The 72,089-nt window shown below is 37.7% G+C and overlaps 2 protein-coding genes across 2 annotated transcripts in view; both read left to right on the forward strand.

Moving 5' to 3' along the window:
* Positions 1 to 20,809: 20,809 nt before the first annotated feature.
* Positions 20,810 to 38,828, forward strand: EREG (epiregulin). Its single transcript, XM_045532820.1, has 5 exons — positions 20,810 to 20,889; positions 32,436 to 32,522; positions 34,050 to 34,173; positions 34,827 to 34,976; positions 36,117 to 38,828. The coding sequence occupies exons 1-5, from the start codon at positions 20,820 to 20,822 to the stop codon at positions 36,196 to 36,198; spliced, it is 513 nt and encodes a 170-aa protein (XP_045388776.1). The 5' UTR covers positions 20,810 to 20,819; the 3' UTR covers positions 36,199 to 38,828.
* A 32,249-nt stretch (positions 38,829 to 71,077) lies between these two features.
* The window catches only part of AREG (amphiregulin), a 9,370-nt gene continuing 8,358 nt past the window's right edge, over positions 71,078 to 72,089 (forward strand). The window contains exon 1 of the mRNA XM_045532821.1: positions 71,078 to 71,228. Coding sequence (XP_045388777.1) covers positions 71,165 to 71,228 — 64 coding nt within the window. The 5' untranslated portion in view covers positions 71,078 to 71,164. The remainder of the gene's footprint in view (positions 71,229 to 72,089) is intronic.

Consider the following 72,089-nt stretch of genomic DNA (forward strand, 5'->3'; position numbering starts at 1 on the left):
ACTTCAACATATGAATTTGGGGGAGATAAATTCAGCCCATTACACAAATTATTGTCTATTCTGTTCTAAATATTGTTTTGAACTTGATACTGCAAAATTATCCTCACTCCAGCTAGTGGAATCAATACAATTAATTTAACCAATAAGGATGGTAAAAGAATGAAAAATGTAGTAGCTCTGTGAATGTAATTATTTGTTTATAAAATTTATTATATTTTAATGCCAGTAATAAAATCATGTGATATATGACTGAAGTTTAGGTGAATAAATAATTTTATGAATACTTGAAGCAAATATTATTAATAGTTGACCTATTAATAGTTTTATAGATAACTAATAGTTTTATAGATAACTACAGAATTTATAGATTATGGAATCTTTCAATTTGTCTAGAATAGTACCATTATTGTTAAGTATACTTTTAAGAGTCTTCTCCTTGGGACTTTAATCTCATTTAATAACTTAGCTGTGTCCTTGAACAAAAAAGGACTTCAAATATGCAGCTGTTCCAGAAATGTTGTAATGTTTATGCTTTCTGAAAAAATTCTAAAGAAAAACTTAGCCTCGGGCTTATAAAGTTTATCTCATAGCATTTACTATATACAACTGACGTCAATTCAAGAACCAAAAATGAAGACATGTCACACTTTTGAATAAACAAAAACTAGAGGAAGGATTCATTAAATTATTTCTTTTCATTTTTCATGCCTGAATATATAGCACAATATAAAGAGTTGAAAGTAACATTAGTTCCCATATTATACCTGATGGCATTTTACACAATTAAATAAACTCTTACTTTATTTATTATTTATCCCCCCAAACAAAGAAGTTAAGACATTTAAAAAATACTATCCTCTATTACTCAATTATCTTTTGTAAAAGACAAATATCTTGCAGACGCTAAAGTTTGATGTGTCGATGTTTATAATTAAGTATCCTTCTGATAATCCAGCAACTGTGCATACGTGAACACATTGCTTCAGCTGTCATGACATTGCAACACCCTCACATATGAGAAAATTTGTATCTAGTAGACCTTTATTTATTTTGTGATAAAATAAAATGACCCATTCAGACATTTACTCACATACTGTTTATCTGGAATCTTCGTCATGGACAAGGATTGTTTCTTAGTTGGCCAAGTATATGTGTGTGCAAAACGAATGGACATATCATTTCTTGAGCACCTTCTGCACACCAGGCATTCTCTTCAGCACTTTGAATATGTGAGATTATTTCAACCTTAGAAGTATCCCATGGTGCGTGTTCTGTAAGCTTCCTTCTATAGATAAAACTATAATATCATTCAAGCTTGCTAAGCAACTCTAAGTAATGTGTGTGGAAGCTGAGATTCAAGAATGAAGTTTCCACAGTGAGAATCATCACTAGCAGAGTCAAAACCCCAAGAATTTACCTAGTCTTTAGACAAAATTGCACTTAAAACATAGATAGCAGTTTATCCTTCCTCTCCCTAAAAGCTTCAAGAATGAGACTTTACACCAATTCTTTCTGACTTTATTCCAGTCTCCGTTCTTAACCACCAGGGTACCTCCTGGAAGCCCCCTACTCCTTAAAAGCATCCTGTTTTGTCCTGTCTCAACTGAAAGAGAGAAAGTGTTCACCACTACTCAGAATTGCAAAATTTCCTTTCTACTGAACACACCGATTCCTGTGGTCGTTCTTGGTTTCCTGTTCAGCCAGAGATCCAAGCATAGACACTGATCTGAATCTGTTCTCATGCTTTACCAGGGACAATCCTGTCAACAAATCAGAAGTTCAAGTAAGCTCTTGGGATCCATTTGGTACTTACATGGAACAGACTAACCGCCAACATTAATCTTATACTTCCATATTTTTATTTCAAATTGGAATGACTCAGAGGTGGCCTAGATCTCTTGTTGCTGACCCAAGCTATCTTATATACCTGCATGACTGAGAATTCAACAAGGAGATGAAGAACAATAGGGTAAGTTTAAATATCTCAAAATTTCCCAAAATATGTAAATAAAAGAAATCAGTGAGGTTATTTTTTTACTAGTATATTTACAGTAAAAAAAAATAAATGAATATATATTTTACCAGTACATTCCTATGGCCATATCTATATCATATTATGTTCACTCTTAAGTGCAATAAGTGATAATAATAATAACCATATAGGTTCTTTGCCCATCCAACGTTGTCTTTGTTTCCAGTTACAAACATTAAACCCATAAGAACTACTTCTCTGGATGTTTTCTTTCTTGAGTTTCTGATTTTACTGTGTAATTCTATCAACCAGTTAAATTCTTAGATTTCTGTTTTGAGTATGGGAGAGGCTCCAAAGAGAAGGTAAATTCACAGATAGAGGTTGAATAAATACAATCTTCTCATTTTCAATGGCAAAGTTGTTACATCTCATAATGATTTTTAATGGAGTTTTAAAAATTGAAACACATATGAGTTGAGCTCATTTGGGGAATGCTGTTAAGAATGTGATTGGGCCGGGCGTGGTGGCTCATGCCTGTAATCCTAGCACTCTGGGAGGCCAAGATGGGATGATCACTCAAGATCAGGAGTTCGAGACCAGCCTGAGCAAGAGCGAGACCCCGTCTCTGCTAAAAAAAATAGAAAGGAAATTAGCTGGACAACTAAAAACATACAGAAAAACTTATCCAAGCATGATGGCACATCCCTATAGTCTCAGCTACTTGGGAGGCTGAGGCAGAAGGATCGCTTGAGCCCAGGAGTTTGAGGTTGCTGTGAGCTAGGCTGAGCCACAGTAGTCTAGCCCGGGCAACAGAGCAAGGCTCTGTCTCAAAAAAAAAAAAAAAAAAAAAAATAGAATGTGATTGATCTAACGCAAGAAAGAATGCAATTTATAACTAATGTTTGCCCTACTTAAAAAATGATATGATGGATATCCAGTTTCAGCTCCAAATATGTAAAGAGCTTAGAAGGCATCACTCCCCTCCTGACAAGCTAAAAGCTGAACAAGCTAAAAGCAAACAAATTTTCTTGGACCTACCAGAAAACTGAGGCCACAGGGCAAACTGCTACCCCAAAATCAACAGATACAGGTGAATCCAGATAGTCCCTGCTGAAATAAGTTTATCTGAAGCAGTAGCTGCTTGAGTCATAAGTTTAGGAACATTTAAATGGTAATTTTGATGAAGTGCTGGAGGCTGAATATGGAGCAGTGAGGGAGTGAGAAACTCCTGGGGACCACAGTCTTGAGTGGGGCCCACATTTTAATGGATTTTATCTCCAGAGAACCCATCAGGTTCTCATGATGAGGATCTGGGAAAGAGCCCCTGGTGGCCCTGGTACAAGAGGAGCAGCGGTAGCCCATTGAAATATGCACAGAGCATTCTCCATAACAAAGCCCTACTGTCCATCTGAAAGACTTTACCAGAGTCTTATCCCACCTGAGGGAAAGGTGTTATGTCACTTTTGCTTCCTTTAGTCTTTTTGACTCATCTGAGGGAAGAAAAACATGCTAAGAAACACTTGTGAAGCTCACAGGCCGGGACCACAGACTAAAAAACAGATTAATCATAAGATTATAGAACTCTTTCCTTTCCATACACCTTATCCCCACATCAATGGGGCTCCAGTAATGACGACAGTAAATCATAGCTAGTACAGCCACAACAGGTATAGACTCTCTCTAAGGAGAAGTATTAGGAAAGTCCAAAGTAATGATGAAAAACTCCCCCCAAAAATAAAAAAATAAAAAGACTCAAAAGGAACTTAAAGGCCTATTTATCCCAGTTTCTGTTACCTGATACATCATGCCCAGCGTTCAACAAAAAGTTAAAAGGCACTCTTAACACATTAACTGCCATGTGAGTTGAATTTCACTCATGCTAGTTTTGAGCCTAGTGCCTCGTGAAGCATATGTAACTCACATGTCTCTTCACTTTCGAAGCCATGTGAACTATTTTTCAAGTTGCTTATAACTCATGCACAGGAAACAATAAAAAATAACAAAGTTTTCATTGATTTAGAAAGGATCATTTTGTTTTCAAAGTTTTCATTCTATTTTTGTAATAAAACACTGTGGCCCCAAGGAAATTTTTTTTTCTAGTGTTTTAAAGGAGAGAATAAATACTGTATGAAGAGACAAAACCAGCATCAGAACTCAGATGTGACACAGATGTTGGAATTATGAAACAAGGAATTAAAAATAACTGTGATTAATATGTTAAAGACACAATGGTAAAAAGAAACAACATGGAAGAACAGATGTTTAATGTATATGTAGAGAAGGAAATTCTAAGAAAGATCTAAAAGAAAACAATAGAAATCATAATATTGTAGTAGATGTGAAGAATACTTCAGATGGGTTCAACAGCAGACAGGACACAGGTGAGGAATGAATCAATGGGTATGAAGATAAATCAATAGAAACTTATCAAAACTGAAATGCAATGACAAAAATGAATACACAAAAACAGAACAGAGCATTGAAGAATGAGGAAAAGTTCCAAAAGATATACATCAAATTGAAACACCAGAAGGAAAAGAAAGATAGAACAAGACAGAAGGAATATTGGAAGTAATAGTGGTCAAGAATTTTCCAAAATTAATGACACACAACAAAGCATAGATCCAGGAAGCTCAGAGAACACAAAGAAAGGTAAATAAACAAAACAAACTAAAACGAGGCATATCATATTCAAACTGCAGATAACAAAGAGAAAGGGAAAATCTTGAAAGAAAGTAGAGAAGCACATTCCTGTAGAGCACTAAGAATAAGAACTAGACCAAACTTCAAACCAGAAACTATGCAAATAATAACAGAGTGGAGTGGCATAATTAAAATGGTGAGAATCTGACATGCAGTGATATTACCCTTCAAAAGTGAACATAAAATTAAGATTTTTCTCAGACAAACAAAAACTGAGGGAGGTCATTATCAGCAGACTTGCACTGTAAGCAATGGTAAAGGTAGTTCTTCAGGGAGAAGGAAAACGAACATTGAATCTATATAAATAAAGGCATTGAAGAACAAATGAATGAAGGCAAAATAAAATATTTTATTTTTCCTATTAATTGGCCTAAAAATTAATTGGTTTTCAAAGTAATAATTGTAACAATGTATTGGGAGTTTATATAACACGTGGATAAATAAAAATATGACAGCAATGTCACAAAGGATGGGAATGAGAGTTTGAAATACTCCGTTATATTTGCTCTACATCCTGTTATAAGATACTTGCCCTACGTGTGAAGCAGTATTATACTGTTTGAAGATGGGCTTATATTAGTTAAAAACATATATTGCAAACTCTAGAGCAACTACTAAAATTTTTAGAGTACTATAATTGATATACTAATATAGGAGATAAAATAAGATCACATAAAATGCTCAATTAAAACCAGAGAAGGCAGAAGAGTAGAAGAAAAAACAAGGTGCAAATGTAATGAATAGAAACCAGGTACAAATTACGAAGATGTTAAATATTAATCCAACAATATAAAAATCACTTTAAAAGGAATTATCTAAATACAGCAATTAAAAGACAGAGATTGTCCAAGTAGACAGGAAAGGAGACCCATTAATATTTTGTCTACCAGAGACCCATTTAAAATATAAAGCCTTGGAAGAAATAGAAGTAAAGGAATAAAGAAAGACATTAGTGCAAACATACTAATGTAAAGAAAGCTGGAGAAACTGTATTGATTTCAGACAAAGCAGACTTCAAAACAAGGAAAAATCCCAGGGATAAAAAGGGACATTATATAATGATAAAGGAGTCAGTTCTCCAAGAAAACATAACCATCTTAAGTGTGTGTGCACCTTGTAACATAGAGACAGATACGTGAGGCAAAACTCGTAGAAGTAAAAGGGGAATCAGACAAACCACTTTTGTAGTTGGAGACTTTAACACTCCTCTTTCAAAAGTTAGCAAATCAAGCAGGCAGAAAATTAGTAAGGATATAATTAACCTTGTAAAGGAAAAATAAGATCCTGGAACCCCCCAAACTCATTATGCTGAAAGGGAGACTGAGCCTGAAAACTGAATCACCCAAGACTGCCATCCGTGCCCCAAATGAACAGCTGCGATTTCGTGACGCCCTGCCATGACCTTATGGGTAAGCCGGGTTCCCACAACAAAAGTCCTGTGCTGTCCACATGGCTTTCCTCACACACTGCTTGCAGGGAATTGCCTTGTTAGCCCTAAACCTTTCAGCATATATGGCCCCTATAAAACAAACATATGCCAATGGTTACCCTAGAGCTACAACCTAAATAAATCTTTGATCCTGAGTTCTATGAAGTTGCACACTGCGGATGGCAATTACAAGTTTATCTCCACAGGGCAAACCAAGGACAGATGAGATCAGCCACTCTGAAAAGACTACAGACTAGATTTCTTTCCCTCCCTTTGGAATGTTCACCTTATCTTCTGTAAAACGTAGATTTACTGAGCAGTAATTACAGCCTGGAAAGAATGTAATCACTGACCTCACCCTATCCTTGCCATTGCTTCCTCTTCCCTGTAGCCCTCTCCCCTGAATACCTTGTTTCCAACCCCCTATGGGGAAAGCCCAGGCCACAGGTAACGTTTGTGGTCTTTGCTTTCCTGGACGCTGTCCTTAGACTTTGGCTTAATAAACCTCATTTGAGCGTGGCTCTCAGTTTCCGTCACTTATTATTTATCAGCCTGAAGAGCACTATCAATTAACATGATGTAATTGACATTTATAGCACACATCCAACACCACCAGAGAACAAATTCTTTTTTTTTTTTTTTTTTTTTGAGACACAGTCTCACTCTGTAGCCCCAGGTAGAATGCAGTGGTGTCATCATAGCTCACTGCAACCTCAAACTCCTGGGCTCAAGTGATCCTCCCGCCTCAGTCTCCTGGGTAGCTGGGACTACAGGTGCGCACCACCATGCCCACCTAATTTTTCTGTTTTTAGTAGATGGGGTCTTGCTCTTGCTCAGGCTGGTCTCAAACTCCTGAGCTCAAGCAATCCTCCCGCTTCAACCTCCCACCGTGCTAGGATTACAGGTATAAGCCACCGAGCCTGGCCACAGAACACATTCTTCTGAAGCTCACATGGAACATTCATCAAGATAGAGCACATTCTGGGCCTTTTAACACACCTCAATAAATTAGAAAGAATAGAAATCATACAAAGTGTGATTTTAGAGCACTTGAAATCAATCATTGGAATGAATTAAACTTGAAATCAACAAAAGAAAGACAACTGGAAAATTCCCCCAAATTTTGTAATTAAATAATACGCTTCTAAATAACAAATGAGTCAAGGAAGTTTCAAGTGAATTAAAAAATAGTTTGAACTAAATGAAAATAAAACTTATCAAAGTTTCAAAGAGTTATTGTAAATATTGAATGAGGATATTAATTTATTGCAGTTATATAAACTCTTACCATAATAGTTGGCACATAGTAAATACACCATTATTTTTAGCTATTACTATTACTGTATTAAACTCTGGAAATAAAACAGGCATAGTTCTTGTCCTCATAATGCTTATTAGAAAAACAGATATTGAATAATATGTAACTATAAGAAGTGCCAGGTGTTGTGGGCAATATTTTGGAACACTCCCCAGAAAAAAGACTGATCTTGCACATAACCCTGAAAGTACTGGCAATTCAAATTCATTCATAAGTAGCATTACAAATAGTCCTTTAAGCATTACAAATACAAATAACCCCTTTAAGCTGATAATCAACAGTCAAATTTTAATATTAAACACTTGAGGCCTGGCGCGGTGGCTCACGGCTATAATCCTAGCCCTCTGGGAGGCTGAGGCGGGTGGATCGCTCAAAGTCAGGAGTTTGAGACCAGCCTGAGCGAGATCCTGTCTCTACTAACAATAGAAATAAATTATCTGGACAACTAAAAATATATATAGAAAAAATTAGCCAGGCATGGTGGCACATGCCTATAGTCCCAGCTACTTGGGAGGCTGAGGCAGGAGGATCGCTTAAACCCAGGAGTTTGAGGTTGTTGTGAGCTAGGCTGATGCCACGGCACTCACTCTAGCCCGGGCAACAAAGTGAGACTCTGTCTCAAAAAAAAAAAAAAAAAAAACCAAACAAAAAAAAAAACACTTGAATACTATACTGACTGCATAAGCCTTTTATCCAAACTTGGTAATTTTAAAAACAATAAAAACCTTGTATGGTTTATAGTTTCCAAGTTGCTAAGTTCAAAATGGCTGAATTTTACTGAACTCTCACCAGGGGCCAAGCAGAGCTTTAAATACTTTGTGCCTACTTAAGACCAACAACATTCTTAAGATAGTGATACTATTATTTCTGCTTTATAAGGGGGTAAAAACTTAGGCATGGAAAGGTTAAGTGACTTGCCTGAAGTCACATCATTAATAAATAGTGTAGTCAGGATTTGAACTCAGCTGGCTCCAAGCCCATGATTTTAACTCCCCACCCATTTGAATGCTTTTCCATATATCATCCTATTTAACATCAACCCATTCATTCACCTAAAGCATATTAATGGAGCATAATAATGTTCCAGGTATAGAGCTAGACACTGGAAGATATACAGAGATGTGCAAGACATGGGGCCTGGTTCACCATCCAGAAAAGGAGAGAAATTTGAAAAGTGTTCTCTAGGCCATTCGATGATAGCCTAGGGAAATTTAGTCCGCCTCCATAAGTCGGTTTTTGATCTACAAAAGAGGGGAGTCTTTTTGGAAATTCCATAAAACAGAGTTTCCTAGGTGTCAGTAGGACCCCAGGTGCAATAAGCATCCATTCTGGAGGATCTGTACTTTACTTGAGAAAAGCTCTTGATTGTTTTCTTTCACTCAGGTTTTAGAGCGAGGAGAAAACCCTTTTTCCTCAACATCATTGTATTCTGTTGGTACGTCACAAAGAAACTGTGTCCCTGCATCCTCAGCTTTCCACAGAGCAAGACACTGTAGCTTTGTGGTTGGCTAACTTGTCATTCTGGCCTTTGCTGTTCAGCCTCCAGGGAGGAAACACTCTGAGTTTTCTGCCTTCCATGTACCCAGTAGCCTCTCACTTACAACAACTAACATTGCCCACTTCAAGCTAATGTCACCCAACCATCCACCCCTCTGGGCAAGCTTCATCCCTATCTGATAGACTATTTAGGATGGGGGAAAGAGTTGACTCTTAGTCGTTCATGCCTCTGAGAGTTTCACTTGGGAGCCAGTTGTCAACCTCAAATAGTCTACTCGTTTGGGCTTCTCAGACAGCTCCTCTAATTTTCATGCAAACAGATGATTAAATCCTGGACCTAAATATTAATACTTTCTTGCCAAAGCATGGGTAAGTGTGAGATGAAGTATTTGCATGTGTTAATTCTCCACTTTGGGGATCTAGTATAGGCTAAGGAGACGTAAGTTGCTTGTAGGAGTTATCAAAGTTGGGCTCTGGTATTGCTTTAAACCAAGAGGTTGATTAGCCCATGGTAGCCTGATGCTGTGTAGCCAGAAGTTGAAACCAAACTAGGATTAAGTGGAAGCTAAGGTAAAAGTAAGGTGAAGAGTGCTGAGAGCCTAAAGGGGCAGATGGGCCCCAAGTGGGAGAAGGAGTCACAACAGGATTGGGGGAAGTTTTAAAGAGACAGAAAACATCTTTCTCCCTTTTCATCCTTTTTTTTTCCAGGCCAATACCTCTGTTACACAATGACCACTCGAAATTTAGCATTGAATTCTGAGCAAAGTCTGAGTGAAACTTAGCATTGAATTCATGGTTAAAATAGACATAAATTATCTAACTAAATTTGCACAAGCCTATAATATTAATTCCAAAATTATGATGCCACATTGAAAAGTCATAAGGAAAACTGCATTAGAAGAAATCCTAAGGGCCCAGAAAAATACTTTAGTTTTGGTGCAACTTTGTACCTAGAGTATTACTTGAAATAAAAAGATCATATGAGATATCTTTTTGATTAATGATTTCAGAAGTAGTAGTTTTTGTCCTAACAGGATTTAATTTATAAGGTAGGGAAATTATAATGTACAGAGGCAATTGTCAAACTTTTTAAGCCAGTGATGTGTTTCTTTAAGTGAAAATTTAAGTGAAAGGCCTATACACAAAAAATAGCAAAAGTGAGAGTGAGAACCTGGAATCCATATGCTTCAGGAACACACATTCTTACTCCCATCTCTGACCCCTACAGAGACTTTAAGCTCCTTCACCCCCTAACATAACTCCTATGGCTCCAGAATACACAGGAAAAACACTATGCTAAAGCATCCTCGATCTGCTTTTTTTTTCCAAATTGCATGTTGTAACCAATTAATGTATCATTAAATAAATTTTAATAAATCTCAGCTATATTTTATGTTTTGCATGAAATAAAATAAAAGAGATCACAGTGCTTCTCAACAATTTCTTTTAAAACACATATTTCATATATATATTTTTCCTGGGTATGCTGCATGTAAAATGATTATGCCAAACACAAGTAAGGCATAGTTTTGGTTTCAAGAATATTAGAATCGGGCATCGAGGAGAACATAACTTTTAAATCTTCACTAATAAAAACAATAGTTAACACTATTGAGTAACTAACATGTGCTAGACAGTGTTCTAAATTTTTTAACTTTATACTTTATTTAATCCTCTCAACAACTCTCTTATGTAAGCCTGTGTTCAAATGCAGGCAGCAAAGAAAGTTTACTTATTGCCAGTGTGCCATGTGGCTTCTCCAATACCAAATAAATGAAATATGTAAAAATTTATGGGGATTTCAAAGATGGGAAAGAAAAAAACATATCCAACTGCAAAACCAGGACTTCTTGAATAAGATTGTTTTGGAAATAAAACTTGAACTATAATCAGGATTGCCAACATCTAAATATAGAAATGATGGTAACCAAGATAGAATGCAAAGAAGAACAAAATCTGGAAGTCAACAAAGTAGATGGTGAAGAAAATATTTTTTGCTATGATGATTAGGAAGTCAATGATAACCTGTCTTTCAAGATATTTAACAATGAAGCAAAGGTGAAGCTGTTAGTTAAAGGTGGTTATAAAATGGAGGACTTTGGGGGGGGTTGGGGGTGGAGATGAAGGAGACAATTGCAATAGGAGAGAAAAGAGAGGAAGGTAGTGGTAAAAGAGAGTAAAGAATCAAGGGAGAATAACTGATTGGGCAAGCCTCAAAAGGAGGTAAGAAACAATTCAATAAAGAATATAAGCAGAGGGACAAGAAGAGAGGAGTTTTCTCTCCAAGAAATAGCAAGGAAAACAATGTCATAGACGAGTCAATATACAAAAAGTTGAGGAACATAGAAAAAACCACCATATTTAAGAATCTCTTCTTAAGATCCTCTGATTTAAGAGCAAAAACCATTTGTAAAAGATGTTTTTTCAGCTTACTTTCTTTACATGGTACTTAAATAGTGCCTCCAAAATTATTGCTTTTATTTATATTTTTATTTTATGGCACAGAATCACTCATGAGTTTGAGGTCTTCCAGGTCAATACATATGTTACAATTAATTTATTCACCAAATATTTATAGAGCACCTATTATGTGTCAGACACCATGTTAAGTACCAAGAATATGAACTTGATAAAAGAGGAATAATCTCTTCCTTCTAGAATTTTCTTTTCAATGGAAAAAGCATAGAAGCAAATGCATGATGAAGTGTTAAGTTTTACGATGAAGTCAGGAATGTAATGCAAGGACATCACTCAGAGTACCTAACGTGGTCTAGGAAGATCGGGGAAGGCTTCTGGAGAAAGTGATGTTTAAGTAGAGACTCATTTGAGAGCTGACCAGGACAAGAAATAAGGAAATGGACTTTTAACTGGAGCTCAAGTGTCACAAAAATATTTTGAACTCAAAAGTCACAAAAGTAGAAATGTTATACGGCACTAATGCTTCAACCCTTAAATTTACGCTCTGACATCAAAAGCCATCCCTATCCTGTTGTTCCACTGTTAAGCGTGATTCATTTTTCCCTTCTGAATATCTTTTATTAATCTGTGATTTTGGAGCCTCAGGGATTTCCCAGAACTTCCAGAGACCTTAGTACAACATGTATCTTAAAGAACAGAAGGTTTTATCTTTGGGTGCCATAATATTCACAACAAGACTGGCATTACAAGTACCTATAAAAAGAAGGGCAGTTTACAAACATTTCTTTTAGAGCCCCACAGCTATGAGGAAAATGTAGACCAAAGACACACCGTATCATCTAGGTAGGGCACAGAAGTCTCTAGGAAATTGGCTCAAGCTTTACATAAAGCTCAGATTTTACTTTGGTGAGATTTTGGATTTCATTTAACTTCATTGTTTCATACACTCTTAACCAGACAGTTGCACTAAACCTGGAAGAATAGATCTGAATTATTATTATTTCCTTTGGAACAAAGGTTGAAAGATAGCTTGATTTCACATGTAGACATATCTTAGAAGGTGTCTTTAGAGGAAGGAAAACTAATGGTGTTCCAGGAAGTTTGTGGGGTTGACTGGTGAGAGGACAGGAGTTTTGAGGGATCCTGAGGCCGGATTTACAGTCTGAGAGAGCCACAGTAACTTGGAAGTAGAATCTAGAAGCCACACAAATGATATTTCTTTCATGTCATCATTTTTCTGATCTCAGGCCATTCTGAAGTCCAAATCAGTTTAACTTTCATAGCACCATGTAAAGACTGAGTATGCTGCCCTACATTTTTGTTTCTCCAGAGCCAGCTATTAGCCCTCACTGAAGACACAGTTTCCACCCCACCAACACAAATAGTGAAATAGGGGTAGATAGGAAAGGAACAGGAAGAGAGACCAATAAATTTAAAATAAGATTGAATAAGATTTTAAGTACAGAATCTCAGAGAATCACTTTACCCCTAATCCCACTATTGTAATCTGTAAGGGTACCTTCTTAAGAAAGCAGAAATAATGTTCATAAGATCTATGTAGTACTTTAGAAATTTATTTTTGATGCTTCCCTCCAAATTAAATAGGAAAAAAGTAAGATATGCATGCTATAGTAAACCCACCATAAGCAGCTTTTATATCTCATTAATTTGAATATATTCTGGAATAGACAAAGACCCACATGGAAATAGGATTCTGTCTTCTCCATACTGCTGAACTTTCTCCTGAAAGGTTACCGGTAATCTCATTATTGCCACATCTCTTCCTCCATTCCTATTGTCCTGACCTCATTGTTCCACCTGCTATTGGTGCCTATGCTTCCTCTTTGGAACACCCACCTTCTTTTGCTTTGGGAATACAGCACTATTACGATTACTCTCTTAACTTTTTTTACCCTCTTGCGTCTCCTGCTACTAAATAAACATCTGATGTTTATTAATGTCAACAATTATATCTTATAGTTCTCACTATTTTATTTAACATTATCTCATCCATGTCCCATGAAAGACAAGACCAGTTATCTCAAAGTTTTACAGATAAGGCTAGTGCAGTTTAAATAAGGTCATAAGGTCAAAAACCTCATGAATCTTTGGGAGCCAGGATTGAAACCTAGTGCTTCTATTCATTTAGTGTCTTTTTTGCTTAGTCGATTGTTTTCTTTTCCGGTTTTTACATGCTCAATTTATATATGTTTTTTTCCTTTATCAGAAAAAGTAAAACTTTCTTCATAAATGTAGTTTGGGTCATACAAAGAAAAAGTCCTCTTAATGCACAAGAAAATCTAGATTTTCTAGTTCCCAAATCCCCATATTGTGTTTTATGGAGTTCGTGATTCATAAATTGTAAGCAAGGGGAGGAAAATGAAAATAGGAAAAAAAAAATACCTGAGTAAAGATCCCAGGAGATATGAAGTCAAGGTTTTAGAAAAGCAGAGAAACCTGTTTATAAGATGAACTGCACTTCCATATCCTGAGGACATTGTGTGTGCTATCACTCTAGGATATTTTAGCCAATGCCTTTGCACACTTGCCTAACATTGCTCAATGCTTAAAGGCACATACAGGTCAAGAGATACAAAGTTGTGGTTCCATCTTTTTAATATGGTACTGAGAAAGCTATGTGACTAGAAATCATGAAGTTCAAACTTCCATTTTAAGAGTGTGACACATCTGGTCCAGAGAAGTTAAATGACTATACAAGACCAGGCAACAATTTATTTTCAGAGTCAGGACTAGAACTTGGATCTAAAATATGTCGTGCAATATTCTTTCTCTCTTTCCATGTTTTAGTTAGAGCATCAAGCTGTCTGTTTATAAAATGACATTTATTTTGGACCATTCCCAGACCAAATCAATCAGAATCTCTGGGAAGGTAAGGCCCAGGTGCCAGTATTTTTTCCTTCCAGAGTAAGATGTCTTACAAGTTAGACTATAATCTTATTTATGTGTAATTTTATTGGGAGATGTGTTTAAGTCAATTATAAATTACCAGGAATAAAACTTTGATAGCTATTGTTGTATACCCTTCACTAGAAATGTTTTACTTGTCTGTTGGTGGTAGTGCTAACCAGAGAAAAACATATCAATCATTTAAAAAACTCCTGGAATTTTTGTGGCATTCCACTCAGTCTTTTAGATGTTTTACTTCCAAGGTCTGCATCAATTAGGCAATCCTATGTACTATTTATTGATACTTAGATGTAGAAAGTAATTTAGATATCTTTAAGGAGACTGAAAGACAAGAAGGTTTCAAGCTTAAATATCTATCATGTATGTTTTGTCCTTTCTCCACACCTGAGAAGAACATTAACATAAAATATTTGTAAAATTACATAAATCTGTACATAATCATGAAATAATCATGCAAATGATTTACTAGGAAAATGCAAAGTTCCTTGAATTAAATATGTTGATTAAGACAGCTATTTTGTGGTTGCATCAAATGTTGGTTGAAAGAACAAATGTAAAATGTTTGTTGAATGAATGGCTTTATGAAAGTTAGCATGTTAACTGTTAAATGTTACTTAAGGAGTAGTAACATCAATGCAGGCAATGTAGAAGTATATGCAACTAGGTGTAGCTACACATGAAAAAGCCATCCTCTAAATAGGTATAACTGCATTCCTAATTCATCATCACTGTGTGTGTAAATTAGTGCCATGTGGGGTTGCAGAAGTGACTGCAGGGGAGGTTCTTCTATTATTAGGGCACAACTCATGGCAAGTGTAAGAAGAAGCAGTTTCAGATTCAGTCAGGTTCCTAATATCAAATACTATCTGGCTCTTTTTTATATTTTGTGATTACTGAATGATATTCCAGAGGATTCTGTTGATGAAATCCATGGATGGCATTATCAATTTGACATTTTTAGAATAAAATGTTGCTCACAAGCACAATGAACAATAAAAAAATAAGATTAGCAAATGCTTTGGAGACGGAAGCTGAAAGATTGGCACACATGATTTTGTCCTTTGTAGGAAGACGACGACATAAAAAGTTCTTAAGGAAAGAAAATAACTGTCTGCAAAGGGATATGAATGTTCTTTACAAATAATCTGAGACTAGAAGACTCCATAAATATGGATTTTAATAAAAATATATGAGAGAATTGTATGTATAACAAACCCTGAACTTTAGGTACACTAAATGTCCCACGTTAAAGCAATATAGTACGATGGTGAAGAGTATAGATGCTTTAGCCAGGCTGCCTAGTTTGAATACCATCTCTTCCGTTTATGAGCTGAAAGACCTTGGACAAATTTCTTAATCCCTTTTGCTTTAGTCTCATCTATAAAATGAGAATAAAAAAGTATTTACCTCTTAGGGTTATTTTGAGGGCTGTATAAGGAAATATATTTTAAACTACCTAGTGAGTTATAAATGTTAGGTATGAATATTAGCTGCTACTACTCTTATTATTATTCTTAGGCATATTTTGTTTAGATTTAAGTGCAAATATCAACCACTTTCATGTTCTTTCCCACCTACAGTCCTGAATCTAAGTGAAAACACAAATAGAAAGATATTGTTTTTTAATGAATCCACCCTTCTCATCAGCTAATCAGCCATCCACAGCATTCACTCAACATTCAAACAGCATGTGAGTTTTTAAATGTCTTGAAATCATTTTAAATTTAAGAAAACGTCTCAAATTATCAAGTTAATCAATACAAAAATATAATGCAGTATTCGGTGGACTTTAAAACTTTCTCACTTCTTACTTTCTTCTACCTCTTTAATTATATATTGAAAAAAGAAAACAAGAGAATTTTCCTTTTTGAGTTCTTAAACCAATTCAAGAATGGATTAGTTCACAGCGAAAAGTCTTTTTCTGAAAAAAAAAAAAAAAAAAAAACAGAAAATATATAATAAAGGCTGTTTAAATAAAGAAGAGTATCACTACATTCAATATATGTTCCTTCATTTTCTCTGTTTTGTCTCTAACTGGATTAAAGGTTCTTTGGGTTCAGGACTGCACCTGTATATCTATTAATATATTTACATATGTCTATATAACAATACCATTACAACAACATTCAATAAATAGTTGCTGAATTAATAAATATATGAGAGATTCACCTAAATAGCATTGTAGTCTGCTGATTTTTGGTCAGGTAGAAATACAAAACAGTCTCTGTCCCATAAAAATGATAAAGAAATATGTAGCCCAAAATACTGTTTGGAAATTTGTGCTTTATTTTTATTTTATGTGATGCTATTTAATTTAACACATATTTTCAAAATTATCATAAAAAGCATAAATTCTTCAGTCAAATGGAACTTGCTAAAAAGTCTACCTATGGTTAACATCTGGCTAAACTTGAATAAAGTCAAGTTTTTTCAAAACTTAGCATCTGATAGAACAGAATTCATGTTCAAGGTCTCATATTTTGAATATTAAATTTAACAATCTGATCTTGGACACTTTCTTTTATTTTCCAGTGCCTTGATTGTAAAAAGCTACTCAATGTCATTTTTAGTGGTTCTTGCTAAGGACTAACTAATAAGCAACTTAAAACATTTGTGTTATGCAAAAACTAATTCACTGAAGTAGCCATGCCCAGTTTTCAGTTTGAAAAGCAGTAATTTTATAATAAATAAATGCCACTTGCAGTCAGAAGGAACTCGAACTTGCGGGAAAAAGCAAGAGATGGAAGAATTGTAAGGTTTTAAAAGTCCTTGTCTGATGCTAAATGCTGGTTCTTTGGGTAGGGCCCAGGGATTGATCTGACTGCAGTCTAAAATGGGTTTAGTGTTGATACCAGTTTAGGGCCTGATGTTTATATTTCTAGTCCAGGATTGCCTAACTTTTCCACTAAGAGAACGTCCCCTCACTCGATAGTGCTCATATGTTTGTTATATATCAATTATAAAACACATGCCACAAAGCCACCATGAAGTCAGTATCAATTTAAAATGAATATATTTGACTAATCACAATACTTAATATATTTTTGTTTGTTTGTTTGTTTTATTTCAGCTTATTATGGGGGTACAAAAGCTCAGGTTATATATATTGCCCATGTCCCGCCCATCCACCTGAGTCAGAACCTTTAAAAAACAGCATTTTAGAGATATATGTATATTAAGTCCATAGATAACATTTAGATATATTAACCCTTTGGAAAGAAACTCCCATACCTCTTAAGCTGGAAATTGTTGATCCAGCTGATATTCTAAAGTCAATTCCTAGTTGGAAAATTTTATATGACTTTATTATTATTATTATTATTTTTGAGACAGAGTCTCGCTCTGTTGCCCGGGCTAGAGTGAGTGCTGTGGCGTCAGCCTAGCTCACAGCAACCTCAAACTCCTGGGCTTAAGCAATCCTACTGCCTCAGCCTCCCAAGTAGCTGGGACTACAGGCATGTGCCACCATGCCTGGCTAATTTTTTCTATATATATTTTTAGTTGGCCAGATCATTTCTTTCTATTTTTAGTAGAGACGGGGTCTCGCTCTTGCTTAGGCTGGTTTCGACTCCTGACCTCGAGCGATGCACCCACCTTGGCCTCCCAAAGTGCTAGGATTACAGGCATGAGCCACCGCGCCCAGCCTGACTTCATTATTTTCTTCCTAAACTGTTCTACCTTCAAATAAGTTTTGTGCCTTTAAGAGGAATTATGATTGTACTTCATACTATGTATATATATTTACATGAACAATTAATGAAAATTGTTCGCAATTATTTAAAAAAAAAGAAGAATACTATTTTGCGGAGGCAGTGGCAAATCTTCCCTGATGTGTCATGATGGAGTCATTCTCGAAAACTAATGGCTAAGAAAATTGAGTAAACATAGAACCAATAGGGAAAAGATTTCTTAACTTCAAATGAAATCAGTTCATAGAAGAGCACATGGCTGTGGAAAATTTTGAGACAAGCGCAATGATTTGTTCATGATGATGATATCTCATTGCTGTAGCCAACAGCTACAAAGTGAAAGAAGTCCTCCCCACATATCAATGCCATAGAGTTGACTGTGGTCAAAATTGTTGTCAGCATGACCCCATTCTCCCCATCTCATTGACACCTCATCTTTCTTTTTAGCATAAAGCACAACACTATATTTAATAAAACAAGACATTAGTCGGGATTGATAATTCTTCATTCTGTCAGTCCTTGCAAGTACCTGACAGCCTCATGGTGCAAAATAAAGAGATGCTCCCAGGTGACAGCCTATTTATTCAAATTCTGCTTTCATTCCTCAAGACATTTGAGCTATTTTTTTTTCCAGATCCAAATTGTAGGACAAAAGCCATTATGTAACTAGCAGTCCCTTTTCCTAGTTCTAATTTACCAAACTTGTAATCTCTACCAATTCTCCATGAAACTATAACCTATTGCTAATATCATCTTCCTTGGTTCCATTTGTCCTTTTACAAAAAGAGCAATTAAGTGAGAAGTCGCTTCCTGCCTGCTTTCCTGACAGATTCAGAAGCTAGACTTAGCAACCCAGCCTACCTCTATCCTACTGTTCATTGATTCACTTAACTCATAAGTATTGACCACTTACAAAGTACTACCATCCTAAGCATCAGTGTTTACATATAATAATAGGTATTTTTAATGAGCACTAACTCTGTGCTAGATACTGTGCTAAACACTTTCATTATCTTACTATGAGTTAGATACTATTATCCCTGTTTTACGTGTGAGGACGCTGAGAGAGATTAAATAATTTGTCCAAGGATTCACATGCACACAGCTAAATCTTTTTATATATATATAATCTCTTGCTCAGGCTGGTCTCGAACTCCTGAGCTCAAAAGATCCACCGCTTTGGCCTCCCAGAGTGCTAGGATTACAGGCATGAGCCACCGTGCCCGGCCTAAATCTTAACCACTATTATAAGAAGCATGAAGTATTCGTTTCTAGCATGAGCATTCTGGACATTAAGGGGCCTTGGGGCAAGGAAGAAGCCAAGAAAAGGGAATAACAACAATAACAACAACAATAATAATACTAAAAACAATAAAAAGTAGAAATAGAAAGGTTAAGAGTTAACTAGATTCCATTTTCTATTCAAATATGTAGTATTTCTACTCTAATGGGAACTGCTAGATTGACTCACCATTCTTAGGCCCTACAGGGGGATTCAACAAAAGGATGACGATTTACATACATGTACATATAGAGCTGAACATATGACTTACAAACAAGAAAATTGAAATAATACAAAATAGTTTCAGCAGATATGAAGTACCAGATGTAAAATTCTAGAGTATAGGGAGAAGATAACCATAAAAGTTGTAAGAGGTCAGAATGAAAAGAGGTCTCTGTAGACTTCAGAAATCCAGACCCTTGAAGAGAACCATAAAAATAAGTAGGATTTGACTGGTTCCAATAAAAGGTACCCATAAACCCCAAATGTGACTATATCAGCAAAGGCTGGAAAGTGGGAAATAAGCAAAGGTGAGTTTTCCCAACGCGGACGGGGTGAGGCAGTTGCCTGGAGAACTAGCGCGAGCTGAGGTTAAAATGACCAACTGGGTTCATATTTGTGGCAGGCCTTGTCCAAAACGCAATGGGGCGTCATCGAAAGATTTTGTGCAGGGGTCTGACAGGATGAAGGCACTGTTTGGGGACGTTATAGCAAAAGCAGCAGGCTGACAGATGACAAATGGGACCGAAGAAAAGTAACTTAGGGCTTTTTCTCCATAATTGCTGGACTTTGGGGTGATGAATGCCGGAAGCACACTGCGCGCAGAGGGGCTGGGAAGGCAGGCGCTCCTGGGCGGTGGCGCGTTTGAACCCAGGTGGGACGCTGGAGCTGCCAACGACGCCACGCTCTGCCCACAAACAGGCGGTTTGGTGGCTCGGGGTTAGTAAGCCACACACGCGGCTCCCCGAAAGCATGTGCGGGGAACGCCAGCCCTGGTTAGGAGACCGACTGATTGATGCTACTTCTGTCACCAGGAGCAACAGAAACCACCCACTATCCGGCAGGTGACCCCACAAAGCAAACCAACCCGTCTGGTCCGCGCTCCCCACCTCCCCCTGCATGAGTCTTGGGAGGGAGATGGAAAAGTTTGGGGAGTAGTCCCGGTCAACCAGAAGGACAGTTTTTCATTCCTCAACCACTGCTCTCAGGTGCTCCGGAGAGGGAGGATGACACCCGAACAGTCCTCCGGCCACTCCCCCGGCCGATTATGAAATCCCGGAGACTTTGTACCTCACCCCGCTAGTCAGTCCTTGGGCCCGCGGCCTCTCCCCGGGCTCTATAAAGGTCGCAGCGCGAGACGGTTGGGCTCACTTGCCTGACCGACCCGGGGCCAGGGGACAAAGGCCGGCGCGTGGCTCCTCCAGGCTCTCCGCCGCGCTCCAGCCACAGCCGAGGGGACAGACAGTCGTCTCCGGCCGGCCGGTGCGTTCCCGCCGCCTCCCGCAGCCTCCTGCGTCCCGCCGCCGCCGCCACCGCCACCGCGGCCGCCGCCGCCACCGCCGCTGCGCAGCCCGCGCTGTCCCATGTGCGCCCCCGCGGGGAGGATGGAGACGCGCGGTGCCGGCCGGGCCCCCGCGCTGCTGCTCTGCCTGGGTGAGCCCCCGCCCCTCCCGCCGCCCCCAAAGAGGGGACAAATGTGGCCCCCGCGCGTTTGTCATGTGACAAGCACAGAGCTGTCCACGCGGTTCAAGTTCAAGTACACTATGTTTAAACGATGTCTCTTATCATGTGCGTCTGTCTTTCCCTATTGTGGGGGGGGGGATCGGTGTGAAAATGCCTCTCGTTGGTAAATTAATTATTGTCACATAGGTCACGCATGAATTAATATATCTCCTTTCTAGGCAAGGTAAAAAGTTGTTGAGAAGCGTTTGCTTTTGCTTTTGAAAATTTGCCCATACCAGAAATTCAAAGTACTGGAACACACTCTTGACATTTCGTATTTTGTTTCTTTCTGCTTGGAGGGTGGAGAGGAGAGACTACACCCGCGTGCGTAAGAGATGTTTCGAAAGGAAATGCTTTTCCTCCCTTGTCTTGCACCCAGTTTTCCAAAATCTAGCCTGGTTAAGCTTCCCGGGGGGGCTGGGGGGGGCGCTGGTGTGCGCCGGGGGCCTGCTTGGTTGGAGCTACAGAGGGACAGAATTAAAACGCTGTTGGAGGGTCCCTGGAACGGAAGGGCTGTGGCAGGTCCTGGAGCGTCCCCACCGCCCTTGGCCCGTCCACCTGCCACTTCCGTTTTCCCCAGTAGCCGGCGCCGCCGGACCAGCCTCCGGAGCAAGCGCTTTGCACTTGCTGCTAATTTCACCGGCCTGTGCTCAGGAAGAGAGTTTTAATGCCAGTCTTCCTATTTGAGATGATTTAATTATTGTGGGCAGGGCAAAAAAATCATTTTATGGACTTTCTGGTTAAAAAAAATAAAAGAAAAAACCCCACTTCTTCCTAGTTTCTTAAACTTCAAGAAGAGTTTGAAGTCGTATGCGAATATTTTAATAAGGAAATAAAAGTTACCACCAGTCTCACCTTCTTCCCGGAGTTGCAGTGAAGCAAATTTCCCCAACACACCAACTCTACCTGTGCAGGAATGTGACAGTTAAATTATTATTTCGACACGCTTTATCTCAGGGGTTGGGAGAGCTAATGAAACAAATATTATGCATAGTTGAAACTTACAAATCCAAGCCCTGGAACATAGGTGAAAATAGGATCTGTGGTTTCTCTACCAAAACCGAGCTAAGAATGACTTGCGAGGAGATTTTCAGGAAATGAGGTGGCTTTGCTGTCTTTGTTTTGAGGTCTTTGTGAGAAGAATAAGATTAGAAAGATGACAGTCTTCCCTAGAGTTAGAAATTAACCTAGAGGTCAGAATGGCTTAGCACTTTTCCCCCCCCACCTGTAAGGTTGCATGGGAACAATGCAAGTGTCTGTTCTGGGCATCTCATTGAATATTCTAATTTGAGACAGCAAGGCCTATGAATAACCTGGTTACTACCCACCGGTGTGTGTGTTGTGTGTGTTTTTGTTGTTATGAAAGTGCTTACCTCCTTTATTGCATTACTTAATTATAGTTCACCTATTTCATCAGCTGCCAAGCCCATTTCCAAATGAGTTAGGTCAGTTTCTGTTTTCCCAGTTTGTTTGGATATTTCTCTGCCACTAGGAAAGTTCCTGTTTGAAGTTCTACATCGTATCTGTATACTCTCTTCAGGTATGCAGGTCCTGTAGTCTTATTCTAAAGCACATGAAAAAAAGGAAAGGCCACCTGTTATTTCTGAAATTGTGTTTTTTTTTCCCCAAACAACAGATTACCTAGAAATGCTTTTCCCAAACTCTGTCCTTCAAAAGAAAGAGACATTTATTTTAAATTTCAGCACATATTTTATTATTGCTTTTTGTGGAATTTATATGTATTTATGACTGGGGAAAAAAGTTCCACGCCCCACACTTAACACATGCAGTACACCTAAATTTATAAGTGTTTGATATTGATGTTCTTGTTTTATAGATTGGTGAACTATGACCCAAGTACACACAGAAAAGGAGTGCTAAACTGAGAGAATTCATATGTGGGTTTACTACTACAGTTAGCCCACTGAACATTCAGTAAAAGAGTTGAGATGCCCCAAACTGTGTAACATTTTTTCTAAGTAATCTATAAGTTTAGATCAAAATTATCCTTTTTAATCTTGTGATTGTTCCAGAGAGAGAAGAAGAAATTTTTATCTTGAGTTCTGCAGTTGTGTTTAGGAGCTCTCTAACATCAAACATTTTTATACATGCCCAAATGGGAGTTGAGCATGTTCCTGAATGACATCTCCAAGACAATTTAGCCCTACTTCATTGCACAGGGAGAAGTAAGCAGAATAAATATTCTTTCTTGGAAAAATGAGAAGCACAGATTCCAGTGAGACGATTGGCTTGCCTTTGATGGTCTCTGTTGACCTTGAAAGTTTCTGAGCTACCTGAGTCTTGATACAATGTTAGATGACACATCTTGGCAGAAAACAAGATAACAGGTCTCTTCTGCCTGGATTTTGACCCAGGTACCCTAGCTGTCTTCTGCATCATCTTGCCACTTGAGCAGCTTGGGTAATTGGGGTGTCAGATTCAGCACTGGGACCCAAATCCAGGAGGTGGGAAGGGAACTAATAGTCACCAAATGCCAGTGTACCAACTATGTTGTGTGTTAGATGCTTTACACACATCATCAAATAACTGTATGGGGTAGATATGATTAGCTTGGTTTCAACAAAGAAAGAAACTAAGGCTCAGTGAAGGCAAATACCACACGAGGACGTAGAGATAGTAAATGGCAAGGTCACTCTGCAACAATGAGTAAGGAGCTAGTAACTCTTCAGGTTATCAGGAACATAATAAAAATAATAGCTTCTAATAGAGAAGTTCCAGAGTAGTCTGGGGCTGTCCCAGGGCTTAGAACTTGTTTTAGGGATATCATATGTATAGAAATGGGCCTTCTGTCTCTTTATGCAAAATCAGGCACATAAAACATGTGACTGTTCTCTTAGGCTATGCTAAAATATGTTAAATTTTTGCTTAACATTGATAATTTTCAATCAACACAGTTCCTAGGTTATGACTTTTATTATAAATCAGACATTAAAGTCATTTGACAGGGGTCTTTATTTCTATATTTTCCGAGATGTATATTAGGTAAAACAATCAAGGAAAAGGATAATCATATCTTTTTATATTATTGTGGCTTGAATATTGCATCCATAAGGGACCAAGTTAGAATCCACAGCCCATTCCTATTAACAGGGAGAAAATAAACATATTACCTTGGTTAAAAGAAAAAGTATAATACATAAGTCAATTTGGAAAAATTGAATTTGAATGTTTTCTGTCTATTTCTGTACAATAAATAACCTTCCATTTACTGGTTAGTGGTCACCCAAGAAATGCAAATGTCAAGTAAGAAATCCTCTTCAAAGAGACTGTAAAGGTGTGGTTTCCTCTTCTCTCAGTCTGCACTTTGAATATAGGCCTATGCAAAGTGTCTAATTAATATGGCCATAACTGCTGCTGGGAACATTCCACTGGTAGGCAATGGGAAGGCACCCCAACACTGTAATAGGGGGATCCTCAGGGAGGAGTAGCCTGACAGCCATCACCTTGGTATGACAAGTCTGGAACCTTTGAAAGAATGAAGTAATGTGACAGACTATGTCCTCTGGCGATGCAGTTTATGCAATTCCTGGTGTCTGGTTATAGGGCAGATAAAGGTTCAGTGGCATTCTAGGTTAAAGGAATGATTTAATGTACTAGGATATTATTTATATTAATATTACTCAGGGTGATTTGGTAATTGTCCAGAAAAAATGTTAACCTCTAATTTCTTAGGTCCAAAGTTCTCAATTTTAAATTTGAGGCATGAAAGTGATAACACACACATATATTTGTATATGTCAAAATTTATAGTTTTGAATTAAGACGCATAGTGTAGGGACCACAGATTTCATGCCCCAGTGTTTTACTTTAAACTTTCAGAAAGATTTATTACTCTCTAAGCCTCAGTTTTCTAGTGTGTAAAATGGAGACCATCACATCTATCATGTCAGGTTATTGTATGTGGATTTAATGGATATAATGATAAGAGAAAATAATAAAAAGGTACTTTTGAAATTAGAGCTGTTGTTATCATCATCACCATCAAAATGGTTTCCTACAAAAAGCCTCATTTGATTCTTACAATAATGCCTTTTTAGACAGAAAAGGTATTATTGTTCCCACTTTACAAACGAGGAAACAAGCTTAGAGAGGAGTAAAACAGCGTGCCAGGCTCCATGTTTCAATATGCCTGTGGATGCTCCCAAATCACTCTTTACTTTTGGTAAAAGTTTTCTCATTCTTTAAGACTGAAAAAAAAAAAAAAAGAGTGCTTCCTTAGGCAAGTCTTCTCTGATAAGCCCTGCCCACCCCACCCCTCCCATCTCTCCCTTCCCTCGAGTCCTTGTGGCATCACACTCTTAAGTGTATATATAATCCTGTCCCTCTGTACTGAGGCTGTGCTCATCCCTTAGCATTTGTGTTGTGTTAGGCTTATATTAAGCACTCAATAAACGTTTGTTGGATAGAAGATCAGATTGATACTTTATTCAAAGTCCTCACCACTATGTTTTTGCTCAACCAGCTGTTCTTTAAACATGTGCTTGAGAAGCAAAATATTTTGAGGTTAAGCAGTAGTTTTTGAAAATTCAATTCTGTTGTTTCTGATAAAGTCTAATAATTTTTTTCCCCTCTTTTTCACATTTCTATCTCTTACTACATTTTTTTTTCCACTGGTGGTATGCCAGCTGAAATCCAGGTATATCTGCCGTGTGTGTGTGTGTGTGTGTGTGTGTGTGTGTGTGTGTGTTTCAAAGAGAGAGAGAGAGTTATTACTAAGAGTGATATGTTTGAATAATGGATATCCAGTGGGAGAAAGAGGAGTATTGTTTTAGAAATAAAAAGAAACTTAGAGAAATCTAATCCAAACTCCATCTCATCCTCTGCCTTGCCCTCTCTCCCTGGTGTCTGTTTTCAGAGATAAGGAAACTCAGTTGCAAGGAGATAAAATAAATAGCAACCCTGGTCTCTACCCGCTAGATGTCAGTAGCACCCCCTAGTTGTGACAACCCAAACAATCTCCAGACATGACCAAATATCTCTGGTTGGCAAAATTGCTCCTGGTTGAGAAAGCACGGTGCCATCCATAATTCACAGTATGAATAATCAGAGCTTGAGTTATCAAGACAAATGAAATTATATTAATGATGATCCAGATACAAATATAAAACCAATTCAAGTGTTTTTAAAAAATCAGCTGAGCAATTTTTATTGCTGATTTTAGCATGGTCTGCATCAAATAATGATGAATCTTATCGATGATGGGGTCATGAACACTTTCTTCAATCGCTGCGTTGCTGACCACCCCGTGCCTCCTCTCACAGCTCTACTCTCTTGGCTTCCACAACACTGAACTTTCTTTGTTCTCCAGTTTCTTCTTCTCTTTTCTTAGCCACTTCTGTCCACTCCCTACCATCGGTTTCCCAAAGTTCTGTTATTTTACATTCCACACTATTTTTTGGGAACATATGAATGGCTCCCATGGCTTTTATGGTAATATCTCCTCATATGACATTCAAATAGACTTCTTCAACTCCATGCTTATTCTTTAACTCAAGAGCTGTCTTGCCAACTGCCTTGGAAAAATAGAGAGATATTAGTAATATATGAAGTTTAAAACTAAAATTTGTTCACTCGTTTTGTCCTCCCTTCCTGGCTTCAGGCCTGAATGCCACCACAAACCTGGTGTCCTGCCTGTGTTTTCGACTCTTTTAATGGCAACATCTTCCTTGGTGTTTTCTGGCCCGAAGCTTGGCATCATCTGTTAATTCGGTCCTGTCCTAGACACCCCCAGGTGTCTAGCCCCATTAAGCCCATTTAGGGCAGGAACAAAGTCTTTTGCATCCGTTTTCCTTCCAGCACCTTATTCAATTAGCTTGCATATAGACAACTCCGAATAGATATTTATTGAATAAATATCATTTGACACATGTAGTTACTAAAAGCAAGGATAGTGTAAGCTGCTATCTTCTTTTTCTCTTTATCGGGTTGTAACTGAACTCTTCCCACCCTAGTATCATACTATGGATGCAAACGTGCCTGTGACTGAAGTCAAGGTCACCAATGTTAACACCAACTATATTTTCATAAACTATATTGTCGTAAAGTGACATTCCTTAGTTGCTTCCAATGTGTGAGCTGTATTATGTGAGTTCTATGAACGAAAAGTTATTCGTGTCAAGATTTTTCAAATTACCTTTTATGTGCTCAATTTCTTCTCCTTTTTTGTGCTGATTACCACTTTATCCTTTTGCAAATTCATGTTTGGCAATGGCCATCCACAGAGGGAGCAATATATGCTCCTAAAAATGCCACTAAAGATTCCAAGTTTCAGGCCACTATATGACCATATGAAAAGAAGACAAATAGCAAAGACACATAATCCACACTGTTGTTCCTTCAGGAGAGTTTTCTTCTGGAACAATAATGTAATAGTAATTTAAATTTCTGAATTGGATCTGTAAGGGTAGAAGTAAAAAGCCAGATGGGAGAGAGTAAAGGTAGAAGAGGTTATAAAAAGCTCCTCTAATGTAAGGTTATCTGGAGGAAAAAATATTTCCAATAGAAAATTTGAAATAATACTCGAGATGAATCTTTGGCTTTTCAGGGAGGTATGCTTTGTCTTTGGAGCTCTTAGTCACACAATTCCAAAACACCCAGATTAATTTAAATTGTACCCTTCACAATAAGAGTTGGTATACACTCTCCAGCATTCTGGAAAGACTTCCATTGTGAACAAGATACACATCTTTAAATTCATTTTTTGGATAAAATAGACAATTCCCTTAAATTTTAACTCAATAATTCTTGATTGGAATAGCTTTAAGTATAGTATTATATGATAATATATGAGTAAAATATATGAGCACTAAAATACATCAGCACTTTGAAGTATGAAATTACTACCAAAATTGGGGGATAAGATTTAATGCCTATGAGTTAGAAAACATAGCATAGTAAATCTTTTTTTGCCACTTGACAAGGAAGATCCTATGTCTGTCTTTTAAAATTCAAAATTAAAAGAAATACTTATTTTTAACCTATTACGTGAACTCATGGTTTCCTGATGTTTATCTCAAATAGTTATAGTTAGTGTCTATGTTTAGCACTTAATGAAGCTTAGTTACAAGGGTAACATTAAAAAATTGCAGGAATAGAATGATTCCTGGTAGAAGGCAAGGTTAATTTTCTATACACTTATAAATATATGTATATACTTATAAATATATATATATACTCTGAAAAGTAGGCTGTTACTGGAAAGTGCTGACAGTGGGTCTTTTCAGTATTTGATGTGATAAAGAGTTTGCAATTATTTTAACCAAGGTGAAGCAAGACCATATCTAATAGTGGAATTTAATTTAAAGTAAAAAGACATCCAAAAACAATGAAGGCACGTTCGCTCCTTGAAAGTACACAAGACCTAACAAGCCTAGTACAGACAAATCCTAAAATTATAGACTGCCATGGAAGAAGGTAGAAAACTAACAGTCTGTGAGTAGGTTGGCGTGTGACCACAGCAAAAGTGTGAACAAAGCGGATTTTGCTATCTGTTTGGGCCGGGCAAATGCTATGATTCATCGTGAGTTTGCTGTTCTGCTCTAAATATTCTAAAAGCTTAAACTGGGAAAATAAGACGCATTCTTTTCATTCTATAACCCGTCTCATTTTATTTTGGATCATTTTTATTTGCTTGACTATTTTCCAGGGGAATAATTTTATCCTGAGATTTGCAATTGATTTTGCCGACTTGGCTTGGTCAGCCATCATGGAACCCTCACCCCCTCCGCACTGGCCTCCTTCTAGCTAGGCCCCTCAGTGGGACCACTAGGAAGCAAGGTCAAAAGAAACTCTATGCAATAAGAAGAACATTTTCTTTATCTGGCATTCTGTCTGACTATTGGGCAACCAGCAGGGCCCACGACATCTAGCCCTATCCCCATTCCAGTGATGGCACTCAGCCTCTCCCACGCGCAGTCCCCAAAGTTGCGTAAGCATGTAGGCTCGGCCCTGACTCACAGGGAAGAGGCGATTTGTATCCTGTGAGTCACTGGCATCACTTCCTGCTGGCACAGTTGAGATTTCACTGAAACACCTCTGAAAAAATGAAGGTAGAGAGATGAAAAGGTGAGCTACACATTCCTAGAACCTGTTTGAGAATTTGACAGAATTAATGGCCTCTGAATGCATTTTGATTTCTGTAGCTATGTTGAAATAGAAGTCCCAACTGCCAGTTTTGAGTTTATAGATCGTCTGTACCATATCACCTTGCACTGCATCCCTCTGTGTCCCAGTTAGCAACGTAGAGCTTGCCGCCAGATACGTTTTTTTTTTTGACACAGACACTATCCAAAATGCTTAGTATCATAGTGAATTATTTTCTTAGCAGGGCTCCATTGTCAAGGATCAAATATAACATTTGCAACTGAATCATAAAAAGATTATGTTCAAATAATGCTAAGAGCATTAAGAATACTGAAAGATTAAGGGAATATATGGCTGTGACTTTAGCATTTATTCTTTCCCTGTAGGACTTTACAATAATCAGTAGTGTAAGGGTGAATGGATGGTGGACACAGTAATCCTCGGTGGGTGGATTTTTCAAGCTTCTCTCCACCCCTACTCACTCCTCTATCCCAGTTTGCAAGAGTTGGGGGCAGAGGCATATTGGAGAGACACTGGAGAACCACTGCTTTAAAGCAATAGAGCTGTGCAGACGGACACATGATTTAGGACCAATTTTGCTGTTTTTTGGCTATACCCATCCATGATGGAACTGCAGGTATATTCTTTAATTTCAAAGGACCATTTAAAATTATTTATAATCCCATCTGCAAAATATCCTGCTGTAGGATTAATGCAGCAAGTCTCACAGAAACTATTTTGAACTATGGACTGTGTCCAAGGGAGCGTCACAGGTAAGGAAAGCCCAGTTTTCGTGGAGGCACACCCTGGGCTGAACATTCTTTAATTAACAAAGACAAATATTTCACCTGTGGCCTGAATAACTGGAACAAAGTTTCCAACAGTGGAAAAACTAACAACTACTAAAAACCTTTATGAAAAAAAAAAGACCGAAGAGCAACACCCCAAAACAATTAGTTGGATTCTATTATAGTTACAGGTTGCAGTTGTAAGCAGCTCTAAACAGAAAAGGCTAAACTTTGGTTTCTGCAAAGGCTAGAGTGACTAGCTTCCAATGTGCATTTTTTTCCTGGCCAGCAGTTTCCTATAGGTGAATTAGTAATGTGGTTTCCAAAGTTTTCCTCAGCTGAGGAAGCATGGAGAAACAGGAGTGTCAAGAATGCAACTAGAATTCCAGTTTGTATTGAGAGAAAATTGTTTAATTCTTCAGTAGTGAAAGTGTATGGCAAAATTATTATTGAGATGTAAAACAACATTGACTTGGATGAGAATCTAGCTAATCCTCCATAAGAAGCTATGTGGAAAAGAGATTTCATCTCTGTTCAACTGACAATGAAATCTAGACTTTAGCCATTTTTTTTGTCATTTAAGATAATTTTTTTTTTGGTCTATAATAACAACTAAAGCAATGTTTACATTTTAGGAAAAACACGGAGTGGGGAGGGGATAGCTCTAAACCTTTAAAGAAAACAGTATTTTCAAATTATTGAAAGAGTATGAGACTTGATGTCAAAAGATAGATTTTTATCTTTTCTCTTCTGTGGTCACTACATAAGTGATCTTGGACAAGCCATTTAATTTAAATGCAATGATGTTATTTATTTGAGACTAATAACTACTTCACTGGATTGTTATAAGTGTCATGTAGAAAATATGAAAATATAAACTATGATGCTGATGTTGATGTACGATTTAGTTTTTAGAACCTAAAGAATATGCAATTTGCTTAGCAGATACAAGCCCTCTCTGATTGAGAAAAACTAAAATAAAAGTCCTGTATTACACAGATTAGATCATTTTTTAACGTATCTATTTACTGAGATTTATATACTTGTTATAAACCAGTAGAGGGCACTACACACGTACACTGCTAAAACACAGGCTAGCTAGCCAGAGAAGTTGAGAGTCAAGGAACATTTATAAGAGTTTCTGGTCAGGCATTTCAGAAAAATATTATTTCGTTTCATTCTCCCCCAAACTCTGTAAGACAGGGAAAATTAAGACCCAGAGAAGTTAATTAATTCGTCCAAAATCACATAGCTCAAGTTTTTCTCACAAGATTGCCCTTCTGCCATACTTTGTTACCTCCCTACGGGGTTAAATACTCAGCTTCAATTACAGTCACCCTAATTTGTTCTGTGTGATGTCTTCATACTCTAATATTATTGCTTATTTCCCAATTCTATAATGTAGCCCATTTAACAACATGTGTCCTTGGGAAAATTTATTTAAACTCTTTATGCCTCAGTTTCTTCATATGTCTTATGGGGATAATAATAGTATCTTCCTCAAATAGTCACTGAGAGGATTAAATACATAATACAGATAAGGCACACAGTGCATGTCCAAGAAATGTTCGCTGCTACTAGCAACTATTGTTACCACCACCGTTAATATTTATGATATAAGTTACTCACATAGACTAGAAAGAGTGTTTGAAGTGCAAACACCTGAAGCTTAAACAGAAGAGGCTAAATGACTTTAAGTACACATGTATGCAGTCAAAAGGCTTTTTATCATGCCTTCTATACAATTCAGAAACTACTTGAGTCATTCTGATGTTTGCTTTCCAATATTTCTTTTTTCACCAGAGACACATGATGAAACAGCCGGGTCAGATTCTTCCTGTGCTGACAGAAACTGGATTCTAGGGCTCAGTGTGGTTCATTTGGCATGCCTGTCTCTTCTCATTAGATAAGATAGATTCTGATTTTACTCAGATTACATTTTATTAATTGAAATCTGTGCCTGTGGTACTAGCTACTCAGCAGGTTGAGGTGGGAGGAGGATCGCTTGAGCCCAGAAATTTGAGGCCAGACTGGACACCATAGTGAGACCCTCCCAATCTCTTAAAAAAAAATTAAACTCTGTTTTCACATGCAGTACAGTGCAAGGAGTAACTTAGGCACTTAAATCAGCAATGAATGTTTCTGAGGTTGAGCTTCCCATTTGGTTGTTATCATAAGTAAAACTTGATTTTTTATTTGAAGCCTTCTTCTGTGATGGGTCGACCTTGGAGCATCACCCTGGACACGTCATGGAGTAAAACAGTGGAAATTCTCCAACTGAAGGCTTATTAGGAAATTAAACTTAAAACCAGATCTTTGAAAATGTTATTGTGAAATGTTTAGAGCAGATCAATTCTGTAACTATGAATATAATGCCAAGACTTTTACCCGGGGACAGAAGAGCTGAATTTCATTTATTTTCAGTTATATGCCTGTTTCCATGAATTATTTTCTTTCATGGTTTTGATGGATCAAATCCTTGAAATATTTAAGACTACTTTATAAATACTGTCATTATGTGGAAATTTGATCGAGCTTTCTTTCCTCGAAACACTAGTTATATATTTGATTTTCTTCCATAAACAGCTTTCCATCTTCTACAAGCAGTTCTCGGTACAACCGTGATTCCATCGTGTATCCCGGGAGAAGCCAATGATAACTGCACAGCTCTAGGTAAGCCCAGCATTGTCCACGTCGCATCAAGGGAATTCCCATTTTTAAACAGAAATGCAAACTCAGAAACTATAAATATGTGACAATGAAAAAGAGGGGAGGGAACAGCTGCTGCATTAATTTTTAACTACCTTATGAACTAGAGTTCTGAAAAATATATATAAAGGTATAAATGATGGAAGAGGGACCAGACATCTAATTATACGGAAATATTTAAACTTCAGGAGATAGAGAACAAAGAAAATCAGATTCCCTTTGGCCATTTCCTGGAGATTTACTGCAAAACCATCATCAGAAACCACACTGACAGGCTGGTTTTCAGACAAAACAGGAAATCTCTGTACACAGAATTTCTCTCTCTCTCTCTCCCTCTCTCTCTTTCTCTCTCTGTCTCTGTCTATCTCTCTCTCTATATATATACATACACACATACACACAAACACACAATTTGTAAGAGGAACAAATGATGTCCTTTCTTTCCCGTCACAGTGTTCATTCAGAAACACGTTTGGGGAGTACTTAATACGTGCCAAACACCATGCTAAGGCACAGACATCCAAGGATAAGCAAAGCACAGTTTCTCCCTTAAGGTCTGCAGATCCTGGATGTGGTCTAAGCGGGACCTGCTTTGTACTCAGTCTGAGCTATAGAGTCAAGGGTCATATTGAGAAAACAGGACATTTTCCACAACAACTTTACCTTCTCTCTTGTCCCTCACCACTGGGCTCCCAGGAGGTTTGATCAGCCTCCCCCACCACCCTTTTTTCCTTCTTTGGTTATCTGGGCAAGAGTATCACCATCAAGATACTTTAAAAAATAATTTTATAAGCATCCTTCACATTTTAGTAACCAAAACATTCTAAAGTGAATTTTACGTGTGGGCTAAAACACTGTTTCTACTGAGGCTCCTTTTTCATTGTTTTGTTGGCTTATTGGCCCTAACAGAAGCATTTCTAACTCAGGGTTTGTCTAGTTCATGCTCAAGTCTCATTGTTAGATATGTTGACGGACCCTGGTCGATTTCTTTGATGGTAACCTCAACAATTTACGAACGCACACCAAAATAAGACTTGCTGGCGTAAAAACCTGTTACAGAAATTAGCTCTTTTGAATTAATAATGCTTTCAGCTTGCAATCTGGGGGGAGAGTAGTGAATTTCTGAATTGTTTGAGACTTGAAAAAATTAGACAGATTTTGTTTGGAGAACTGGATGGTACCTACTGTGACAGATAATGATGTGTGTATGTATCAAACTTGCCTTTTCTATCCTTGCAGTTTGTCTTTTGAGACCTAAATCCTCAAGTATTGTTTTGTTTTGTTTAGTCTGTTGGACATTTTCCTTGGGTTCAGGTGTGTGTTTATTGGCCTAGGGAGAATGATAATGACTTCCTATTCCTGAAAATTCTCCTTGCCTGATTGCCCTCTGCCCTGTTTGGTTGAAGTGGCTCGGTGGTTACTGTTGGGAAAGGGTGATTAAAAGTTCCCAGAAGGCAGCAGAATATATGCAGCTTTCCATTTCCTTCACAGTTCAGACAGAAGACAATCCACGTGTGGCTCAAGTGTCAATAACCAAGTGCAGCTCTGACATGAATGGCTACTGTCTGCACGGCCAGTGCATCTACCTGGTGGACATGAGTGAAAATTACTGCAGGTAATATGCCAAAAATAAATGAAAACAGTTTTTAAAGGTATATTTCTCTCTGTCTGTCTCTCTCTCTCTCTCACTCTCTCTCTTTCTCTGTTTTGTATTTTGAAGTTTGCCCTATGTTTCCATGACCTGTTAGGATGTAATATATATACATATATATATTATTAGAAACTTTCTTAACTGAGTTTTTTAAAGTTAGGGAACAAAGAGGAGCTTTCGAATTGTACAGATGCTTTGGGGGCACAGAGTGGGGAGGGCTTCAGATGCCTCCCGCTCACACTTGCTGTGACAGCATCTCTGCTTCTCATCTTTTCACTGGATTTCTACAGCCGTTGTTTTACGAATTGATTACACTGATTTAGACAAAAGGCATCTTAAACCTACAAAACTTACAAAACACCTAGATTATCAGCTACCCTGACAGCTGAGCCAAACTGTCATTTTAATAGCACAGTGTAGCCCAAGAGCTATTGTGGGTGGACCCCTTTTGCCAATACTGGCCCAAGTCTAAAGTCAGTCTTTGAATTCATCTTTACAACTTCTAGCAAATTCTGTTGATTTCTTGCTTTACGGTGTGAAGTTAGTTCCTCTGAAACTGATTCATAACCGTGATTTCTTTTCTAAATAATTGATCTTTCTCTTGTATTTCCCTTTAGGTGTGAAGTGGGTTATACTGGTCTCCGATGTGAACACTTCTTTTTAACCGTCCACCAACCCTTGAGCAAAGAGTATGTGGCTTTGACTGTGATCCTTGTTTTCTTGTTTCTCATCATAGTTGCTGGTTCCATGTACTATTTCTGCAGATGGTAAGCCTGTGTTTTATTACACTATGCTTTTGTACATCACTTTTATGTAATACAGACCTATGAAGTTGGTGAAAATATGGACAAAGTATTAGAGGGATAAGATGGAATCCGCAGTAATCATTTTTATAAAGATGTTTTAGCTGCAGAACGTCTGGCTTTAACTGTCATTAGCTCTGTTACTTATTACCTGTGTGACCTTATGCAAGTCAAACGGGGAGTGTCCAATCTGTCCTCTATAAAATACAGACAGAAATTAATTACAGGGCTATTTTTAGCATTGAAGATGATAAATACATGTAAAAATAAACCATAAAACATGATGCTTCACTTAGCAACCTATATTTAATTTATTAGGTGAAATTTGAAATTTCATAAAACACAGCCCTGTAAATTAATAACCTTAAAGGCTTAGGATCTTGAAATTTCAGACAGACTAGTAGAAATGAGTTACCAATTATAAATGCTTACTGTTATCAGTCCTCCAAAACAGTCATACCCCATCTTCATACACAATATTGTCAAAAGCTGAAGACTGGGGAAAAAATAAAGAGTGAGCATGACAGTAATAATGGCAAATGTGAGGATAGAATAATTAATGCGTGTACAGTACTTAGAGCCTTGTGGGTCACCTAAATAGTTCCTAATAAATAGTAATTATTTTAATTTTGATTGGTGATAGTATTATATCAGTGTGATGGGTAGAAATGTATTATAGTAATGTTGCGAGACATTTGAAATGCCAGTTCCTTAGTAGCAAAGGACAAAGAAAAAGGAAATGGAAGAAAAAGAAAAGGGAAGAGAGGAAAGAGAGAGAGAGAGAGAAAGAGACCAAAAAACAAAATCCAGGCTTAAATTGGGTCACATGCCTTCCTGGAATTTTATATTTATGATCATGTTAATGCCTTTGAATGTCTTTTAACTATTTCACTATTTTCTTCCAAAATTTTTGACTATAGAACACCACCCCTTACTTCCCCACTTTTTTTTTTTACCTTGTCCAACCTAAACCTGTTCACCTTTGTCATTTTGGAAGCCCTATGCTAATGTACCTGGGTTACCTAATGTAATGGGTTTTTGTTAGCATACTTTGTTACTAGCATTAACTGCAATGCTAACAGTTTCATTTCTGAATATTTCCAGGTACAGAAATCGAAAAAGTAAAGAACCAAAGAAGGAATATGAGAGAGTGACCTCAGGGGATCCAGCATTGTCACAAGTCTGAATGGCACTGTCAAACTTACCGGCAAGGATGCACAGCCTGCCTGCTTAATGTTAATATTCCTCTTTTGTTAATAATATTTATGTTGGGTCAAGTGTCAGGTCAACAACAGTGTATTTTTAATTTTAATATACTTGAAAAATGTTTTTTATTTTTGTTTTATTTTTGACAGACTATTTGCTAATATATAATGTTCAGAAGATATTTAATATCAAAAGAAAGTTGATATTTTTGTAAGAAATAATTTCCTGAGCTAAATGCTTTATTGAAAGCTTCAAAGCTTATATTCCTGCTGCACAGTGAGTAGGAGTGAGCCATGCCCAGGTCGTGGCTCAAGAAGTGTCAGCATATGGCAGATTTCTGTAAGCCTGTATACATACATTCAAATCAATTTATATTTTTTTCTACTCCTCACCTCGACTATATCATGGTTTGATATATTAGTTGGCACCACTGTGTCATGTATTAAAACAGTAATGCAATTGGAATTCGGGAGAAACAAATATAGATCCTGGGTTAAACACTACATGTTGGAAACAAACTAAGCCCAGGGAAGCTACGGTCTCTTCAACCCATCTCAGCTCGGTTTATCAACCTGGAGGGGCAGCAGACAGTTCCCTGTGTGAACACACAACTCCTACAGATACCAGCCACCCACCTAACAGGTCCTCCTTACATGAAATGAATTGAAAAACTTAATTTGATGCCATCTTTTATGTAAGCAGTGGGTATTTCATAGCTTCACAGTGTTCTTTTTGTGTATAATGTAACATTTATGTGAGGTAATTGTTGCTATTCCAACAATTAGAGAAAAATCCACACTTGAAGCTAAAATTTGTGCTTCTTTCCTAGAGGCTCTGTTGGAGAATTCTAAGATAAAATCATAGTCCAAAACTTGATGGACTAGACTAATTATTCTTTTAAAATATAATAAGACAATAGCTCTATACAGTGTATAAAGATGGAAATACAGTTACTTCGTTTTCTATTCAGGAGAGCTTTCATTTAAAAATAGCTCAGTAAGTAGCTTCTTCTAGAATTTAAATTCATATATTTAAAATTACATCTTGACACAGGAAGTGGGAAAAATAGGAAAAATAAATCATAGTGTATTTTTCCAAATCAAAAACTCATTTGAAAGCTCTTAAAATTTAGAGACTTAACCACACCTTCCTATGGAGGCTGAAATGAAACCGGGGCCTTTTTTTCTGTTATTTGTTTATTTTTGGAAGAGACTAATGTTTCTTCTGTACTCTGAGCCCATAGATCTCAGGGAATTAATAAGAGTATTTTAGGCAATTGCATAAGGAGCCATTGCTGTCACCACCTTTGGATTTCATGGGAGGCTGCTTCGTTGAATGCTAAACCTTTGGGTAGAGTCTCTCTGGACGACATTACCAGGTCAGGGAGGATCGGTTCTTCCTCCACTTCTTTCCTGGCGTGTGCTAGGGCAATAAAGAGATAATAAGCCACGTCTGACCTCTGTAGTACCAGGTGCCAGGACTTGCCTCCATGTGTGTCCATGAGTTATATACCCTGGCGTGATCACATGACTCTCATCCAAAGTCCTGAACCTGGCTCTTACTATTAGGAAAACAAGCAGACAAAACAAACAAAATATATATACAGATACTCATATGGAAACACATATGTATACACAAGGTCAACTGATCATAGAATTACACTCATTTGTTGCTCTGTTAACCAATCTGTAAAACTGTAGAACAAGATAAAAGAAAATAAAATAAAAATCAGTGAGTTCTAAAAGGATATTTCTGCTTGCCATTTAATAGAGCCAAAGTCAAATGTGCTGTGTGAGGACATATTTTAAATCCTATACATACAGTCAACCCTTCGTATCCACAAGACCCACGTTGGTGGATTCAACCAACAATGGGTGGAAAATATTTGGAAAAAAAAACAATAAAAAATAATACAAATAAAAATATAGTATAACTATTTACATTGCATTTACATTAGGTATTACAAATAATGTAGAGATGATTTAAAGCATACAGGAGGATGTGCATGGCTTGTATGCAAATCCAAAGCCACTTTATATGAGGGACTTGAGCATCCATGCCTGATTTTAGTATCCCCAGAAAGGTGGTCCTGGGATCAGTCCCCTGTGGATACAAGGGATGACTGTATTTATTGACATCAAGTCGATATAAAGGAAGTTTGCCTGTTTTCAGTTATCTTGGCTGTTTCAAAGAAAATTTATTGACTCACCAAGAACTCAGCTTCAATCCATTTATTTCATTTACCAAAGGTTTATTGTAGCATCTCAACTTTGATATTTTGGTTTATCTTGAGCATCTCAATTCATGTTACTTAAATAAGTAAATGCAAATAGTTTTGGGTATTTCTTTTAAGAATACTTTAAAAACTAACCCCTGAAAAAGTTAAATGTTTATTTATAAATGCATGTTCCATAATAAAGAATGACCTGATTTCTTTTTTATGGGTGAAAATAAGTCAAAAAAAGATGTTTTAGGCAGGATAATCCTGGTTAAACATAAAAATTGATCCCTGTCAGCTCAAGTGTTCTATAGACAATGAAAAGATTTTGGCTCATATTTAGTCTATCTTCCTTGTCTCACAGATTTCTTATTTTTTACATATATATATATATATATATATATATATATATATATATATATGTTTCTAGAAGGGGCTATGCATATTCAATGTGTGAGAACCAAAGCAATTCTAAATGCATACATGCATAATTTATGGTCTCTCAGAGAGTTAACTAAATTCAACTGCCATCAGGTAATAAATCAATTTTTATACAGCAAATACATGATTCTGGTGTCTAATTTCTGTTGAATACAATAATGCAGTTAAAAAAAACCCTGCATCTGACCCATTTTGTAATTTTTGCTCCAATGTCCATTCTGCAGACTTTTGAAAGAAAAATGTGTTTAATTTGCAGCCCAATATTTTCTAACTTTTTTCTATTCTTATTCATATAAGAGAAGGGGGAGTAACAACTTGTATAAACAGTGTTTCTAGAGTACATTTTAAAAGTTTTAACTAAAGAATAATTGTATCTAAAACATATCTGTTATTCAAATTTGATGATGTTCAATGTAATATAATGTATTTTTCTTTTTGCTTTTTTTGCACTCTGTAACTGCACTTTTTAAGTTTGAAGAGCCATTTGGTATACAGTTTATATTAAAGATGCTATGGAACATAAAGTTGTATTGAATGTAGTTTAACATAACTTATTTGACTATGAATTTTATCAGAGTACTGAATTGTATCAATTTGTGTTCAGTATCAGCTTTGATAATTGTGTACCTTAAGATATTGAAGGTGAATATAGATAATTTACAAGATGTTAATTTTTATTTATTTTTTGGTGGGATTTGGAAAAAAACATTTGAAAAATAAAAATGCATTGAGCACCATATATTAAAAGTCTACATCTGGCAATACAGTCTCTCTCTTTTTTTATTTATGATTTTTCCCCCAAAATACATTAAATGGTTTAAAAGCAGTGACAGGGCTATAATGTGTGTAGATATAAAGACACAATGGTGTTAATTTGGAAAAACATTCTATAAATGTATCACATTTTATGACCTGCCATAGTGAAGAATTTCTTGAAATAGAAAGACCACATTAATTATAAAATTCTAGGTGTCAATATTTTTAAAACAATATTTTAGAGTACTTCTATTCAACATAGAACTGGAAATCCTAGCCAGAGCAATCAGACAAGAGAAAGAAATAAAGAGCATCCAAATTGAGAAAGAGGATGTCAAACTGTTGCGTTTTGCTTTGTATCTAGAAAATCCCAAACATTCCACCAAAAGACTCAAAAGACTCCTAGAATTGATAAACAAATTCAGCAAAGTCTCAAGTTACAAAATCAATGTACAGAAATTAGTATCATTTCTATATGCTAATGACAGTCAAGCTGAGGGTAAAATGAAAGACTCAATACCATTCACAACAGCTACAAAGAAAATAAAATACTTAGGAATATATTCACCAAGGAGGTGAAAGATCTCTACACAGAGAACTATGAAACGCTGATGAAAGAAATTACAGAAGACACAAACAAATGGAAAAATATCTTGTGTTCATGGATTGGTAGAATGAACATTGTTAAAATGTCCATACTGCTCAGATTCAATGCAATCTCCATCAAAATACCAATGTCATATTTTATAGATTTAGAAAAAATAATTTTACACTTCATTTAGAATCAAAAGAACCCAAATAACCAAAGCAATCTTAACAAAAGGAACAAATCTGGAGGTATCATATTACCAGACTTGAAATTATACTACTGATACTAAGCTAAAATAACCAAAATGTCATGGTATTAGTACAAAAATATAGACCCAGACCAATGGAACAAAACAGAGAACCCAAATATAAAACCATGTACCTACAACCAGCTGATCTTCGACAAGGCAGACAACAACATACAGTGGGGAAAGGAAGCCCCATTCTGTAAATGGTGTTGGAAAAATTGGATAACTACATGTAGAAAAATGAAACAGAACCTCTATCTCTCACCATTTAAAACAATTAATTCAAGATGGATAAAAGACTTAAATGTAAGGCATGAAACCATAAAAATTCTAGAAGCAAATGTAGGAAAAACTCTTCTACACATCAGCCCAGTCAAAGAATGTGAGACAACAACCCTGCACATATGTGGAAATAGCATATTTGAGGTATTTAGCAGTACCTCAAAATTATATACTATTTTACAATGTACAAAACACTTTCACATCTATTAACTCTTTGTTTTGATGCACACTCTGAGACGGAAGGTAGAGATTCATAATTATTACCTACAAGAGAATATAGTCTCCAGAAAGGTTGTGCTTTGCTCTGAGTCACAAAACAAGTAAAGCCATAGAACTTGTACACTATCCCAGGTCCCCTGAGTCCCAGGGCCGATTCTCAGCCCTGTGAAGTGCCTCCCCACTGGGGAGGTTGGGTATATGGTCCGGACCAGAGCTGTGATGGCAGAAGCCCCATCACAGAGACTACAGCTGAAGTCTGAGAAACACTTCAGGAAACCAGTGATTTAGTCTGAGAACACTGGTGAAAGAAATTTCATCTGAAGAACCAGTAAAATAAAAAGAGCCTTTGGAGACAAAAGACGTGGTTAGATATGTCATTTCTTTATTCAGTCATTCATATGCAGTACTTACGGAGGGCTTATTATGTGTCTTACTGTTCTACATCTTGAGAATAAGTGATGAACAAGAGAGATAAAGCCCAGAATTTATATTCTAGTGAGAGAACAAAGAAAATAAATATTAATAAAAATACCAGCAGCAAACACATATACAGCGTTTTCTATCTGTTGTTAAAGTTTTCAAATAAAAGTGATTAAGTCCATATAACAACTCAGTGAAATATGTGACTGTATGTATATATAAGATGCATTTTTCAGATGAGGAAATTGAGGCACAGAGTGACATGCCCAAGGTTTCATGATTAGTGACAAAATAAGGTGGTGATATGTAACACGCTGTGATCTCAAGGCTGCTTTAGCTGGGGTGGTCAGGGAGGCGTCTCTACAGAGGCAATGCGTGAGTAGAGACATAAAGAGATGAGACAAGCGTGGCCATCCAGATATGTGGAGCCAGAGCATTCTTGACCTGGAACAGTAAGTGCAAGGGCTCTAAAGACAGTAGGATCAGTGTGGCCCAGAGCACGCTCAAGGACAGTGGCAAAAGAAGTCAGAGTAGTAGCCGAGGGTAGAAACTTTAGGGACTATAGGCATTGCTAAGGTGTTTGCCTTTTATTAAAAATGCAAGAAGAAGCTATCAGAGGCCTGGGGATAAGGTGGTGAAGTAATTCAAAAAGACCAGTCTATTTGCTTTGCATAAAATACATTGAAGAGGGACAAGACTGAAACCTAGAAGCTAAGGGGGGCATTTTAATAACCCACTTTTTTTTTTTTTTTTTTGAGACAGAGTCTCACTTTGTTGCCCGGGCTAGAGTGTCATGGCATCAGCCTAGCTCACAGCAACCTCAAACTCCTGGGTTCAAGCAATCCTTCTGCCTCAGCCTCCCGAGTAGCTGGAACTAAAGGCATGTGCCACCATGCCCGGCTAATTATTTCTATATATTTTTAGTTGTCCAGCTACTTTCTATTTTTTAATAGAGACGAGGTCTCGCTCTTGCTCAGGCTGGTCTTGAACTCCTGACCTCGAGCGATCCTCCCGCCTCGGTCTCCCAGAGTGCTAGGATTACAGGCGTGAGCCACCGTGCCTGGCCTTAATAACCCACTTAAACTACAACATGGCTAGGACAAAGGTGGTAGTAGTGGAAGTAATGAGAAAAGGTTGAATCTGGGCTATATCTACAATACCATTTAAATCAACAGGACTTGCTGATGGTTGTAACCAGGAGGACAACTAAAACATGTCATGAAACTTAGGAGAAGGAAAAAAAAAATCCAGTATTCATAGCAAAAGTCCACATTGTCTAGTACAAGAGAAACCTAGGGTGAAAAAAACTGAGGAGCGAAAAGTCCATTGGTTTTGACTTGTGAATGTTATAACGCTTCAAAGAGTATTTTTAGTAGATGAAGATGGAGGCTTGACTGCACTAAAGTTGGTGGTGGCTGTTGGTAGAAAACACTTATTCAGAATGTTGGCTGTGAAAAGGAATGAAAATGACAAACTTTCAACTGTTTAATTGTTGATTACATAGTTTTTAGATTTATCAGACCTCGTGCTTTTCTCTTTCACCTTTTTTGTGTTCATTAAATTCTATAGTAAAGTAAAGTTGACATCGGGGAGGAGGTTAAGATTATTAGTTGAATGGGAGTTGGGAATACCCAGTGGATTTCACTTCTTGCCTGTCACCTCTGGCACTCAGACCACAGAGAGCTGAGAGTTGGCTCTTACCCCAAGTTTCAGGAAAAGGACCAATGCGTGTGAGTCATGTGCTTACATTAGATGCAGTCTTGATTACAGTGAGAAAATCTGGCTGTGGGAATATAAATAAGTCCCTTATCAGTGGGTAGTGCCTCTTTATACATGGGTTGGGCTATGGAACAGAAAGCTGAACTGGAGAACACACACAGGAACTACACTGAAAACTCATCTTCCCTCCAATGCACATGGCGGCTTCTGGACTTGTTGCCAGTGTCATATAAGGTAGAAATCATGATTAGGGGGTTTCAGGTTAATGGATGTAAATCTTAGCGGACTTTTCAGAGGTAACAATTTTCTCTCCTTGATATGAGACTGGAAAACCTAGCAATAAAGTGTTGTATTACAGCATTGTTTCTGCCTTTTTACTTTGTATTTTCAAAGAATGTCCAACAGTCTATCACCTCCTGTAGTATTCCTTGGGTTGGGGCCCAATCGCCACTAGTTTATATGCCTCACCTGTGTTTGTTTCCTGGCCCTTTGTCATTTTGTGGTACTTAGTAAAAGAGTTCAACATTTATAACTAATGAAATTGATAATTCACCATTTCTTATTAGGACCAATTCAGGTTGTAAAAAAAAGCTCAAAACCAAGACTGTAACCGAAATAGTTTCTGAATCTATGCCCACGCTATGTAAAATTTAGGTCCTAAAATACACGTAAGAAGCTAGCTTTGGAAATTAAATAACAGGAGAAATAACTGACTTACTTTGAAAGTCCTTGACATTGAGAAAATGCAAATTTAGCACAAATAAAAGGGAGTGTGCCTTTCCTACAGACACTAATCAACTCTATTGTATTTTTTCTTCAGTATGTGCAGCACTTGGTTTCAGGCTTGACATAACCTTTGCAGGAAACAAATATCACAGGCCATGCCCTTTTATAACTTAGCTATACATCAGTTTACAACAATGGGAAAAGGATTTCCTTGATGTACATTCCACCATAGAAAGAGTTTAGGGCTCAAGCTTTAAGGTCATTCATTAACTTCAGCATCAGGATCTTGTACCATTGGAAAGTAGTCATAGTATCCAATAAAGGGGTACGTGTGTGTGTACACGTGGGTTTGTATGTGTGCATACATGTGTACCAAGAAGCTCAGAGTCTCGTTAAAATTGATAGCTACTTGTGCCTCTGCTTTTCAATACATACTCTAGAATCTAGAAAATTATGTTTTTATAATTATTTGTTTTAATTACAAAATAATATACTTTTTTAGCAAATTTTCAAAGTAGTGCCAAGTAAAAATAAGTTTAAATGTTACCCTTTTATCCCTACACCTAAAAGCAGCATTATAAACGTTTTGCAGTGAATTGGGAATAAATTGCTAGTTAGAACATTAAGTTGGTACTATCTTTTTGGAAATCCGTTTCCCAAAGTGTAGGCAAGAACCTTAAGCTGGTAATTATGCTTTGAGGAATCCGTTCTGAAGAAATATTCTGAAATTCATGTAAAGCATCTGAACACTTACGCCCATCATAATATTAGCTGTAATGCAAAAGGTTGGCAACATTTTATAGATCTAAATAATGAGTCCATAACATGAGAATAATGTTTATGAGAGGAAATAAATGGGAAATAACTAGGTGGGGAGGGACTTCAGAAGACAGTGTTTGTCTGACACCTGCAGGAGGGCTGGGTAAGGCAAGCGCGGCTGCTCAACCGCTGCACGGATCTCAAAGAGGCTGCAGCTGAAGACTGTTGGCTAACTCCTCACAGCTGAGTGGCACATTCTTTCTCGAAGGCGGATCTGATTGAGGTACCTCCATGCTGCTGCTCGAACTATTCAGTGTGATCCTGTTTTTGAGAAAAGTAGAGAGAGAAAGAGAGACAGAGAGAGAGAGATACAGGCAGAGACAGACAGAAGGGAAATAAATAAAAATAAGATTAATGAGAGGGGGAGGTGAGGATGGGTATATTCACACCTAATGGGTGCAGTGTGCACTGTCTGGGGGATGGACACACTTGTAGCTCTGACTCCGGCCCGGCAAAGGCAATATATGTAACCTAAACATTTCTACCCCCGGAATATGCTGAAATTAAAAAAAAAAAGGTTAATAATGATTATCTCTGGATTGTAGGAGTATGAATTTTGCAAAAATACATTTATGTATTTTACAAATTTCTACAATAAGCATATATTATCTTACAATTAAAAATTGACAAAACAGGAACTCACATGAAGATTAGAGTGAAAACGAATAAAGTATTTCTTCCCTCCCGTCTCAAATTGAACAAACATTTTTAAAAGTTTCGATTCCTGTGCCACAGAGATTCCCAGTTACCTTTGCTACTCTAAGAAGAGCAATGCAAAATCTTCAGTGGCTAGCAGAGAAATCTGAGTTTTCGGTAAATGTTTCTCTGTGAACTCATGAGAACTTTTCAACACTATTTTTGGAATGAGCTCTGAAGTTGATATTTAACAATCAAAATTAAAAAATATTAGATCGACATTTATTACAGCTAAATAGCAAGTCCTAGTTTTCCTCTTCACCTTTCCCAATGAGTGAAAGAACAACACATTACAACCTCTTCACGCTTGCCTGCAAAATCACTTTGAAAAGTTTGTTTTTATTTTAAAAGTAAATAAAAATTTTGGAAGATATAAATAGAAGGAACAAATTCCGCTATGGTTTCAATCCCTAAAGACAATGGTTATCAGTGTTTCTGGTATTTTCTAAATACAGATTTCGTATATACAAGTTCACATTTTCTTTTTTGTTTAAAATAAGACTGTTTCATATAATTTTAGTTTCTTATTCTCTATTTCTGGACATTTAATTTATTTTCTAATTTTGGCTACTATAATAAATATATTTGTGTTCTCCTTAGCCAAATATTATTACAGCAGTCAGCACAAAAAATAATTTAAAGGTAAGATGCAGTTTGGGATGGTATTGCATTTTTGAATTTTTGTGAAAAATTGGAGGCTACGGCAATGATTATTATAGTTACAAACAAAAACTCTTCTATATTTACAACCCTGCCTTTACACACTGTGAATGCCTCCAAATGTTGCCAGCTTTAAAAATGGTAAAAATATTTACATCAATAACTAAGGAAGAATGATCTGGAAGCTGCTTTATTTATTAATGGTTTAGATTCTGAAAGAATGTTCCAAAGTCCTTTCTTTTCAAGTCAAACCCAGCCTACAAGTTCCCCACCTCCACCCCCGGACAGGATCTGGCTCTGTCACCCAGGCTAGAGTGCAGTGGTGTCATCGTAGCTCACTGCAACCTCACACTCCTGGGCTCAAGCGATCCTCCTGCCTCAGCCTCCTGAGTAGCTGGGACTACAGGCCTGCACCAGGATGCCCAGCTAATTTTTCTATTTTTAGTAGAGACAGTATCTTGCTGTTGCTCAGGCTGATCTTGAACTCCTGAGCTCAAGAGATCCTCCTGCCTCAGCCTTCTGAGTAGCTGGAACTACAGGAGCATGCCACCAGGCCCAGCTAATTTTTTCTATTTTTGGTAGAGATGGGGTCTCACTCTTGCTCAGGTTTGTCTCGAATACCTGAGCTCAAGCAATTCTCCTGCCTCAGCCTCCCATAGTGCTAAGATTACAGGCATGAGCCTCCATACCCTAGCCCAAGTATTTTTACTCAATTGGAATGTGAGCTGATTCTTCAAATCATTAACAATTTGGCGTATTTGTCTCTTCCTTGCTAATATATTCTATAAAGCATCTTTTTTCTAAAACAAACCAGTGTTATCCCTCCTTCATCTTCTCTGTCAGCATAATGTGGAGGCCCTGGGACAGCATCAGTCATGTTTTGCGTTGCCACTCCCTTTGACGTTGCTCAGTCCGAGGACCTATGAGTCATCTGTGACTTGCTGGAAAAGTTTCATCAGCCATAATTTTAACCTTTTTTTTAATCTTTAGGTTCCCTAATGTGAACTTCTATTCTTGAATTAATATTAACTAATAGGCATTCAACATTGGTGCTTATTCTCCAGCAATAGTCTGAAGTTCTTCCATTTTTGTATATCACTTTTTCTGTCTTTAACTACTATGGATAGCATACAAACAGCACTCTCTGCCTATTGAATGAATCACTCTTACTGTACAATGATCCACGTTCCCAAAACACCTCAAAACTAAGTAAAACAGCCAATAAAACACTCTGCCTGAAGACAGAAGTGGCCACTCACAATCTCTAATGACACCTGTTGGTGGCAGGCAGAGTTGGCATTCTTTTGCATTGTACGTCTCTTTTGTATCTATAAAGTTTGCAAGTTAAAAGTGCCTAAGTAGTAATGCCTCTACAATAGAAAATAGTTATATGGATATCTCTACTTGTATTTAGCAGATTTTATTTATACGTTATAACTCTTACTTCTGTCAATTAGCCAATGATAAAATTGGTTTCGTTACTGTTTTGCTTAAAGTCCCAATTTCCGAGAACCCATTGACCACATTGAGGACTTACTCTATTGCGTACTGTAAAATTGACCAGCATAAGCTACTAATAAGAATATTAGCAGCTCAATAGTGGGTAGGAGTCCTAACTTTCCAAGGTTAAATTGACTTAATCACAGTTTTGTTAAATAAGCACTTACTTGTTCTGCCAACGCCCACCAGTGAAAGCCCACCAGGAACGTGTAGTCAAACAAAGCCATGTTTGTTAGTTCTGCTGCTTTTGCAGAAAAGAAAATGCACATCACAGGGCACTTTGAGTTCGAGGGAGTTGGAGGGAGCTTGTTATAGACTTTAGGTCTTTGCTGGATGATTTTGGGAGAGTTTAAGGAAGTCAGGCTTTCTTCTGGATTGGATGCTGCCAGAAATCATGGGCAATTTAGTAATTGTGTACCTTAAAGGTTTTTATTTAAGAGTCAAGCAGAAGGGTGAGGGGCTCGGTTGTCGTTGGTAAAGAAACCATAGCCACTCATGTTAGCTGGGAGAAGAGGACATTTGGTTATTTTTGTGATTGTGTTGCATCCTGCTCTCTGTGCTCACACATGATTGGGAAGTGGTTTTATTTTTGTCAAGTTCCACCATGATGTCTAAATGCAGGCAAGGCTGGGAACCAATGGAATCACTTAGGAACCTTAGAAAGTGGTTATACTTGGGTTCCACCTCCAGAGATTCAAACTCAATGGTCTGGAGTTAAGCCTGAACATGAGGAGTTTTGAAAGCTTCACAGGTGATTCTTATGTGCAGCTAGGACAAGATGATGACCTTATAGATTTCCTGCATCTTTTGTTTAGAGATGTGTAGTAGACATCTAGGAAGAAGGAGCCCCCTAAAGCAATGCCTCCAATATTGGGTGTCTTGAGAAACAACAGAGCTATTTATAACTATAATAATCTTTCATATTTATATAGTATTTAGTATTAATAAATTTCAGAGTGTTTTCCAAAGCATCCGATCATATTGAATAATCAGTATGGAAATATTTTGAAAATAATTTAAAAAATGCAAAACTGATACCTCCCTAGAGTTGCCTATTGTCTTCTACTTTGTATCTGCCAGTGATTGTAACTCACACCTAACTCCTCTAATAAACTATAGATTCCTTAAGATTAGTTTCTGCATCATATTTATTTTTGTATTCCACACAAGTGTTCAATAGATGTTTTAAGCTGATAAATGTTCAGTCAATTTCTCTTGAATAAATGATTGAATAATTTGATTTGCTTCAGTGAATACTACTGAGCACTTCCTCTGTGCTGCCTCCGCCCCAGGCTCTCCGCAAACAGTGAACTTATGTCCATGGCCCCTGTTTTTAGGGAGTTCGCACACCAGGAAATGAATGAGATACTGAGATCTCAACTTGCAGGACGACTCCATGTCTCACATCAGTACTGACATGCCACAGCAGAGCTCCGGGACCGGCATGAGCCCAAAACACGGGAGACATATCCCTTTTCCTTGGCTAACAGATAATCAAGAATCAGCCTGTCTCGGATTGTTGCAATCCTTCTATGAAATGAACAACTTCCTATTACTTTAAGCTTCCTCACACAAGGGACTTAAAAGCCACAGCCAAAGGAATGTATTAGCAATGCTTAGAACAGAAACCTGAAATCTTAGCAGATGAGGCAAACGCCTCAGGTTGCCGTGTAATCTGTGTTTAATTTCCCCACTGGAAGGACTGCAACTGAGTCTTCTACTATGTACTGGGTGATGTACACCTGCCATATTTAAAATGAATATGTCTGCCAAGGAGATAGTTTAAAACCCAATTAAAATAAAATTATATGTGTGCACGTGTAATGATCTCCCCTTGGCAACTCTAAGAAGAATAAGGACAGCTTTCCCTTAATTATGAGAAATTGCAGAGGTCGTTAAGGAAAGCCTCAAAAGGCTGCTGTTCATTCAGGCTTTTGCCCTCCCCCAACCTGTTCCAGTGTCAGACCAAATACACACAAAAGGATGTATTTATCATCCTTTTAAGCAAAGGCCAAATGAATTCTGTGCACCCTTTGCAAGAAAAACAGGGCATCATCAGAGAGGCTGATGAGGACTATAACATGATTTGAGAAGCAGCCTCATTGGTCCTTCTGATTTCAAGACTGCCCTTGGGAAGGTGGGGGAGAAATAAAAAACAAATCATAAATCCCTTTACTATCCTCAGAGTCGAATCCTGATTCACTGGCACCTGGTCTGTAGGGTAGACCAGGTAAGGTTTGGCCAAAAATAAATTTGCTTATAGCTATTAAAATTGTACTCTGGATTTTAGAATTCAATTTTATTGGGTTTTGTGATTTAAATGTCTTTTAGTTTTACTGGCCAGCCTAATGGGGCAATGGCAGCAATTCTGTACAAAAAACTCTTTGTGCTTAACGTAGAGCCAAGATAATATCCAGTGCAAACACCCAATTAAATAATTAACATTATGCTGGGACCCGGGTTGGAAGTGGGAGGGAGAGTTATTTTAAGTTTTGAGTCCAAATATAAAGGTGATTTATTAATACATGGATGCAACATTAGTGCTACTTTTAAGCTCAACTTCCATCTACAGTTATTTATAATAATAATCATAATTATTTTAAAAAGCAGTTTGAAAAAATTTTGGTGTGGCAAGTTATCTAACCAAATTACTAAGGTCAGAATCTCAGAGTCTAACCTAAAATTAGTGTTTTGTTTGTTAATATTTCTTGCTATGTTTCTACAAATGATAATCCTGGGTTTGTGTTTTTCAAAACCAATACATATCATCCAGTCCTTTATTACCTTTTTGAAATGAAGTAATAAAAAGAACTAATTACTAGGGAAGAAAACAAAACTGCATATTGAAACAGCTGACCCATAGCGTCACTTTCCTTTTCTAAGGAAGAACAGGATGATGATCCAATAACTACTTTTAAAGGCTGGAAACTGACTAAAAGGATATAATCATCTTGGCATGAAGATGGTGTACAGGAGAATTTGTTTGCTGCCAAGTAATTAAGTAAGATGAAAATAGCAACTGATACTTGATATAAAGGCAAAGAAAATGTTATAGAAAGCACAGCATTTATATGTTGCAAATATTAATATTTGAAGGAAGAAATTAAGTTACATCAGCTTTATATTACCCAGAATTTTATTGAACAGAATTCCCTATTAATTGGCACTTCTGAAAATTTCCAGTACAAGGACAGTTATTATTCACTATTACAACTGGTATATTGAAGCATTGTGAAGAATTATTTAAAGGCTAAGCATATTTGTATCCTCTAATGCAACATGAAAATAAACTACTTAAGGAATTCATGTTTTGCATGGCTTAACTAACCACAACATTGTTCCCTAGGAATGCCAGATATCAGACTTCCTATAAATTACATCTGTTTGAAGAATTCCCCCTTAAATTATACAAGTAGAAAAAGATTTGTCATTGAAACCAATTAGAAAAGTTACATTGAAGAAAAATTATTAATCAGTCTTGGACTCCAAGTGGCAAAGAATTTGAGCTCATTGGTTTCACTTATTCACCAATTTCCAGGTATTAGATAGTTTCTCATTAAGATTTGTTCTTCTAGCCTTGTCTGCGACTTTTGCCATCGGAGAATATTTAGGCCCCTGTTATTGAGTTGAAGCACAGATATGCAATGGTGGAGGTGATTACAGATTGTAAGAGTTGTACAACCTCAATCACTAAAGATATTAAAATGGCATTTTTGGAAGTATAATCCTTAGGGCCACTTGTATCAATAAATCACCTGGGGTGTTGGTTGCCCCTGTGAATTCCTGGGCCCCACTCTAGCTCTAATTTTGACACAAGGATGGGCATTATAATTAAGTGCCTCAGTTGATTCTTACTCATGCAAAAGACTAAAAATCTGTACCTTAAAATGACTTTCTCCCCTAACTTCTAATACCAGAGTGTTATAAAAACTACAGGTATTTGAAGACTTGGACTTTTTCTGCCTAAGGTATGACCGTTCCTGGTGGAGTTGTATCAGTAGCATGTGGGATGGAGCCTCTATGAAACCTTCCCAAAGTTACATGATGACTGATGATGATGGTGGTGGTGGTAGTGATAATGACGAAGATGATTATGGTGATGATGATGATAGTGGTGATGCTGAGGATGCAGATGGAGATGGTGGCAATAATGATGATTTTGACCAAATTGAAGGTTGTTTCTTGAAAATATTGAGTATAACACTATCTCAGTGCCTTTGTTCTTACATAATGGTCCCTCTGCCTGAAATGATCATTCTCTAGGTTTTAAATGGCTTACTCTTCAGTTCTGCTCAAAAATCACCTTATTTGAGAGAACTCTCCTAATCAGCCTCGAGTTGTACCACCTTCCCTTACTCTCTAGGCCCCTCGTCTGGACTTACTTTTCTTCGCAGGTATCTTCTATATATGTATTTGCTTGTTTGATTTCTTGTCCCACTAGACTGTATGATCAAAGACAGCAATGTCTTTCCGTGCTTTGTTCACTGCTTTATTCCCAGTGCCTCGGACAGTAACTGCTACATGAGAATTCCCCATAAATATTTGTTGGAAGTGAGTGAGCCAACAAACACAGTGGTTAATCCCTCCACAAACACGTTTTAAAATGATGTGAAAGGAAACTGAAATGTGAGCTTGTGAAACCTCAGTTTGCCCCATCCTTTTCATGCTCCAGCAGTGATGCCTACAGAAAGAATGTGCTACAAGTAAATTTATGTTCCCGCATTTTAAGACATCCTCTAAGAAACTAGTTCTCCCTGCTTCCCCTATTGTCACGTTCTAATTCACTCTCCATAGGAGGAAGCTTGGGTGATGAGATTGTGTTATTCATCTGTCTAAAACCCTTTGATGTCAGCCCATCCCATCCAGGATAAAAGACACCAAGAGGCATTGCAAGGTCCAGCTTCAGCTGAACTCCTGCCACTTTGATCTTTGCCTGATCAGCTCCTCCAATAGTGTCAACTCTTTGCCAATATCAAAGCTACATCTATGTCCACCTCTATAATACCTGGACTGCTCCCCTGGCCCCTACCTTGGCAAATTGCTTCTTTTTCATGTCTTAGCTGAAATGCCACTTTTCCTCAGATGCCTTTCCTGACCTTGATATTTAAGCCAGTTCTCCTTGAAATATTTACTGATAGTATTCTGTGGGTTTCTTTCATAATATTTATCACAATTCATATAGTTATTATGGTCTTATTACTTTAACAAATCTTATGTTTATTGAACTCTAAGTTCCATGTCACAGGATCTTTGTTTCTTTTTATTCCCTAGTAATTAGAACAATGTGGTGTGGATTCTCAATCAACATAAGTTGACTGAATGAATGAACTGTCCAAAGCTAACCTCTGGTAGGAGTGGTGTTATTATAGCTATTTTATACCACTGTGAGTGCTTTTGAAGTTCCCAGAAAGCTTAATGCTTTTTAAAAATTGTTCTCTTTTTATTGTTAATAACTCTCATATATTATCTGATATTTTACTTAATCCTTTAAAACCTTTCTGAGAAAAGTATATGGTTTATTTATAGATAAACCTCACAACTACTAATGGGAACCATGAATCGTGCCAAGTTCTGTTGACTCTGAAGTCTACACCTTACCTTCTACACGGTACTGCCTCTGCAATGTTAGAGCCCTACAAGTGTCCATTTCTTTCCTGTAGCTTTGGACACTTCAGTCTATACTTGGGGATGCCCTTAATTCTCAATATTTGAAGCATAGTTTTGTCTGTTTATGGATCTCTACAAAATTTAGTGGAATTAAGCTAAATCATCCTACTGCATCAGTGGATGCTACAATCAAATGCTCAATTTAGTAATCCACATATGGCCTTTTGTTTGTAGGTTCCGGGTTTAGGACCTTATAAGACAAATTAGTGCCTTAATTAATTTTCTCAATACTATGAGCCAAAAATTTTAATGAGGGCAGTGATAACTATGCACATTAAGGTTTGCCTGACATGCAAGATTTTTATTTGGCAGCTACCTGGTATGCTAAATGCCGGACCTAAACATGCCTTGGCACGTACCATTGAGTTTGCTGTCTCTGACCCCTTTATGGCATTCAGGCTGATAAAGAAGGCTCCCAAGTCAATGAAAATGCCACACCGGATCAGCTTAGAATTTGTAACATTATTTGCTTTGAATCAAAGTTCATTTGATCCCCACTGGCATTCTGGACGTTGACCTGGGTCCTCCTAAATTGTACTCCTCTATTTTAAAGTAAACCTCAGCTGACGTTTTAAAATCTTGATTAACAGGAAATCAATTGACTGTGGAAGTAAGTGAAAGGCAAAAATTCTTTTTGTGTGAAAGTCCACTGGGACTTTGAAGACATGCATAAATGAGGTGTGAGTCACCGATGCTAATGAGTTTATTACGTATCACTATGATTTTACCTTTAATCACAATTTTTTTATGTTGGATGATTGTACTTATTTTAAAACCATTGTAGAGTTATAACACCTTATGTACCTTTATGTTTATTTTAAATTAGACCCCAATCATGACCATTCTTGCTTAGATTAGAACAATATGCCAAGTTAGGAAATCAGAAACTTTATGACTAACAGAATTATCTATTTTGCTGTATGATCTGCAGGAAAGACTACGGATAGTATTTAAGAAGTTTAGAATAATTGGCAAATTCTCAACACTTTTCGGTCCCATTGAAAATAATAATTAGCCCATTTGGTAGGCCATGAAGGTTGCTTAAAAGTGAGAAGACTATGTGTAGTCATTTTGCTTCTTATATTTCCAGGCTTGTTAGATATATGTGCATTAAATTAGAATAAACTTTAATGTGTAGTTGGAACCTCCCCTGTATCTCATTAAACAGTGCGTTGTGATTCAGGAGGTGTGGGCCTGAGAGTCTGCCTTTCTCTTCTGCTCCAGCTGAAGCTGATGCCGCTGGTTTTGGCCATTCTGTTCATGTTTACACAGAAGGAGAGTTCAACAGAGGCTGGAGTAATTGAATTCAGGAAAATTGATTCCATGAAGGCGTTGCATGACTTGGTCATTCTCTCCTTTATTGAACAAATGTATTGAGCGCCTACCGTATTCCAGATGCTGCGGTAGGCCCTGGGCGTCCATCTTGAACAAAACAGATGCATAGCAACCTGCATGAGCCATAGGAGTGAGAACCAGCTGAATATCAGTTCTGTTCCTGCCTCAAAGTCTTGTGGAATTGCTGGATCAAATGGCAGGTCTACTTTTAGTTCTTTGAGGAATCTCCATACTCTTTTCCACAGAGGTTGTACTAGTTTGCAGTTCCACCAACAGTGTATAAGTGTTCCTTTTTCTCTGCATCCATGCCAGCATCTATTGTTTATGGACATTTTAATAAAAGCCATTCTGACTGGAGTAAGGAGATATCTCATTGTGCTTTGGATTTGCATTTCCCTGATGCTTAGTGACACTGAGCATTTTTATTTACCCAGAGAAAAAGAAGTCGTTTTATAAAAAAGACACCTGTACTTGGATGTTTATTACAGCCCAATTCACAATAGCAAAGATGTGGAATCAACCCAAGTGCCCATCAATTCATGAATGTATTAACAAAATGTGGCGTATGTATACCATGGAATACTTCTCAGCCATGAAGAAGGATAAATTAAGCCCTTTTGCAAAAATCTGGATGGAGCTGGAAACTGTTATCTTAAGTGAAGGATCTAAAGCATAGAAAAACAAACACCACGTGTTCTCACTATTAAACTGGAACTAACCGATGAACACACAAGTGCATAGAGGGAAGTAAAACTCAATGGAAAGCAAGAAGGGGGGACTGGAGAGGAGGGGATGGATAAAAACCTACCTAATGGGTACAATAGACACCATCTGGGTGACAGACACACTTATAACCACGACTCCAGCATTATAAAAGTGATCCATGTGACCAAAAGATTTGTACCCCGTAATACTTTGACACAAAAAAAGACAGTGAACTTAATCAATGTAAAAAAAAAAGTCTTGTGGAGAAGAAAAATATTAAAGAACTACAAACATATGTAAATATAGATTTACAAATAGTTGTAGGTGCATTAAAGAGTGTAATGAAAGAGGCTCGTCGATCTATACTGGGGTGTAAAGAAGTGAGTTTCAGCAAGCTTGAAAGGTGCCTAAATGTTAACCAGATGAAGAGAGGGAGAAATGTACTTTAGGCAGGAGGAATATCTTGGGCGGGGACATGAAAGAGTTGAGCTTCCTCCTGAAACTTAGAGATGGCCAGAGTAGCTAAAGTCTAGCGAAAGAATAGAAGAAGCGAAGAAGTGAGGCTGGATTTGCATGACCACCTAATTTACTATTCAGATGTTAATTTTGAGGGTATAGACCAAGGTGTATGGTGACCACCATAGCGTGGACAAGCAGTTAGAGGCAAAAAGCTGCTGATGTTGTTGTTTCCTCCTATAGAAAGAACTCCTAGTTATAGGAGTAACATCATCCCATTTAAGACTTAATAGATCACTCTGGAGACTGTAGGTGTATCATGATAAATAAACTCAAAGTCTTTTTATTTTATTTCTAAGAACTTTTGGTGTGCCTCAGAGGAAGCAGTGTCAAAAGGAAAAAACATTAATTTTGGGAAGACTCGGGTCGTATTTTTAATCTTGTTCATTTACTTGTTTCATGTGAGTACATAAGATTTAATTATTATACATGACGCACGAATTTACACAATGTTTTCACTTGTTTAATTTAAAGGGCATAAGCATTGAGTAAGAAACCCCTGTAAAAAATTTTAAGATCCTTGGACCAACAAATATTACATAAATTCAAAGAATTTTTAATACTGGCAATATAAATATGATGAACAAGATACGATAAAAGACTTGGGCAAATGTCAGCTGTGTATGTTAGAGGCCTAAGGTGCAGAGGTAGATATTCACAGAGACAATAGACCTTCTCCCATATGTGTCCACTGAAAAATGAAAACACTTCACACAGATGATACAGAGAGACCTCTGGTGTACTTTACAGCAACTAATTAAGACTACGTTTTGGAATTATTTCAAATCACTTCTTTTGCCGCAACTAAATGCTATCCATTTTCTTTGCATTCCTTTTCAAGAAGCAAGTTCTCACTTCCTTCCCAACTTTTCTAAATAGAAGACCTAGACGCTGACAATTTACAATGCTCTCCGATTACAGTGATTCTCCTACTCTCATCACCTCCCTACCTTTGGTGTGTCAGACTCCCCCAGAGCCAGGTCAGTTTCTGGAGTGAGTTGGTTGCTTGGGGAACACGGTTACTCTTTTAGGACACTAGGGATTGTTTATGTCCCCCACGAGCTTGGTGTGTGTACACGGGTGTGGGAGTGAGGGGGCTCAGAGGCTCCATCCATGGCTTCCTTTCTTCCCTCTTCCCCACGCCCCTAGCCACACACCCTCTGATGCCAGTTGACTCATTCATTCTCCATGACCCGTCATGTCCTCTGGAACCGGTCCATGTTTTCCCCGCCTTCCCATTTCCTCTGCCTGGAGCTCTAACTCTAAGACAGAAAAATGCTTTCCTAAAGAGATGAGTGATATCACATCCTTTTCTAAACTGTTTATCTTGTCCCTAGCCCATGCTACGCCCAGCAAGTTTAACTCCCTTTATGCAAGAGACGTCCTTAACATTTGCCACTGAATCAAATTTATTTCAAATACACTGTGGCATCTTGCTACTGAAAATACTTCTCTGAAGAATGCTTTAAAATAAAGGAATGAAGTAAGGAGTTATTCCTGCCTAGCCACCATCATGTATAAATAAAGATATTTACCTATGCTGTCTGCCAAAATGAGAATACCTGTTTAAGACAGGGCTATTTGGCCATCTTGAGTAATAAATGCCTCTCTTTCCGCATGCAACAACTGGGAATGATGGGGCCACTAGGTCACGTTAAAGGTAATTTTCCAATAATATCTACTTCTATGAGGCAATATGTCTTTTAAAAAAAGAAAATTTTTGTTGCCCCCAAAATCAAACACAGATAAAGAAAGAAAAAAAAAAACCTTAATATAATCACCCAGGGATGAGCAAGGCTACTTTTGGGGACCACTTAGGTCACATTTTCCAAAATAAGTTTCTATGTTCTCATACTAGGTGGACAGGGCTAGCGATGGGGGTAGGGAGGAGAGTAAAACAATCAGGGCTAATGGCATCAAAGTATTCTCAAGTGGGTGGAGAAGATGAGCGCCATTTCCTTATCCACGTGGGATGTCACAGCTGCCCCCGTTGAGAGTGAGAAAGCTGGGGAGGGGGAGGGGAAAGCAGAGGAAGAAGGTGTGTGAACAAAACTCTTCTATCTCGGCATTCCTCTGGACACTTCCTCAAATGGTAGGAAAAGTCAAAGAATAAAATTTAACCAAACTTACTATGTTAAGTGATTCACCAAGTGTCTTCTGGGGCCAAGCAAACCCGGCTCTCCTTGTGGATGTGTGGTGACCATAGATTGTTAACTTGGATACTGAAAGGGTTTTATTCCATTCCATTCAGTTAGGACAGGGTGGCTACACATGTTTGTAACCCTACCTTCATCACAGATCAAAAAATTCCATATGGTCATTCGTCCTACCCTGTGCATGCTCTTAAGGGCTCCTAAGGCAGTATAATATGCCCTAAAACAATTCCAGCCTCAGGGGATTGGCACTTGCTATTTCTTCTGCCTTGATATTGTCCCCCTAAATCTTGGCATGGTTGTCTCCTCATCATTCATTTAAGCTCAAAGAGTACTTCCCTGACACTTTTCAGCATACGATAGCCATCATCACCTCCACCCTCTTTAACTTGTTTGATTTTTAATATAGTCTAATCACCATTTGAAAGTATTGTTTTTATTTACTTAATTGTTTGTGTCTCCCCTATTTTAATGATAACAGAGATCTTATCTGTCTAGTTCAAAGCTCATCTATAAAAGCACCTGGCACATAGTAGGTGCTCAACAAATGTGTATTGAAATAATGAATGAATGAAGCAAATGTGATACCAGTTGTGCTGACAAAATAACTTTATTGAAAGCAATGAATAAAACTTAGATGTTACAACCATCTAACTAGTCACGTGAAAGTTGGAGCAAACAAAAGTAGAATATTCTAGGTATAATATGTGATTGGTCTTTCCATGTACTGACTAGAAGATGAATAGGTCCTGAGGATTCTCTTTCATCCACTTACTTATTTCTTTTCCTTAGCTGCTCTTAATATGCACATGTAAAAACACTTGTACACTGTGAAGTACTTTATAAACATAAAGTGTTTTTATTTCTATTAGCAAGAGTCATCTTACGCTCGCTCTACTTCTTTGTTTAAGGTGAGGAAAACAATGGTTATGTGGGGGAGAACCATAGACATAAACTGTTGGAAGGTGCAGCACACACAAACAGCGAACCTTCCCTGGGTGTCTACCATAGGTCAAGTGCAATCACTGCTCTCAAACAACCCTATAAAATACCCCTTTTCATTCCCATTTCATCTGATACTGAGATTAAAAGGCTGTCCACGATACATGACTTAAAATTAAAGCTAATTCTGATTCCAAAGCTAATGCTTCCCGCAGTGCCATGATGTACCAGAAGGGCACTGGAGTGTGAAAACGGAAGGTGATTCTATCATTCTGTGACCACTCTCCCCATTTCTGACTCCATATTTTACATCGTATTTAAGCACGATGACTTGTAGCAACAGTAGAATTCTTTGAAATATGGAGAAAAATGTGCATCATGTATTTCTTCTGCATCCTCATAAACATGCTTCTTTCCCTGAGATCTCATTTTCCCAGTGATCTTTACTTATTTTGCCATCACCACTTGAAGAATAAGAATAAGAAGGGAGGGGCAAAGGAGAAGGAGAAATGAGAGGAAGAGGAGGAAAATGATAAGGAGAGGAGACGAGGGAAGAGAAAGGAAAGAGGAAGGAAAGGAGAGAGAAAGAAAGAAAGGAAAGAAGGAAAGCAGTAAGGACAGAAGAGAGAAAATAAATACACTAAGGCTCTGGGCACGAGGATTCTTACTGTCGTGTGTGTGTGTGTGTGTGTGTGTGTATGTGTGTGTGTGTGTGTGTGTGTGTGTATTTTGGCCTAATCTACATTTTATACCATAGTATCTGGCTCAACATCAATCTAGATTTGGGGTTTCTCTCACCACAGAAATCATTGTCCTCCCACACAATTAATGGCCTCTCATTTGCTCTTGCTAGTCTTTGCTGAATGATCTTTAATGGTGGCAAGTTTTTGCTATCACTGTAACTATCATAGGAATTATATCGTTAAGTCACACAAAGACTGGTCACATCTTTTAATGTAAGTTAAGCAAATACCTCACTGGCAGAGTTAACATTGTCTTTTCTCATTCCCCTTATAAAAGTTCTAGTTTTAAAGGGTTTAATGCTCCAGCAAAATGCCACATCCCAGGCCACAGTAGGGAAATGAAGGCAGTCCATAGAGTACATAATGAGTCCCCCAGTTGTCAAGAGCTGGTTGTAATAAACTAAGAATAGCATGTAGCTCACTTCCAAGTCGTTGGTGTTAGCTGTATAGTGCTGACAACAGAGAAAGTAAACAGTCAACAAGATGGTTATGACTCAGACGTCGTACATGGTATGTTTATAGAAAGCCAAGTCTGGCTCTTTCTTTGTATCCCACATAGTTCCTCCTTGTGCTGAGTCCCTTTTGAAGTCAATGAAAGCTCGGCTCTGTGATGGAAATTCATTAAGAAGCATGTAGGAGAAAACAATAAATGCAATAGTCAGTGGCTTAAATAGCAATCATTTGGGAAGATAATTTTTACATCCATCCCAAGTATTTCCTGACAAGATGCAGGTAACAATCAATTATACCTAAACTAGAGAATAGATGCCCAAATATTCTTTCTTTTTTAACACTTGTACTGTATAATCACTTTATATAAACATGCTATTGTTTGTATAGAATATATGATAATAACAATGGAAAAATTCATCATAACACACTTCCCATTTAAAGATGCATCAAGGAATTTTAATTCTGCCCTTCTGCATTTCTCTGTCTGAATTATTAAGCCCTTTCATTCATTTTACTAAAATTTGCCTTAAAACTACTTACAACTGAAAAACTTAAATTTACTTATGCCTGAAAGTGTTAATTCATATTAGGATAGAATACAGATATTTTAGTTTTTTTTTTTTTTTTTTTTTTTTTTTTGAGACAGAGTCTCACTTTGTTGCCCGGGCTAGAGTGAGTGCCGTGGCATCAGCCTAGCTCACAGCAACCTCAGACTCCTGGGCTTAAGCGATCCTCCTGCCTCAGCCTCCCGAGTAGCCGGGACTACAGGCATGAGCCACCATGCCCGGCTAATTTTTTTTTGTATATATATTTTTAGTTGGCCAGATAATTTCTTTCTATTTTTTAGTAGAGACGGGGGTCTCACTCTTGCTCAGGCTGGTCTCGAACTCCTGACCTCGAGCGATCCACCCGCCTCGGCCTCCCAGAGCTAGGATTACAGGCGTGAGCCACCGCGCCCGGCTAGTTTTTAAAATAGGTCCTAAAATTCATCGCCTTAAGAGAAAATCTTAAAAGCTTTCAAAAAGATAAATGGAAGGTATCTTAAAAGAAGTGACAGTCAGACTGATGGTACTGGACTTCTCAGCAGCAAGACTGAACGTTAGAAGGCAAGGGAGCAATGACGATAGTGTTCTGAGTGGAATTATTAATATTCTGAAACTGGAATTTGATACACAGCCAAACTATTAATATCAATCATATGTCAAAGAAAATCAAGACATCTGAAAATGTACAGGAACTCAAAAGCTCACAGTCCCTATGTTACAAAGTTTGAGGAGATACTCTAGTGAAAGAAAAAACTAAAAGGAAGAACATGAAGAGAATGACACCTGGTACAAGAAACAGTAGCAGCTGAATATGACCCACAAGAAGTTAAGGGAACTAGACAGAGATACTTTGGGATACACTGATACACAAAGATACTTGGAAGATTCTCGTTTGAACGGAAAAATTTAAATGACATTTCTTTCTCTGCAGGTACAATATTTGCTTGGTTCTCTAATGCTGCAAATGCTATTTATTCATTTCATATTTTAAATAATCTATAGAAAAAGCATAAATGATGCCAATGTTAATAGCAGAATACAATGTCAAAGTTATAAAATACGGTGATATTAATGTAATTAAATATTCATTGGAAGGAGCTTAAGAATTAAAAAGAATGAAGAAGTGAAAAATAAAGTAAAAAAATGCACTTATTTATATTTTATAATAAAGTCAATATTCTCTATGTAAAGTCAGTAAATCCAAAACACTGTTGTAAATATGTTGCTTTAAGTCATAAAGCCAACTGAATATAGGAGAATAAAATTAAAACTTACAAAAATTGGGAATTAAATGAAGCTGGGAGATAGTATTAGATATTACATTATTTTTCCCATGGGGGAACTAAATAACATCTAAAATTGATGAATCAAGAATAGAGCTAACACAGCATTATATAAAGTTATAATAACAACCACCAGAAGAGCAAAAACCTGTTGGATACCAGGGATTACATCTAGAAAATGGCACTGAGGAAGTGGTATTGGAGGTAAGAGAACTTTAGAAGTTATTTTATGCACATCTTTACTCTTGATTTCTTTTTATTTAATCATATCCAATAATTAATTTGAAAACTTAACGATGAAACAACTTGGTTTCAACTCTGTGGTGTGGTCCCTTGTTTTTATTCATTGGTATTTCAAAAAGAATTTAAGAAGTCTCACTTCTATTAAAGTTTTTTAGGTATTATATTAAAGGTCTTTCTTTTGTATAATAAATAAAACATTTTGAATTTTTTTCCAACATAGACTTTAGACATATTGAATATATAAGACATTGAAGGGAAAATGTCCTTAATGATAACCTGTATTTGCAGCCAATCCCCAGCCCTAGCATCACCGCCTCAGCCCCACCTCACATCATCAGGCATTAGATTCTCATAAGGAGTGCACAACCTAGATCCCTGCATGTGCAGTTTACAGTAGGGTTCAGGCTCCTACAAGAGTCTAATGCCACAGCTGATCTGACCGGAGGTGGAGCTTATGCCATGATGTGAGTGATGGGGAGTGGCTGTAAATACAGATGAAGCCTCCCCGGTACCCTGCTGCTCACCTCCTGTTGTGTGGCTGGCTCCTAAGAGCTAACAGACTGGTACTGGTGGGTGGCCCAGGGTTTGGGGACTGCAGCTTTAGCTGATACAGCTAAGCTTTCAAATACAAGATCTGCTGTCAATATTATTCCCAACAGCCCTGGATAGTCTTTTTGTTTTATACTAAATTTTGCCCTTTTCATGTTGAAATCCTCAAGCATGTTCTTTTCCACTTACACTAAGAAAATTGTTTCTTGAATTCTACAGATTAATACTAGAAGCTTCTAACAGCAGTCTCCAGAGCAAAAGCTCACTTCCTTAACCACCCCCCCCCAATCACCTAACACAAGCCCAAGTCCTACATGTCCTTTCTGACACACTCCTCAGAGACACCCCGATTCCCCGTGGAGCACGTTCTCCTTGGCTGCAACTTGTTTGGCTGTGCTCCTAGTGGTCTTTGCCTAGAGGATATCGATACGGAAGGGAATTATCACAATGCATGGAACAGAGTTTATTGATTACCAAATCATCCGGTATTGGGCTCAGCTGCATATATTAGAAAACCTGAAATAACAGTGGCTTTAACAAGACAGAAGTCCTTCTCTCTGACGTAAAAGAAGTCTAAAGAGAAAAAGTACAGATTTGGAGTGATTGCTCCAAATCAGACATTCGTGCTCTTCCAGTCTTTGTTTGTCACCATGCTAGCACCTGCCTTCCAGATTCAGGGTTGGTCCATGGTCTAGTATGACTCTTGGGGACGCAGCCTAGTGTCCCTATTCCAGGCAGCTGGAAAGGAGAAAGTGGAGAAGGGTGATAGGAGTGTGTCTCCCATCTCTGTCAGCTCCCTTCAAGGAGCCTTTCCAGAAATTCTACACATCACTTCTGCTTTCCGCTCACCAGACCTAACTAGCAGAATTTAGTTGTGTAGCCACCATTATCTTCAAAGAATCCTGGGAAATGCCATATTTTTAGCTGGGCATATTGCCAGTCTGAATAAAACCAGGGGACTGTTACTAAGGAAAGAGATGAAAAGGGATACTGACATGAGTTTATGACATAATTATTGATATGGTAATTAACATCTGAAAATTAGCTCTCCCTTTTACTTCAGGGTCAATTGGGTTAATGGTGAAAAAGAAATGTCACTACCAAACAATGCATTCATAGCAGAAATGGCCTGACTCTGCAGGAAACTATGGTACGATGACATCACACGATAGGAAAATACTGCACAGCTAAAAAAGGTGAGAAAAGGATTCTTCTGTATAGAGTTTAGATGTTTAACAAGGGATCCTCTGAAAATGTCACGTCTGCAATGCAAGCTATTTGAAACAGGACCTTAATAACAGGGCTCACCTGTTGCCTTCATCATTCTAAAAAAGTTTTGAATTCTTGCAGGCTTATCTGTCACAGTAAGCAGAGATTCCCAACTTATGAAATCAGTTATAACAGTATTTACTTTTTTATCTCATTCTACAAATATACGTTAGAAAATTTTTCATCAGAATCCTTAGTAGTTTCTTCACTGATTTCTGTATTAATAATAATAAAAATGCTTAAGATATTTTGAGTCATTATGAAAGGTCCTATACTCTTCCAAATGTTTTACGTGTAATATTGTATTTAAACCTCAGAATTACCATCATCTCCCTTTCTCCCTTTTTAGAGATGAGAAAACTGGAACCACAAAATATTTAAGTAATTGGCTCTGGTTGGTTAGAGGAAGAGCTGTACTAAATCCCAGTAGCCTCAGACTCAGAGCCTACAGCCTTGACCACCTCACGTACTCTCTCACTATAGCACATAGCAAAGGATGGCACAGGTTTTTAGACTGTTCAGGTCTAAGAAAGGGTAGGGACAAGCAGACAGCTCAAGAGATCATTTTCTTTCAAAACTGACAATAGAAAAACTGATGTAATCAATTGTAGAAATCACAGCAAATCAGTTTACTTGGGGGATCATCTTATTGCATAGTTTGGGTTCTTTAACCTAAAATGGAAGTAATACATGATCGTTGTGCCTATATTAGGACATACAGGTAAGGAATTAATTCCTCAGCCAAAAGATTAACATTTTTTATATATCCTTTCAGAATTTCTCCGTACATGTATATCTATAGATGTACACTTAAACATATATATAAATCATCATAAATATGTTATTAAAAGAGGATTATACAGTCTTGTTAATTTTTTACATAAGAAGTGTCATAAACTCGTTTAATGTCAATAAATATACATCTATATAACTTTATTTCCTTGTTCTCCTCTTAAAAAGATAGATTTTTTTAATGATGTAGATTTGCTCTCAACTGTTCTTTTTTCTTTCCTCCTGTGTATATGTGTGTGCACTATCCCCAAAATCTATGAATGCAGAAATAAAGACACATTTAGTTTTTCCCAGGAAATCTCATGGAAACTAATAATTTTATACAGATTGCAATAGCGTTATAAGGAAAATAAAAACAAAGTATCTCTTCTAATGTAGCACAGGCATATCTTTAAATATCTCCAAATTGGGCAGATTTAGCAACATAAAATTTAACATAGAATTTTTACTAGTTATAATATCCTTAGGTATCTGGCTGTTAAAATAACTCCTAAAAGTGCAAACTATAAGGCCAGGTGCAGTGGCTCATGCCTGTAATCCTAGCACTCTGGGAGGCCGAGGCTGGAGGATCTCTTGACCTCAAGAGTTCAAGACCAGCCTGAGCAACACCAAGACTCTGTCTCTACTAAAAATAGAAAAATTAGCCAAGGGTCGTGTTGTGCACCTATAGTCCCAGCTACTGGGGAGGCTGATGCAAGGAGGATCCCTTGAGCCCAGCAGTTTGAGGTTGCAGTGAGCTCTCCACTGTACCCTACCCAGGGCAACAGAGCAAGACTCTGTCTCAAAAAAAAAAAAAAAAAAAAAAAAAAGCTCAAAATATATAAATGTTTTCAAAAATGTATTTTAGGCAAAGCATGTCTTCAAAGCTTCTAATTTCTCTATTTCAATAAACATGAATTCTATTAAATACCGTTTTGAGGTGGAAACATTTAACCAAATTTAAATTTCTTTTAAAAAAATCCATTAAAATTTTTTATTAACATTTAAGTAGCACTCTCTCACCAGGTATCAGGATTAGCTCAGGGCCAATTGTACTATTGAAAAGTCAAATATTTTCTTCAATTCACACAAGGTAGTGCTTGAGAATCTCAAAATTCCTAGCAACTTGATATTAAAAGTATCCTGTTGAAATGCCTGATATCGTCAACAGTGACCAAAACTAATGATATTTGGAATTCTTATGTAAGGAAAGAAACTTAAGAGTAAAATTACATCTACTGCAAATGGCAAAATTGTCTGGGACTGCATAAATGGAAGTTTAGACAAAACTATCGATTTCAGGAAGACTACTGAGGAACATAATCGATGTTTAAAAAATTTATAACTAGATCTATAATTCCTCTTTTCTACAAGTTCTACATGTGTCTATATTGTTTCATATTAACTAACAAATACTTATTCTGGCCATGTAATTTCAGTACACATGTTCAAGAAGCTTTGGGAAATGTAAAACACAAAGGCTAATTCCTTTGTGGTTTAACTTTTTCCTGTCTAGGACAGACTTTGCAGAAGTGGTATATCTAGCCATCCCCAACCTTTTTGGTGCCAGGGACCAGTTTCGTGGAAGATAATTTTTCCACAGACTGTGGATGAGGGTTTGGGTGGGGGGTGGTGCAGAGCTCTGTGGCCTGGTCCCTAACAGGCCACGGACCAGTGCTAGACCATGGCCCAAGGTTTGGGGACCACAGGTATATACAATAAATTAATATTTTCTTCACTTATGATATTACAGAGCCACTATTCTCATTAACTCCAAAACAGGAGCCTGTTGTGCTTATGAGAAAATACAGCAAAATCTATGTACAATATAGCTTAGCTTTACTAAAATTGCGTGCACATTTAAAGAGATTATTTAAACTAATAACAGAAATGCATTAAATATGAATCACTAATAATACTATCATATAATTCTTAGACGTATTCATCTGTTGTCAATTTTTGAATAACCGAAAGGTTGACTGAAGAGTTTGGCCACTACAAAAACTGGCCATCATACAACATTTAGATGTATGATTATAGAGTGATAAAATGGAAAATAAAATGTAAAAAAACAAGGAAAATGTAGATGCATTAAAGAAAGGTTAAGTACATATAAGTGTTTTTTAAAAACAATAAAAAGTCAAGAATATAATTATTTAATGACTATAATTGGGAGTCCACAAAAATCTTTCACTGGACTCTGACTACTTCCATCACCTGATTTCAATATATGATTTTTCTGAAATAATATTAATAAAATGCCAAATCTTATCCTGAAATTATAAAATCATAAAAAATCAATAGCATACTAAAATTTTAATGCTTTCTAATTAAAGTATTTGGCTTGAATATATCCTGTTTTCTCATCATGCCTAATTCTCAAAATATATTTGATGAATAAATAAACTACCTAAAAGATTCACTTTTTGTGTAAATGTAGTTAGTTGCATATTATATTTACTTTGTTTCTATTGTATATAATCATCCACGGCCCTCAGCCCCACCTGTCAGTCCTTACTCTGCAAAAGCCACAATTTTAAGGCAATAAAAGGTCAGTATAGTTGACCCTTGAACGACACAGATTTGAGCTACATAGGTGCACTAATATGCAGATTTTTTTCAAAAAATATATTGGAAAATTGTAGATTGGCAACAATTTGAGAAACTCCCAGACAAACTGTGTAGCCTAGAAATATCTTCTCCTTCCTCTTCAACCTCCTCTACCTCTTCTGCCTCTGCTACCCCAGAGACAGCAAGACCACGCCCTCTTTTTCCTCCTTCTGTTCAGCCTATTCAACATGAAGATGATGAGGATGAAGACATTTATGGTGATCTACTTTCACTTACTGAATAACAATATATTTTCTCTTTCTTATGATTTTCTTAATAACATTTATTTTCTCTAGCTTACTGTATTGTAAGAATACAGTATGTAATACATATAGCATACAAAATAAGTGTCAATTGATGGTTTATGTTATTAGTAAGGCTTCTGGTCAACAGTTGGCTATTGGTAGTTAAGTTCTGGGGGAGTCAAAAGTTATACATGGATTTTCATGTGGGGGGTAGGTGCCCCAACCCCTGCCTTGTTAAAGGGTCAACTATAATTTGACCTTACTAGCACACCAAGATACTCAAAACCAAGCTTAATAAAGGCTTCTTTTTGAAGGAATTAGAAATGATATATTCTTTAGCACAGATAAATTCCAAGGTGAAAAGTAGAAAATTATAGACATATAAATGGAGCTAATGCATTTATTAATAATATAGAAAATGTTACTTACACACTGGGGAATATCTTAATTGTGACTTGTGGATCTGTGTGTTGACTCATAATCAATGATTGCAATATAATACTTCCTCAGACCCTAGCACTATCTTTAAAAATTCAATAACAATTGTATGAACAAGCACATAATTATACTTTTTGTTCTATAGCACACTTTTTAGCAGAGTGAAGTGAGATTGTTTTCACTATACATATGAAGTATTACCAGGATTCATATAGTAGGCATCAAAATGAGTGGTTAGTTAGGAGCATTTTGTCCTTAGGGCTGCCCTTAACCACATATGTAGATGAAGTAGCCATCAATTTATCACAATAAAGAAGGGTTGCTGATTCAGTGTCTTGAAATTATTCCTCCTTGTCTCAGCTTAGCATGCAGAATGCAGAATAGAAAGAATCCCACATTTACATGGGGTTGGTTTTCTACACACACATGAATTCCAGAATGCCATGACACATCAATGGGTGCTGCATTGTGATGTGGCTATGATGACATCCCAGGCTACTCTGTGATGCACCATAAAATGCCCAAAATGGTTAGTCTTAATATGAAGCAGAAACAAATTTCATGGCTTGAAAATATTGAAGGGGATTACTTCACTGGCTCTGTGAGTAGCTCCATTTATAGGAGTCACTTAGTTCTTCAATATGATTAATATAGTGTAACTATCATAATGATTAATCAGGATAGTTACCATTTATTGAGCACTCACCATACGCTAGGATCTGTGGTACTTGTTTGTGTATGTTATCTCCTTTGATCTGCTTAAGAGCAGGTAGGTATCTTTATTCTTCTTTTGACATGAGAAATCTGAACCTTTCAAATATTAAGTAATTTGGTGTGTAGTGGAATCTGTACATGAAAACCCAAATTGGTTTGAATCTAAAACTCATCCTAAGCACTAAACTATGCTGCTCCATGATCTAGATTATGTGCACATCAATGTAAATGATCACCCTCTAAATTTCCAATTAGAAAAAGACTAAGCAATTTCCAATGTAAAGAGTCCACTTTCCCTTCAATGGGAAAGTGAAACATTTCTGATGCCAGATATGTACAACTTGCACTCACCTAAATAAGAAGAAATAACAAGAAAATGCTTGATTTAGCCACAGTGCATACATCCTATATCAAAACATCATGTTGTATACCATAAATATACAAAATTTCTACTTGTCAGTTAAAAAATTAAAACTATAAAAAAAGAAATCATGAAGAATAGAGCTTGAACAAAAAAGAAACCTATGAGAATAGAAGGTTGCAGTAATGTAGACCCAAGGCCTGAGCTCCAAACAAAATCTCCACCAGAATCTTTCGAAATCTGTGGGCAAGTCTCGGAATCTTTCTGAATCACAATTGCCTCATCCACCAAAAAAGATGACAGCACAGGCGCCTACTTCCCCTTGGAATGGGCAGTGCCATCTTTCTAACCTTATTTCCCACACTCAGTCACACTTTGACATCTGGTCTTTTTTCCATCTACATTTTCTCCTGGGAAGGCCTCAAGAGACCTCTCCATCTTTCCACAAAGCTTTCCACTATACACGTCCAAAATTTAACTTCACTTTGTTTTCCATGGCACTCTGATCCCTTCTTATCATCTAATCTGTTAGGATTACTTACCTATGTATCTGGCCCACACCACTGAGCTCCTGGAAAACTGGGAGCTGGTCATTTCCCTTCCCTCTTTACTAGCCCCCATCCATAAAAATAAAACAGGTGGCTGACACAAAATATACTCTCAAGAAATGTGAAATAGAAGGCATGATTCATGATTTTTTATTTCACCTTACTAAACATATGATATTATTAATACTTAGATTACCCACTGTGATATACTATTAAAAAGTAAGTAAGCTTTTAAAAACCTTCCCAGAATTAAGACAGATGCACTTCGACCCACATTCCTAAAAAGGCTGTTTTACTGGAACAATCATGGAAGAGATATGTATCTCCGGGACGAGGAAACAGAACAATGCTGTTTTCTCTTCCTTAAGTCAAGAAAAACTCAGGCCTGGAGTTGCCACTACATCCAAGTCAGTCAAACTAAGCAGCTCCTTCCCTCTTCATTTGATCTACTTGCCATAATTATGTCCTCTTGGGTTCTAAATGAGCCCTCAAAGCTGACCCTTTTGTCTTGTGATTTGAGAGGCACAGGGTCTTGGGCACTACGCTTCATCCAAATGCCCCTTATGCCACCAGTAGAGATTATTCCTTGAAGCTAAACATTGCTGTCCCCAGAAATCCTCTTTTTGAAAACCAGCTTACTCCTAAATTCCTTCATCAGAGCAGAAAGCAGCAGATGTCAGGGTCAGATGAATTGAAATTCAAATCCCCCTGGCTCCTGTCATTATCAGCTGCGCAAATCCCTTCTCTTTGCTTTTTAAAGCTGCCTTTTATCCGCCTGTAAAATGGGGGAAATGTTACCTACTCGCAAGGTTATTGAGTGAGACGGTGCAGGGAGAATTTTAAGTGCACAGTTTGAAATAGAGACTCATCCTACATGAAACAGGTTTTATTTATTTGCTTGCTTATTTATTTATATTAGGAGGCTCTCTCTCATCATTTAATGAACTTCATTTATCCTTGCTGAAGATACCAGGCTGTCATGGCTCAGTCACTCTTGGTCTTAAAGTACTTTGACATGTTACTGTGTGACTTTTCCATTTAGTCCCTGTCTGTTGTAGCGTTAAGATCAACCACAGAAAGTGACAAGATTGGTCGGATAGATTGAAACCCTGGGATGTCGACTGGCGGGTACCAGGTCCCCAACTCCACACTGCCGCTTCCGGAAGTGGCCGGGCTGCTTTTTCGTCCTTGCAGCCGGGGTTTCGTCTGCGTTTCCTCCCGGCGGCTCGGTCCGGGCGAGGAGGTGGGGCGGCCGCCGTCCGCGCGCGGATTTCGGGGGCGGCCGCCGGCTCCACCCCCGGCCGGGGCCTGACGTCAGGGGCGCGGGGCCGTCCCCGCCCGCCTATAAAGCGGCAGGTGCGCGCCGCGCCCTCGGAAAGCGCGCCCGCCTGGGTCCCCGCGTCCCAGTCGCAGCCCCGAGGGCCCGAGGCCAGCCCAGGGCGCAGCGTCCGCCGCCCGGAGCCCGCGGGCCTCGGCACGCGCCCCCGCGCCCCGCTCCCCCCGCCCCGGCCGCAGCTCCGCACCGAGGTGCCCCGGACACCGGCCGCCGCCGCCCGAGGGACCAATGACAGCCCCGCTGCTGCTGCCGCCCGCGCCGGTGCTGCTGTCGCTCTTGATCCTCGGTGCAGGTGAGGATCTGCCTAGTCCCCACTGCTGGACGCTTCTCCCACAGCGTGCAAAAGCTGTCGCCTCTTGAGTTCTGCTGCTGCTGCTGCTTCTCCAAAAGTCACCCTTTGGAGCCCGGGACTCTACTAACCCCGCGGGCGGTGGTCACTGTGGTTACTCCCCGGGAGGAAGAGAGAAGCGGGCAGGAGTCTCAGATGTCCGGGCAGAACGTAACCCCTGTACTTTTCCTTTAGTCCAACTGAAGGAGACCCTAGAGATGATTCGATCCTAACCCTTCGTTTTACAGATAAAGAGACTGAGGGCCAGAGAGGTGAAGTGATTCCCGCAGATCTTGCAAGTTAGTACCTGGACCGGGGAGAGTTTGTTGCCTCCTGCCTAAGCTTCCCATCTCCTCTGCCTAGTGATTTTATTTTTCATCTTCCTAGAGGGACTTACGGTGTCCCAGGGAGAGGTTTAAAACTCCACTCAGATGCTGTCTTATCCAAACCCAAAAGATAAAGCAAGATAAAGCAGTGGTTTGAAACTCTGGGTCCAAAAACTTACCTAGTATTCAGTCTCTTCTGTATGTAATAATAATAATGAAAAATGACAATATTAGTTATTACCAACTACTGTTTATATTACTTTTTACATATAATCTTTTTAAAATGTAAGCAGGTGTAAAGAAAATTTGATATTTATATCTAGAACCTATTAAAATGGGACAGGATAGATTCTAGCAAACACAAATGCATTTGGAATGTGATTAATTTAGATTAGATTCATTTGCCAATTTGACAGGGTTTTTTTTTTGATGTGGAAATGAATGTAAACTATCTGTGGAAAAGAAAACCTTGATAAAAGAATCTCTGTAATTGGAACAG

The sequence above is a fragment of the Lemur catta genome, chromosome 19 (genome assembly GCF_020740605.2).
Source record: "Lemur catta isolate mLemCat1 chromosome 19, mLemCat1.pri, whole genome shotgun sequence".
In the NCBI taxonomy this organism is placed as follows: domain Eukaryota; kingdom Metazoa; phylum Chordata; class Mammalia; order Primates; family Lemuridae; genus Lemur; species Lemur catta.

Coding starts and splice junctions, on each gene's coding strand:
- EREG (XM_045532820.1), top strand. CDS start 20,820: ATGTGCGCCCCCGCGGGGAGGATGGAGACGCGCGGTGCCGGCCGGGCC. Junction 20,890..32,435: donor CGCGCTGCTGCTCTGCCTGG/GTGAGCCCCCGC, acceptor TTCCATAAACAG/CTTTCCATCTTCTACAAGCA. Junction 34,977..36,116: donor ATGTACTATTTCTGCAGATG/GTAAGCCTGTGT, acceptor GAATATTTCCAG/GTACAGAAATCGAAAAAGTA.